The 68,285-nt window shown below is 43.0% G+C and overlaps 2 protein-coding genes and 1 long non-coding RNA gene across 5 annotated transcripts in view; all 3 read left to right on the top strand.

Annotated features, from left to right (window-relative positions):
- LOC143100018 (interleukin-10 receptor subunit beta-like) overlaps nucleotides 1–3,177 on the top strand; it is a 17,398-nt gene extending 14,221 nt beyond the window's left edge. For 2 of the 3 annotated variants that reach the window (XM_076262949.1, XM_076262951.1), the window contains one exon: nucleotides 1–468. This exon is cut by the window's left edge. In XM_076262949.1, coding sequence (XP_076119064.1) covers nucleotides 1–24 — 24 coding nt within the window. In that variant the 3' untranslated portion in view covers nucleotides 25–468. The other variant, XM_076262950.1, reaches the window with a different exon arrangement.
- A 6,525-nt stretch (nucleotides 3,178–9,702) lies between these two features.
- On the top strand, nucleotides 9,703–31,171 carry LOC143100016 (uncharacterized). The gene is made up of 7 exons (XM_076262948.1): nucleotides 9,703–10,317; nucleotides 18,824–18,935; nucleotides 20,689–20,867; nucleotides 21,109–21,263; nucleotides 23,945–24,089; nucleotides 30,181–30,335; nucleotides 30,623–31,171. The coding sequence occupies exons 1-7, from the start codon at nucleotides 10,263–10,265 to the stop codon at nucleotides 30,983–30,985; spliced, it is 1,164 nt and encodes a 387-aa protein (XP_076119063.1). The 5' UTR covers nucleotides 9,703–10,262; the 3' UTR covers nucleotides 30,986–31,171.
- Nucleotides 31,172–39,870: 8,699 nt separating this feature from the next.
- Nucleotides 39,871–40,471, top strand: LOC143099532 (uncharacterized). The gene is made up of 3 exons (XR_012981639.1): nucleotides 39,871–40,014; nucleotides 40,129–40,230; nucleotides 40,316–40,471. It is a non-coding gene; the product is annotated as an uncharacterized LOC143099532 (long non-coding RNA).
- Nucleotides 40,472–68,285: the final 27,814 nt, after the last annotated feature.

Genomic DNA, 68,285 nt, shown 5'->3' with positions numbered 1-68,285 from the left:
CCAGGCCTGGAATGGGCCTTTTGAAGAGGCTCTGCAGACCAGGCCTGGGATGGGCCTTTTGAAGAGGCTGGCCAGGTGCAACGCATCCTGGCTAATTGGATCACCTGGTTGGGAGCACACAATGGAGATAGGCGGTAATACAGAACCATTACCACTCACAGCCAGTAGGGGGTGCCAAAAACCATAATGGGAACATTAAGGAACTTAGGGGGCCGTAACACACATCAAGGACTACATGAGACCCTGTAGAGTACCTGACCACTTTCTTGAGGTAACACACACACACACACACACACAGTCATCTCACTCCTGTGTTCTGTCCTCTGCAGTTCTTGTCAGAAAAGTTTGTCCATCAGACGCTGTCCAATCCCAGTGCAGAGCTGCAGTCACATGACCTCATCAGCAGCATTGACCCAATCAGAGGGTCTGACTCCTGTGGACAGCATGACCAACACGAGGAAGAGGAGGAAGAGGAGGGGGGGGGAGGAAGAGGAGGGGGGGGAGGGGAGTGGGGGCTACAGAGACTATGAGGGCTCTGGGTACAACTCCAACTCATCGCTGATCTCACACTCACACACACACACACACACACACACACACACATGAACAAATCTCACTTCAAGCTGAGTTCAAAAACTTTCAGTGTGTGTGTGTGTGACTGTGTGTGAGCGAGCAAGTGGGTGGGCATGTGTGTATCTTGTTTGTGTGGCCAATCATCTACGCTATGCTACGAATAGTGTGTGTGTGTGTTTGAGTTAGAGAGGGTCAGCTTATCAGAGCAAAGTTGGGGGTGGGGTGTGTGTGTATCGTCCGTGGGCAATGCAACTACACAGGGTGCGTAAGGCCAATGCGTAATGCTGGTGGTGGGAAAGCCAAGCTGGAGGTAGACCGGTCAGATTACAGCAGGTGTGTGTGTGTGTGTGTGTGTGTAAGTGTAAGTGTAAGGGTGCGGTTTTCTCTGTTTGAACTAAGAGAGTGTGTATGTTAGGGCTGGGATAAACGATTATTTTTTAAACGATTAATCTAGCGATTATTTTTTCGATGCATCGATTAATCTAACGATTTATTTTTTCAGTCCGATTCGATTTCGATTTGATTATCGATTATATCCCCATTAATTGACTAAAAGCAATTTATATATGTTGTTTTACATATCTGAAAAAACATGAATTCCTTAACATTGCAATCTATGTGTATTGCTCTTTCAATTCCAAAATAAAAGACTATACAAGTGCAAAGTAATGCATTCTTAGTCAGAGGTAGCATTCAATAAAGTTCAGTAGTGTATAAGTCTAATTGAGTGCCTGCCACTTTAAGATGTTTGTGAGGGAATCCTTGAAATGAACATTAACACAGTTAAAGGCTGCTGATGTGTGGATGCAATTCATAACGTAGTTAGTTCAAATAACGGTTCGTACTTCTCCTTGGGACAAGCACTTTTGAGTCTTGAAAAACACTTTTCCATTTACATCGGGATTTTGCAAACATTCAGTGTCAGAGTCAATAAAATGAGCCCTGCATGAGTAACGAAATTGAAAAGCAGCTGTAAGTAAGCATGCTAAACTCGACATCCAAACAGTATTCTAACGTTAGCTTTGAGATACTGCTTGATTGCATAACTTAACTTCGCTTAGTCAGTGGCGTCATGCCCATTGAAATTAAGGGGGCACGTGCCCCCTCGGATTTTTCCTCCCTGATATTTTTTTTTATCATAACTTTGTTCCTATTATGCTCCATAATATGCCAGAGCCTGTAACGATTTAACTGTATTCTTCTGGATGTGTAATAAATCGTAGGCTACCAAAATAGTTGAAGACCGATCAGCAGCCCTTTTCCTAAAATTGGTATCTGCGTATGTTCCCATAGCAACTCACACGCACATTGAGCTCGCAATGTTTTGCTTGTGTTGAACTGTTACAGTTAACTTTAAGCTACAGTTTGAACAGTTTAACTGTTACAGTTACAGTTTAAATGGTTACAATCAATGGTGTTGAAGTGGTAAGTAGGCCAAGCAATAAAAAGTAGTGGAATTATTTGTGGTTGACCTGGAAATTTTGACTTGGTGATCAAAAAGTTAGAACTATGGATTTGATGTTGGCCGCGAATTCAGAGCATTACAGTAGAAGCTATGTTAACGTTAGCCTAGGTTGTTGTGTTAGTGTAACGTAGTCTACTCATATATTACAAAATATTACAAATTTTTGGCTTACAGACATCTGCTCTGTTTTGTCTTGTACGTGACAAAGTCTCCTGGTTCAATTGTTTCAAGTTTTATAGAAACGAGGGTGTTAATTCTGCAGTAACTACTAATCCAACCAAGTAATGTTATAGGCCTACCATCGCGTTGATGTTTCTCCACTTGTTCTCTTCACGTATCTGGCAGCTAATCCATGTGAAAAGGGATAGGCTACCCGTTCAAAAGGAGGCCTACAGTTGTTTTATAAATAGGATCCCCCCCCCCGAAAAAAATCCTGATTGGGCCCCCCAAGAATTTTGGCATGACGCCCCTGAGCTTAGTCTCCTCAATGTACTACGTTGTGATGAGACCTTAGCAGAGTTAACTTTAATGCAGCAGTTTTGAACAAATTTGCGCATCATGGTCACGATGCTAAGCGGATTTAATAGCAATTTAGCCTAGTTCTATGCAATGCTTCTATGTGGCAACAACAATCCTCCAACAATCGTGAATATTTTGTTAAATGCTCATGCAGAGGAGGAGCAGCGGGCTCGTTACGAGAGAGAGCGGGCGGGGCAAGGAAAGGCTGCGTGCGTAAAAAGTGCAGCTCAATGAAAGGACTTTATCTGATCTTTAATTTAAAAAGGCCGGTTTTGATTTCGTTTTGATTTTCCACACCACAGATTAGTCACCGTATGGGAAACACTGAAGGTGTAAAATTAAAAAATATTTGGCTGCACGCGTTATACTTGATGAATCGACGCGCATATTTTGCGTCGACGTATTTTTTGCGTCAACGTCATCGATTACATCGACGCGTTGTCCCAGCCCTAGTGTATGTGTGTAAGTAATGGTGTGTTGCTCTGTTTGAACTGTGTGTGTGTGTGTGTGTGTGTGTGTGTGTGTGTAATGTTTGAACTGAGTGTGTGTAGAAGGTGCCATACTTTATGATTCTGGTGTGTGTGACACACCCCACTGGCAATAAATGTGACATGTCTAAATGCTCCTGTGTCTGCTCCTGTTCCTAATCACACACACACACACCACCCACACACACACACACCATTACAGATGTGTGCCTGTGTCTGCTCCTGTCCCGAAATGATTTGCAGAATTTTGTTCCCCTAAAGATTTTTAGATCAACATGTTTTAAAAACTGGGATATTCAGTATCTTATAATAGAGAAATGTAGGCTTACAATTGTACAAGATGTTCCTTTGAAAGTGGATGGTCTGTTAACGCAAACTCAAACCTGTGTCTGTGTCTCTTGTGGATGGTCTGTTAACTCAAACCTGTGTCTGTGTCTCTTGTGGATGGTCTGTTAACTCAAACCTGTGTCTGTGTCTCTTGTGGATGGTCTGTTAACTCAAACTCCAATCTGTGTCTGTGTCTCTTGTGGATGGTCTGTTAACTCCAATCTGTGTCTCTTGAGCTTGAAGATGCTGTGCGCCTGCCTCCCAGAGACAGAGCACTATGCAGCCTGTGTTGCACCAGGAGCACCAGGAGCACCAGAGCACTATGCAGCCTGTGTTGCCACAGCAGAGACAGAGCACTATGCAGCCTGTGTTGCCACAGGAGCACCAGAGGTGCACTGGACGAGTGCTAGTTACCTTTGGATGTAATGAATCAGATTGTCAACATCTGAACCTACATCCCTCTGATGCTGAGTCACCATCTGAGCCTGCATCCCTCTGATGCTGAGTCACCATCTGAGCCTGCATCCCTCTGATGCTGAGTCATCCTCTGAGCCTGCATCCCTCTGATGCTGAGTCACTATATGAGCCTGCATCCCTCTGATGCTGAGTCATCCCTCTGATGCTGAGTCATCCTCTGAGCCTGCATCCCTCTGATGCTGAGTCACTATATGAGCCTGCATCCCTCTGATGCTGAGTCACCATCTGAGCCTGCATCCCTCTGATGCTGAGTCATCCTCTGAGCCTGCATCCCTCTGATGCTGTGTCATTCCTCTGATGCTGTGTCATTCCTCTGATGCTGAGTCATCCCTCTGATGCTGAGTCATCCCTCTGAGCCTGCATCCCTCTGATGCTGAGTCATCCTCTGAGCCTGCATCCCTCTGATGCTGTGTCATTCCTCTGATGCTGAGTCATCCCTCTGATGCTGAGTCATCCTCTGATGCTGTGTCATTCCTCTGATGCTGAGTCATCCCTCTGATGCTGAGTCATCCTAGGAGGCTCTGGGGGCCCCTGAAGGACATTGTGTATATTTTGACTAGGGCTGAAACGATTCATCGAGTTACTCGAATAACTCTATTACAAAAATTACTCGAGGCAAAAACCCTGCCTCGAAGCCTCGTTAAATTCCTATGACGCGCACTATACGCGCAGGGATCTGATTGTTCCACACGGACCGTTTTTTAGGAAGCACACCACTAGCGCGTGAATCGTGATACATTCTGAATTTAGCTGGCGCGATGGCGGAGTCAAGATGTCCATAAATGGCAGAGAATGTCTTAAGTTTTCAAGTAGTTTTGGGATCATTACATACTCAAAAAGGAAAAGAACAAGCATCTGAACCGAAAACATCCACTCCATGCTGTTTCACTAAGCGTCAATAAAGTAGGCCATCTATCAATCTATCAAGCCTATCTATCATCTATCTACGTAGCCTATAGCCTAGCTACATTGATGTTGGCTGATTTTAATCACATACTGTATTTGTAGCGATGTCGTGATATAATGTTTTGCTTTGATGTTTTTAAGTAGTAAACTTATTCATGTTCAATTGCAAGACAGTATGCCTAAAAAAGAACCCATTTTTATACACACATGCATGCACCCTCATCTTCCCTCACGCACCGCACGCGTGCACAGACACACACACAGGTTGCTAGGTTACCATAGCAAATAGGCTCACCCCAGAAATTATTTTTTAGTAGCCTAATAGTAAAATTATTTGTTAGTAGCCTAATGGTAGGCTATTTTTGAGTAGCCTAATGGTAAAATTATTTGTTAGTAGCCTAATGGTGTAGAAATGCTGCAGGTGTAGAAATCTACATAAAACAGATAGGCCTATTTACTTTGATGTCAGGTCTAGATTACAGCATGAAACTTGTGCATATTAATACATTAAATTGCTTTCCCTCTTCTCCCTCCCAGCACTTCACAACATAGTTCGCCCAGCTAAGTCATGCACAAGAGGCTGCAATTTTACAGAGAGCATTTTGAACATTATTTAATTGTTGGCACTGGCACTTATAAACACTAAATGGGTAAATTTTACAGCTATGTCATTTTCGTTATGCATTATTTGTTTTGGTTGTTTAAAAATGCAAAAAAAAAATATCCGATTAATCGATTAATCGATCGATAAAGTGCTAGATTAATCGATTACAAAAAGAATTGATAGCTGCAGCCCTAATTTTGATGTTTAAATGCATCTGGTGAACTTTGAAAAGAAAAGAGATTAGACTTGTTCATCTATAAAAATATTTGTGCTGTAGCCTAAACTATTTTGCACCTTATTATTTTAACCAGGTACACATGGGTGGAATATTTATGATGATACTGCAATAAGTTCACAACCACAAAGCTTATTTGCTGAGTTTCAGTTCAGAAATTGTCAAAACGAAAGTATGCAGAAGTGGTCACCTGTGTTGTTATCGGTCATTGTAATGGCCATCTATAGATGCTATATTTTCATTTTTCAGGACAGTCTGGGATACCCATATTTGGGAAAGTATTTTTTGTTTTTTCCGTACCGACAGACAGTACTCGGTGACCTTGAAAAATGGAAATCTGTGTGAAAAATCGCCAGAATTCCCCTTTAAGTTATGTTAAACGGGGTGTAAAGTACACACACACACACATAAGTTATGTTAAACCGGGGTGTAGAGCACACACATAGAGCAGTGGGCAGCACTTAATCCAACACACACTTACACACCTGTGGGGTATACTACGAAGCACGTTAGACATATCTAGGCTATGTAGACATATCGAGGCTTCACAGAGCCTTGACTCAGGGGTATACGTTAAGTGATACTACGATAGCAGTTATGTGATATATTTGTCAAACTAGGCTTTCAGCTCAGATCTGTGCGCGTTCTTGGTGTTGGGATGACGTTGGCCAATCGTGAAACGTGGAGACGCACAAGACCGCCTCTATTTAAAAGCAATTACTTCCGCATTCATGAGCAATAGCTTAATCTACACTGCGGTCATTTTTTGTGTCTAACCTATAACATCAGATAAATCAATTGTCATCAGTTGTTGTATGGTATGCACGTCCATAGTGGGATATTTGCACGCACAGCACTATTAAAGCGCATTCGAGATCCAAAATGTTAGTAGAGGCGGAGCTCCACCTGTAAGATATATGACAGAATCCTACATGTGAGAGAACTTCGTTTTTAAAGGAGAAATTGGCAACTATTACAATGTAATAAACCCGTTTAGAAATCATTTGGATGGTTAAATGACCTGTTCCAATGAAAATGGTGACTTTCCCCGCTGCCCCTAGCGTCCTCAGGCGTAAAACCAACCTTGCAACATTGAGACTGCCGTCCCGGAAAGAGAAGTGAGGAACAAGAAACTCTTTTTAAATCGTGTTTCTTACCTTGTAACATCCACATTGTATGCCGAACTTATACTAACCGTTTTGCTAGCTTGTAAACAAATCCATGTGCTTTATCGTTACCTTTTTCCACAGTTTGAAATAGCATAATACACAATTTCTCCAGCAGAGGGGGAAATCCTGCCAAGTTTCCCTTTAAGACAATTGATTGGTCTGTGAGCGGTAGATTACATGAGTAGTATACCCCACTGGAGCAGTGGGCAGCGCCCAGGGAGCAGTTGGGGGTAATGTGCCTTGCTCAAGGGGAGCAGTTGGGGGTTAGGTGCCTTACTCAAACCAGCTAATAGATACAAATTTGCATTGATCTCAGTGAGCATTGGGGGTTTGAATGTGTCTATAGGCCAGAGTGATTTGGGGGTTTGAATGTCATTCTGGTGCTACAGGATTAGGATTCTGGTGCTACAGGATTAGGATTAGAATTCTGGTGCTACAGGATTAGGATTAGAATTCTGGTGCAACAGGATTAGGATTAGGATTCTGGTGCTACAGGATTAGGACCCCAGTGAAGATTAGAGTTCCACGCGTCCTGATTGGCTGATTAAAGACCTGACGTGCTGCTGAGTTATGAATCATCTGTAATGGTCTCAATACACAAGCAGGTAGAGTTTCTGTGTGTGGGGGTGGTTGTGTCTGTGTGTGTTTGTCTTTGTGTGTCTGTGTGTGTAGTCCGTGTGGGTGAGTGTCTGTGTTTTTCTATGTGTGTGTGTTCGTGGGTGGGTGCAGCAGGAAATGGGGTTGACGTCTCTTGTGCACCAGATTTGTTTTATCTCCACATTTGTTTTTACACACACATACACACACACGCACACACACATAGACAAACACAGACACACACACACATACACGCACGTACACGCACACACACGCACGTACACATTCTTTTACTGAATTGTGAGATCAGAGCGTCATATCGTCGGTTCCTCCTAAAATGAGCAACATCCTGTTATTTTTCATGACACACACATGCTCAGTGTGGGGGGGGGGGGGGGGGTTCATCAATTTTATGATTCTTTATTCCTCCTCCTAACTCAGCATGTGTATGTACAGGGTATGTAAACTTCTGGGCACAAATACTGTGTGTGTGTGTGTGCGTGAATGTGCAAAATTATTTTGTTCAATATTGAGATCATAATTATTAAACACGCTTAAGTAATCTTGGAACTATATGATTTTCAAAACTGATTTTTTTTTACATTTTAAATTTAATTGTTAATATAATCCAACAGAAAAAAATACAAGCAAAAAGCACACACAAAGCAACTCAAGACAAATTGAGAGTATTATTATGAAACTGAACGTAGCAAAGTAATCATTATATTTCCATGTTGTTTTCATAATCATCGGACGCCATAATCACGATTTATTGACCCTTCACTAAGTCCCGCCCTCCTTAGTTACTGTTACTAGTGCCTTGAAGCTTTTGCACCCTGCATGTCTATTACATAAAGTAGGGGGAGAACCGGGACTTTTTAAGAAAATGTAATTTACAAATGATCATCGTGTGGTACATCGTACCACACTGAAAGCTAATATTCACCAGCAACCTACATCTGTCCTCTGTCAAATACAGTTGCATTTTCAGCTCCGATCAAAACCGTTCATGAGTTATTTAAGCAGAAGTGGAATGTGTGTTTCGTTTCATTCGTCCCTCCTGGCCAGTACGAATAAAACGTAATGGGGAATGAAAGGAACATACAGTTTAAGCTATGTACTTCCCACAACTTCTGATTGATTGATTGATTGACTTCAATATTTGACAACATATCATGAATAGTAGGCAAATTGGTGTTATTTTAGATAGATTGCTGACGGGCTATACATCTAGGTGAATGTCTGTTAACAACTTCTTGCTGTCATCAGGAAGCATGTATCTTGCGGTTATGGAAATATCATGCAATATTTTTTATAGTTAGAACAATATAGGTGTTCCCAATGATATCATGTTTCTATTGTGTAACAAGTTATTTCACTGTTTTTACATGGGTAAGGGCACCACACATCCAAATAAGTGCCCTTAATGACCCACAGGCCGTCAGTCTCCATCGGTCATTCCTCGAAATCGGTGCCCTTTCAATTTTTAAAAATGTGGAAAATATAATAGTTTCAGACTGATTTCTTTCACTGCCCATTAAATTAACACATCTTAACATGACAAGAACTCGTGTTAGGCCATCTCAAGCAGAATCATATTGGCAGATAGCGGACCGCTGGTGGTATGCTGCTGGTGGTTGGGACCATTGGGACCACCAACTTGTCATTAATATTAAGAAAAGTTATTAAAATTATATATGTATAACCGAACAAATTAAAAAGATTTTAGACCAATAGTGGCAGAATACTGGGCAATTAGTCTGCAACCTACCAGTGGACCACCAGAGAACCGATGAGCAAAATGCCAGATCTGCCCCATGGGGACAGTGTTCCATCAGCCCCTTGCTATCTGGCATGTAGGCAATATGCATATAGATTATAGGTAATATACCCCCACAAACATCAGATGTATGAAAAATACTGCATATTTCAGTAGATAGAGGCTCATTTAGGCTGCATATTTATAGGCTGCAATTACGATCAGGTACACTGTGATCAGCTCCAGGGTAAGATAAAGGCTCATTTAGGCTGCATATTTATAGGCTGTGTATGTGTGTAGCCTGTGTGTGTGTGTGAGAGAGAGACTCATTTAGGCTACATATTTAGCCTATCTGCATATTTATAGGCTGCATACAATTTCAGAAAACTACTTGACTTAATGTAGGCCTAATTAAGACGTTTTGTGGAGATACATTTTATTTTATATACTATTCCTGCTCATAGTTTAATGACAGACAAAACAGGTTGATGAAATGCAAAATGTGTGTGTGTGTGTGAGAGAGAGAGAGAGAGAGAGATCAGCAGATGCAACAGCACCAAACCAGCCAATGCACGGGTTCCTGTTTTTGCGGTGGGCCTGATTATGTGCGTTTCGTAACAGCGCACAGAAAACTCCAGGGAACCGACAGCGCATATTTCTCGGCAACGACGCTGTGTGAACTGAGGAACTGAAAACGGCTATCTTGCGGACACATCAACACAGCTCACAAGAAGTGCGCAACAACCTATGGCAACAACACAGGAAAAGTTCCCTTGCTAAGTCAAGTTCCGGATGTCACGCGCTGGTTTGCGGCCACATAGAGCCCCGGGTGCCCAGTGTCGCTTTTGGCACCTTAACCGCAAAATGACACGGGGGAGGTTTGCTGTGGTTTGCCTGGTATGACGGAGATTGAAATATTCTCGACTGAGTTATTTTACACTTTTCCCAAGGTTTCTTCACGCAAGGTGTCTGTTTTTTTTTGTGTTCGACACCTATTTTGTTGTTGATGGTTTCCGCATCCTTCCCGTATGGAGTAGGCTTGGCCATAACCAGGAATTGCGTGGGAAAGAAACGAAATCGAAACTTAGGCTACGCGAGTCTGAAAATGGAGTTCAATTGTTCGACGTCGTCTACACTTACGCGATGAACATAACTGGATTTTTTATCTTTTGCGCGACTTCCACAGTTCTCTGTCGAGGTAAGACTGTTTTTTTGCTTAAATCTGTGTAAGTTAGCTCTCTGGCTTAATGTCTAGGCCTACCTTATTTTAACCGAGTTGGCTAGTAGAGATGCATCCAGCCTTCCCTGAAGCCTATCGGGCTAACATTGTTGGAGTAGTGCTTCCTGTTAGCCAGCGAGCTAGCTGCGTTTGGATGAACATTTTTCAAACATATTGAGCTTGGTAGTCTTTAACCGGTCTCAGAATCACACCATGGACCGTGTAGACTGTCTTGCTTCAAAGTTACCCGTCTGCAGCATTTTGCCCGCACGTGACTTGGAATGTATTGTGAGCTGTTAACAGTGGAGTCGTGTTGAGACTCGCGTAAAGGCCTGTGTGTAGGGAGAGGGGGTTATACGGCAGGGCTTGCTCGGCGCTGGAGGTAGGCTAAGGTTTGTGTCCCGTAAACGGGTCAGTCTTCACTCGTGTGTGTCCCGTAAACGGGTCAGTCTTCACTAGTGTGTGTGTGTTAGTGGGGAAAGCATTTGTGGAGTGTGATGATGGAGCGTGCTGGAGAGGAAGGCTAACGACAGGCGAGTTGTATCAAGAGTGGGCCACAGGCACACAGCTGAGTAGCCTTCACACAGCTGAGTAGCCTTCACACTGCTGAGTAGCCTTCACACTGCTGAGTAGCCTTCACACAGCTGAGTAGCCTTCAGCTACACTGTCACTCACACGTTACAGGAGGACGACACAGACGGACACTGGACACATGCCTAAGAAATGGTAGTGAGTTCACACACACACCACACAGGAGAGAGAGAGACACACACACACACACACACACACACTACACAGGAGAGAGAGAGAGAGAGACACACACACACTCACACAAACACACACACACTTCACAGGACAATGAGAGAGACTGACACAGGACACACCCACACGCTCGATGGTGTTTTATGCCCCCAACGTCGTCTTCCAGGCAGCGCTGCCACTTAAAGGCACCTAATCCTAAACCCAACCCCAACCCTACACCTAAACCCAACCCTAACCTTAACCCATGCCTAACCCTACACCTAACCCCAACCCTAACCCTAACCTTAACCCATGCCTAACCCTAGTGCCTTCCAGGCAGCGCTGCCCCAACCCTAACCTTAACCCATGCCCAACCCCAACCCTAACCCTAACCTTAACCCATGCCTAAGCATAGTGCCTTCCAGGCAGCGCTGCCTTGAAGACAACGTTGGGGGCATGAAATACCAAGAAACCACACGCACACACATCTCACTCACTTACTCCCTCTGGAATGTTGGCATAGCTAGATTGGTAGGGTAGTAGATCTAATTATCCAGTAACAGACAATTTTGATGGGGGGGTATAGTGCAGATATCAGGCCTACTCTTGCATTACCAACATCATTAGTTTATTTATCTGCAGTAGGCCTAATACTCTATGCTTATGGATAACCTCACTAATGAGCTCCATTTCAGATCATTTAGAGACATTGGACATAGCCTATGCCAGATCATAGAGATATTGGACATAGCCTATGCCAGATCATTTAGAGACATTGGAATTTAAAGAGAACAAGAAAGAGAGAGAGACACTACACAGGAGAATGAGAGAGACTGACACACACACACACACACACACGAGAATAGGCTACATACAGACCAGACAAGACCACATACGTGATTTGATTCCACATTTCAAGTCAAGTTTAGTCAGGAACCGTTTTCTGAATTGCACACACACACACCAGGAAATGGTAGACTAGGAGCACATATTAAACAATATCAAGATAATGGGTCATTCCGTGTGAAATCACCCAATTTCAGCACAATTTGGCAGGTGACCCTCTCCGAAAAAAATCTGAAAAAAATCACAGGTGTTTGTAGACCAAATCCATGCATAGATCTAAAATAGTATATCTGTATAACTAATCGTTGCAAAACTACAGCCTTTTGAAACTTCAAGTCATTTTAAGCATTGTGGTGAACAATCCTTTTTATTTCACACACATTAGTGAAACTATGTGAATAGAAGTACATTTTCCTGTTGAATTAAAAAATCCAATCGGATCAGACGTATCTTGTGTACTTTCCCCTCTGCAAAGCTCTGAAAATGGCTATAAATTCATAATGTGAAAAGACATCATCACCTTTGAGGGCTTCTCATTCAAAAAGTATGTGACACAAATTCATCAGATTTTTTTCCTACTCTTATATGTATTATAAGGTCATTTTCCTACTCTTATATGTATTATAAGGTCATGTCCATGCATTAACTTTGGTTGTTATCATTTTCATATTTTCAGAGCATTTTTTTAAAATTGAGCTTGATTTTCAAAAAGCCTGTTTTCATCTTGTCATTTCACCACGTGGACAGTTAACAGGATTTTTTTTAATTTTACCATATATCATTATGTATGTGAGGATCATCTGCCCAAAATTTGGGCTTGTTGCTGAGTTTCTTCATTGAGAAGATTTTTTTTAAATATGGTCTATAAATCCACTGAATTTGTACTGGATCTGCAGTACCACTTTGCACCACATGTGGTGCTCTTTTAATACAATGGAAGTCAATGGAAGAGTAAGAGAGTCACTTGTTTGCTGCACATATCCAATCTAAACACACAGTTTATGGTTCATAGTTGAATTGGTCCAAATAAGTATTGCAACATAAACAACATACTACTCATACATAAATCTTATTTAGAGAAAATAAACTGATCAAGTAAATTATACACACATAAGACTGACTGGTCATCATACATGCAGCAATAGGATTTAGCATAATTACCATCTTTGTAACGAATATTCTACACCAGCTTCAACCTATCAGTGCCTATGTGAGTACTTTAATAATTACTAGCCAGCTGGTTAGGCAAAGTCTATATCCATCGTCATATGCATGGGATGCAGTCCTCTGTGATACATAGACAAAGAACATCAAGATGGAGATCAGTGCTTTGTCTTCAGCTACACTGTCACTCACACGTTACAGGAGGACGACACAGACGGACACTGGACACATGCCTAAGAAATGGTAGTGAGTTCACACACACACTACACAGGAGAGAGAGACACACACACACACACACTACACAGGAGAGAGAGAGAGACACACACACTACACAGGAGAGAGAGAGAGAGAGAGAGAGAGACACACACACACACACACTACACAGGAGAGAGAGAGAGACACACACACACTACACAGGAGAGAGAGAGAGAGAGACACACACACACACACTCACACAAACACAAACACACACACACACTTCACAGGACAATGAGAGAGACTGACACAGGACACACCCACACGCTCAATGGTGTTTTATGCCCCCAACGTCGTCTTCCAGGCAGCGCTGCCACTTAAAGGCACCTAATCCTAAACCCAACCCCAACCCTACACCTAAACCCAACCCTAAACCCAACCCTAACCCATGCCTAACCCTAAACCCAACCCCAACCCTAACCTTAACCCATGCCTAACCCTACACATAACCCTAACCTTAACCCATGCCTAACCCTACACCTAACCCCAACCCTAACCTTAACCCATGCCTAACCCTACACCTAACCCCAACCCTAACCTTAACCCATGCCTAACCCTAGTGCCTTCCAGGCAGCGCTGCCTTGAAGACAACGTTGGGGGCATGAAATACCAAGAAACCACACGCACACACATCTCACTCACTTACTCCCTCTGGAATGTTGGCATAGCTAGATTGGTAGGGTAGTAGATCTAATTATCCAGTAACAGACAATTTTGATGGGGGGGTATAGTGCAGATATCAGGCCTACTCTTGCATTACCAACATCATTAGTTTATTTATCTGCAGTAGGCCTAATACTCTATGCTTATGGACATAGGCTATGCCAGATCATAGAGATATTGGACATAGCCTATGCCAGATCATAGAGATATTGGACATAGCCTATGCCAGATCATAGAGATATTGGACATAGCCTATGCCAGATCATAGAGATATTGGAATTTAAAGAGAAAAAGAAAGAGAGAGACACTACACAGGAGAATGAGAGAGACTGACACACACACACACACACACGAGAATAGGCTACATACAGACCAGACAAGCCCACACACGTTAGATTTGATTCCACATTTCAAGTCAAGTTTAGTCAGGAACCGTTTTCTGAATTGCACACACACACCAGGAAATGGTAAACTAGGAGCACATATTAAACAATATCAAGATAATGTCATAGACGCATAGACAGCATTAATCACCGTTAAACGATATCAAGATAATGGCATAGCATAGACACAGCATTAGTCACCGTTAAACGATATAAAGATAATGTCATAGACACAGCATTAGCCACCGTTAGCTATCACTGGTAGTGATGGCGAACTGAAGCTTTCTGAACAGTGAAGCTTTCAATCCAATTGTATCAAAAAACAGGTTCAGTATTCTAAGCTTCAGAACTCTATGAGGTGGTGGGAGTTAAGGATGTCATTGTGTCACAAACTGTTTCATAGATATTAGCCATGTCTTTGAGTCGAAGATGAATACATTTTTAGTATGAATTAATGGATAAATAACATGACATAAATAACTAAGCCTATTTAGGACCTTGCATAAACCTTTCCCCCCCCGGGAAAACAAAAAACAATGAGAATAAGGATTTTGGTTGTGAACAAATACATTCATTTGGGAGGGAAATGAATGAAGAACACATTGCACATTGCACACACATGTCTGTGATTACATTGAGGATGTAGCCTAGAGCAACATTGTCTCCTCAGCCAAATAGGTGAGAGAGCCAGTGCAGTAGGCCTATCGGCTATATGAGCAGTGCAGTGCAGTAGGCCTATAGACTATATGAGCAGTGCAGTGCAGTAGGCCTATAGGCTATATGAGCAGTGCAGTAGGCCTATAGGCTATATGAGCAGTGCAGTGCAGTAGGCCTATAGACTATATGAGCAGTGCAGTGCAGTAGGCCTATAGGCTATATGAGCAGTGCAGTAGGCCTATAGGCTATATGAGCAGTGCAGTGCAGTAGGCCTATAGGCTATATGAGCAGTGCAGTAGGCCTATAGGCTATATGAGCAGTGCAGTGCAGTAGGCCTATCGGCTATATGAGCAGTGCAGTGCAGTAGGCCTATAGACTATATGAGCAGTGCAGTGCAGTAGGCCTATAGGCTATATGAGCAGTGCAGTAGGCCTATAGGCTATATGAGCAGTGCAGTGCAGTAGGCCTATAGACTATATGAGCAGTGCAGTGCAGTAGGCCTATAGGCTATATGAGCAGTGCAGTAGGCCTATAGGCTATATGAGCAGTGCAGTGCAGTAGGCCTATAGGCTATATGAGCAGTGCAGTAGGCCTATAGGCTATATGAGCAGTGCAGTGCAGTAGGCCTATAGGCTATATGAGCAGTGCAGTAGGCCTATAGGCTATATGAGCAGGCAGTGCAGGGGCAGCCGTGGCCTACTGGTCAGCGCTTCGGACTTGTAACCGGAGGGTTGCCGGTTCGAATCCCGACCAGTAGGCACGGCTGAAGTGCCCTTGAGCAAGGCAACTAACCCCTCACTGCTCCCTGAGCGCCGCTGTTGTAGCAGGCAGCTCACTGCGCCGGGATTAGTGTGTGCTTCACCTCACTGTGTGTTCACTGTGTGCAGTATCCTCACTGTGTATTGGGATAAATGCAGAGACCAAATTTCCCTCACGGGATCAAAAGAGTATATATACTTATATAGTGCAGTAGGCCTATCGAGCAATCTAACAGTCTATCATGTAGTCTACTGCCAGTGTGGTGGTTATAGAAATTGTGTGAGTCAACTGATTAGGGAAGTGCCTTGACAGTGACAAGGACATACTTTGGGACAGTGAAAGTGCTTGTGACGGTTAACAAACAGTGATGGTGCTTATGGACGCTACACTCGCTATGAACACTCTATTCGCCATACGCCACTATAAACTCTCTACGCTGCGCTATAGTATACGCCAGTGGTTCCCAAACTTTTAACAGACATGTACCCCCTCAGACATTATGATCTTCCGGAGTACCCCCAACACCACCAATTGTTAACAAGTTTTTTTTAAATTGTTTTACTAATATTAATTTTTATCAATTTTGTCGTGAATAGTTGTCATAAGCATATGATACAAATCTCATCAATAGTCAACATATGATAGGCCTACAAATGTGCTGAATATAATGATTTTAAATAGATCTGCACCTAATCTCACACACAATCGTCTTGTTGAATGCAGTGATCTTATCCGCTAGGTGCTTGTCTTTGCCTTGTAACTGGAGATTTAACTCATTGAGCTTTCCAAATATATCGCTAAGATAGGCCAGCTTCGTCCAGAAATGTTCATTAGTGAACGTGCTTGCAGATTCAAACATGCGCTCTTCCTCCAAGAAGAGGCGACTCGGAGCTCAAACACGCGACAGCACTTTACCTCGGGAAAGCCACCTTGCCTCGCTGTGAAACAGTACAGCCTTTTGGTCAGCTCCCATCTCCTCTCAAAGTGCGGAGAATAGACACGCTTTTAAGGGTCTTGATGAAGTTCACCACTCTCACAACCTCGTTCAAAAGCTCATTCCGGTCTGGACTAACTAAGCTGCCTTGATACGAGCGCTTCCCTATGAATAACACAGTGCGTCCATTGCGCATCGGGTGCTACCTGGGCCTATGCTACAGATAAAAAAAATAAATAAAAAAAACTCCTGTTTTTCACGTCAGTTCGCGCCCCACCTGGCATGTCTCTGCGACCCACAGTTTGAGAAATGCTGTTTTACCCTCTCTGTCTCCACTCTCGAATATTTTGTTAATGCGGAGAAAATAAGTTTTTAATGTGTAGTGCAAATGCGGAAGTTAAGTTACCAACGTGGGATAGAGAAAACGTTTGAAAAGGCATATGACTTAGATCTTTTTTTCGCGTACCCCCTGAAATCAGCCCACGTACCCCTGGGGGTACGCGTACCCCAGTTTGACAACCGTGGGTTTACGCTATAAACTCTCTACGCTACGCTATAGTTTACGCTATAAACTTACTTGCAAAAACTCTCTACTATACTCGCTATGAACTTGGCCATTAATGAACTCTCCACTCGCCATCACTAGTTCCTTCTTCATGTATCTGCACAATGCTTTATAGGGGTGTCCAGCCTGCTCACTGCTCTGTAGGTTTTAGTGGGAGAGCTAGCAGCCTGCTCTGTAGGTGTTAGCGGGAGAGCTAGCAGCCTGCTCTGTAGGTGTTAGCGGGAGAGCTAGCAGCCTGCTCATGGCTCTGTAAGTGGTGTTAGTGGGAGAGCTAGCAGCCTGCTCTTTACAAGTGGTGTTAGTGGGAGAGCTAGCAGCCTGCTCTGTAGGTGTTAGCGGGAGATCTAGCAGCCTGCTCATAGCTCTGTGTTAGTGGGAGGGAGAGCTAGCAGCCTGCTCATGGCTCTGTGTTAGTGGGAGAGCTAGCAGCCTGCTCATGGCTCTGTAGGTGTTAGTAGGAGAGCTAGCAGCCTGCTCATGGCTCTGTAGGTGTTAGCGGGAGAGCTAGCAGCCTGCTCATGGCTCTGTAGGTGTTAGTGGGAGAGCTAGCAGCCTGCTCATGGCTCTTTACAAGTGGTGTTAGCGGGTGAGCTAGCAGCCTGCTCATGGCTCTGTAGGTGTTAGTGGGAGAGCTAGCAGCCTGCTCATGGCTCTGTAGGTGTTAGCGAGAGAGCTAGCAGCCTGCTGATGGCTCTGTACAAGTGGTGTTAGTGGGAGAGCTAGCAGCCTGCTCATGGCTCTGTAGGTGTTAGCGGGAGAGCTAGCAGCCTGCTCATGGCTCTGTGTTAGTGGGAGAGCTAGCAGCCTGCTCATGGCTCTGTAGGTGTTAGTGGGAGAGCTAGCAGCCTGCTCATGGCTCTGTGCAAGTGGTGTTATTGGGAGAGCTAGCAGCCTGCTCACTGCTCTGTAAGTGGTGTTAGTGGGAGAGCTAGCAGCCTGCTCATGGCTCTGTACAAGTGGTGTTAACGGGAGAGCTAGCAGCCTGCTCATGGCTCTGTAGGTGTTAGTGGGAGAGCTAGCAGCCTGCTCATGGCTCTGTGCAAGTGGTGTTATTGGGAGAGCTAGCAGCCTGCTCACTGCTCTGTAAGTGGTGTTAGTGGGAGAGCTAGCAGCCTGCTCATGGCTCTGTACAAGTGGTGTTAGCGGGAGAGCTAGCAGCCTGCTCATGGCTCTGTAGGTGTTAGCGGGAGAACTAGCAGCCTGCTCATGGCTCTGTAGGTGTTAGCGGGAGAACTAGCAGCCTGCTCATGGCTCTGTAGGTGTTAGCGGGAGAGCTAGCAGCCTGCTCATGGCTCTGTAGGTGTTAGCGGGAGAGCTAGCAGCCTGCTCATGGCTCTGTACAAGTGGTGTTAGCGGGAGAGCTAGCAGCCTGCTCGATTGCTAGTGTGCTCGGGTTTCAAGAGCCTGTTGTACAGATCAATGGATGATGATGATTATGATGGTGATGATGATGGTCGTGATGATGATGGTGATGGTGATGATGGTGATGATGATGATGATGTGGTTTCTCACCCCCAGCCTTGGAGCCTCCTCCCCCTCCCTACGATGTGGGTCTGGAGCGGAATAAAGCAGTTCTGAAGTGGAGGAGTTCAGACTCACACAACAGCACCTACACTGTACAGTACCAGATGTGAGTGTACACACACACACACACCACCACCTACACTGTACAGTACCAGATGTGAGTGTACACACACACACACACACAACACCACCTACACTGTACAGTACCAGATGTGAGTGTACACACACACACACACACACACACCACCACCACCTAAACTGTACAGCACCAGATGTGAGTGTACACACACACACACACACACAGGGTTGGGCACCGAAACTCGGTTCCAATATATAACCGGCGCGTGGCAGACGGTAGTATCAACATGGAATAAGAACGTGCATTTCAGTGCCTCATTTCGATGCCACTTAAAACTCCTTAAATCTTTTTTATTTTTTTTAAATAGGAGGCATCACTGCATGTTACATCTTGCTTTGATAGCACCACATTCTATAAAGTTTGCACGTTAACAGATATAAGCTTAAAGCAGAGGGCTAGTGGACTGTGTTTGACAGCTTGTGTGAGCCCATGCTATTGCCAAGTAACTGTAAAGCAATATCACAAGCTCTTGTTGAAATCTAGCAAATAACTACACACAAGCAAAAGGCTATGAAACAACACCAACAGCCAGACAAAAAAAGTTTACACAAAAACTTGCTAATGCGCTAACTGGCATCTATTTGAAATGTTATCAGCAAATGAACATTAATCTTACACAAGCCCCGAACCGAGACGAGCGTACTGAACGGTTTGGATTTTGTTCATGAACCATGCCACCCCTAGCACACACAGACACACACACACACCATGGTCACTCATCATATACAGCAGCACGACATACATACACACTATAAACTAGGGCTGGGCGATAAAACGATAGCGATATGTATCGCAATAGACATGTAATCGATACAATAAAAAAATACGTTCGATAGAACATTCGATAATTAAAAGCAACGCACCCCTCCCGCCTTATGATGTCCATAAATAAATAGGCTACATATATCTTGCATTGTAGCTAGTATGTGCAACTCTACCAGAGTAGGCGATAGTAGGCCCACCTCAACACAGACTCTCAATGAGTCCTTGCCCCGTGCCATCTCTCTCTCTCTCTCTCTCTCGCAACAGGCGCATTCCCAATTCCTCAGCATGCACATGTAATCCAAACATTCACAATCGTGCAAGACGACTGGCTAAATTGCTATTAAATCCGGTTAGCATCATTAGCACGCTGCACGAATTTGTTCAAAACTGTTGCATTCAAATTGACTGCTAAATTCATCTCAATCCCGATGCAAATGGAAAAGTATTTTCCAAGACTCAAACAGGCCTGTTCCAAGGAGAAAAAGTATCATAAACACACGTGGGGAAACTGAACAGTCTAAGTAGACTATGATAAACTAGCAAATTAAGCTACTATGTTTACAATATTTCCAGACTTCAACCAGTGCTGCTTTTCATTCAGACTTAGGCTATGTGCACATTTATTTATTTGAGTGTTTTTCATGATTGTGTTATTTCTTTTCTCTGTTTGCTTTGATTGATAACGGAGGTGATTAAAATCAGAGGAAGGTTAAGTTTACAATAAAAGTGTTCTGGTCCTTATCTGAAATAGATTAAAAAAAAAATACAATAATTATCGATATCTACTGATATGAAATACTTATATCATGATCCAGTTTTCAGCCATATCGCCCAGCCCTACTATAAACACACACACACACACATACACGGGAAATACTCCATGGTCACTGTTATCCTGGCATCTTTCAACAGCCACTGTGAATATTGAGGTGTGTGTGTGTGTGTGTGTGTGCAGCGGCAGAGAGGATGGAGTGTGGCTTGACCTGCCGGGCTGTGTGAACACGCCGGAGAAGCAGTGTGACTTCAGCGCCGTGGCAACGCAACTCTACGGAGCAACACTGCAAGTGCGCACCCAACTACACAGCGTCTCATCTCCATGGCAACAGAGCAAGCAGGAAGTGGGATGTGTTCATAGTAAGTCCCCATGATCAGTAGAGTTGTGTGTGCGTGTGTGTGTGTTGTGTTCACAGTAAGACTACATGGTCAGTACAGGTGTGTGTGTGTGTGTATGTATGTGTGTGTGTTGTGTTCACAGTAAGACTACATGGTCAGTACAGGTGTGTGCATGGAAGAGTATTTCATATTTCCTTATACTCTCTCTCTCCCTCTCTCTCTCCCCCTCTCTCTCTCCCTCCCTCTCTCCAACCTCCCGTAGCTGGTTCCTGTTCTCCTGAGGTGGTTGCCATGGCGTCTCCTGGTTACCTGAGTGTCCAGATGGATCGTGAGCGCAGGGACCAGAGCCTTCAGGACGAGTACGAGGGACACCTGAGCTACAGAGTGCTCTACGGCAGGGAGGAAGGGAACATGAAGGTAACACACAAACACACACACACACACACACACACACACACCTGAGCTACAGAGTGCTCTACGGCAGGGAGGGAGAGGATAGAGAAGGTAACACACACTTACCTCTTCATTCGTACTCGTCGCTCGACTTATCGTGAGTAAATTCAAGATGGCGGTAAACGGTAAACTTCCTGAAGGTACTGTCTGTATAAATCGTCTTGTAAATAAACTACCAGGGCTTTTTCAAAGTTCTCAATGTCTCGTTTTAAATGTCAGGGCCCTCGGAAGTCTACCAATGAAGTGTGGAGCTACTTTGAGCCTCGTAAATGGTGTAAAACAGTGATTTATTTGCATGGCTAGCCCGATGCCCGAGGCACCCCCATTGAAAACCTGGTGGTAGCATCGGCTAACTAGCGCCAGATTTCGGAGTGCAGGGGACAAGCCGAGATGAGCAATGAGACAAAAGTTCATTCTCGGTATCATGTTTCAACACACTTTAGGTCAATATCACACCGAACTTCTCCTTTAATAAACCAGCATATTCTTTAAACATTACGCTCGTTAATAAACCAGCATATTCTTATTACGATCGTTAATAAACCAGCATATTCTTTAAACATTACGTTCGTTAATGAACCAGCATATTCTTTAAACATGACGTTCGTTAATAAACCAGGATATTCTTTAAACATTGCGTTCGTTAATAAAGCAGCATATTCTTTAAACATTGCGATCGTTAAAAAGCAGCATATTCTTTAAACATTACGATCGTTAATAAACCTGCATATTCTTTAAACATTATGATCGTTAATAAACCAGCATATTCTTTAAACATTATATTCGTTAATAAAGCAGCATATTCTTTAAACATTACGATCGTTAATAAAGCAGCATATTCTTTAAACATTATGATCGTTAATAAACCAGCATATTCTTTAAACATTACGTTTGTTAATAAACCAGCATGTTCTTTAAACATTACGTTCAGTGTGGTCTCCCCTATGTCAGCTGACAAGTGGTCCTGACAGTGTGTGTGTGTGTCCGTCGGGGCATCCCGAGTGTGTGTGTGTGTGTGTGTCCAAAGTCAAAGTCAAAGTCTGCTTTATTGTCAATTTCTTCACATGTCAAGACATACAAAGAGATCGAAATTACGTTTCCCACTATGCCACGGTGGAGACAAGACATTTTACCAATTAGGTCCACAGACAAACATAACATTCAATTAAACAATATAAAAAGTAAATAAGAAGGCACATACAATGAAGAAATAAGAGCAGCAAAAAAATGGGTTGCAATTGTGTAGACAGTCAATATAATAGTGCAAAAGTCAGGCCAATAAATGGCTGAGGTAGTTCTGTTTGACCTAAGTATGCAAGTGGCATAGTGGTGCAAGTTATGTAAGAGCAGCAGAAGTGTGTTCAGAAGTGTTTTCAGGACACAGGACAACAACAACAAGTTGCAAAGTGTACAAGTGGAGTAGTGCAAGTGGAGTAGTGCAAGGCAGCCATTGTGGGTCCAAAAGTCCAGGATGTTATGTGGCTGAGGGGGGAGGGGGGAGAGAGTTCAGCATCCTAACAGCCTGGTGTATGAAGCTGTTGGTGAGTCTGGTGGTGCGGGAGCGCAGGCTTCTGTACCTCTTCCCAGAGGGCAGTGGATCAAACAAATTGTGAGCGGGGTGACTTGCATCATTCACAATTGTGGTCGCCTTGCGGGTGAGGTGGGAGGTGTAAATGTCCTTCAGGGAGGGGAGTGAAGCACCAATAATCCTTCCAGCTGTGTTCACTATGCGCTGCAGGGCTTTTCTGTTGTATTCAGTGCAGCTTCCGCCCCACACAGCGATACAGCTGGAGAGGATGCTCTCAATGGTGCCTCGGTAGAATGTGGTCATGATGGCTGGTGGAGCACTTGCTCGCCTGAGTTTCCGCAGAAAGTACAGGCGGCACTGAGCTTTCTTTGCCAGTGATGCAGTGTTGGTGGTCCAGGAGAGGTCTTCACTGATGTGCACCCCCAGGAATTTGGTGCTGCTCACTCTCTCCACCACAGCACCGTCGATGGTCAGTGGCAGGTGTTGGGTGTGACCTCTCCGGAAGTCAACAACAATCTCCTTGGTCTTGCTGACGTTCAGCAGGAGGTTGTTGTCCCTGCACCACGTGGTCAGAAGGTCGACCTCCATCCTGTATTGAGTCTCGTCGCCCTTGGTGATGAGATCCACCAGAGTTGTGTCGTCAGCAAATTTCACTATGTGGTTGTTGCTGTAGGTTGCAGTGCAGTCATGCGTCAGCAGGGTGAAGAGCAGCGGACTGAGCACGCAGCCTTGGGGGGCCCCCGTGCTCAGTGTGATGCTGCTTGAGATATTGTTGCCAACACGTACTACTTGAGGCCTCTGACAGAGGAAGTCCAGTAGCCAGATGTCCATTGGGGCATCCCTAGTGTACGTGTGTGTATATTTACATGTTTATGGTAACACCTCCATTTATCACTCATTTCGTCCGAAAATTCTAAAACAACGATGTTTGTGTGTGTGTGTGTGCGCCTGTGTGTGTGTGTGTCTCTGTGTGTGTGTGTGTGTGTCTGTAACTAATTGTTTGTGTGTGTGTGTGTATGTAACTAATTGTGTGTGTGTGTGTGTGTGTGTGTGTGTGTGTGTGTGTGTGTGTGTGTGTGTGTGTGTGTGTGTGTGTGTGTGTGTGTGCGTGTAACAGGTGTTCTGTGAGGGCTGTGTGTCAGCGGTGCGTGTGGAGCCGTTAGCTGTTGGAGAGCGGTACTGTGTACAGGTGCGTTACCTGCTCTACAGCAAACCATACGGCTCACCCAGCGATCCTGTGTGCCGGCTCATCCCACACTCAGGTTAGTGCACACACGCACACACACACACACACACACACACACACAGGCACACGCACACGCACACACACAGGCACGCACACACACACAGGCACGCTCACACACACACACACACAGGCACGCTAGCACACACATACACACAACAACACTCCTGTGAGCCTGCCATCCCACAGTCAGTCAATGGCGATATTTGATGAGACAGCCACACTAGGGCTGGGATAAACGGTTATTTTTTAAACGATTAATCTAGCGATTATTTTTCCGATGCATCGATTACTCTAAAGATTAATTTTTTTCAGGCCGATTCAATTTCGATTTGATTATCGATTATCTCCATATTAATTGACTAATAGAAATTTATACATGTTGATTTACATATCTGAATGAAAAAAACATGAACTCAACATTGCAATATATGTTTATTGCTCTTAAAATTTTAAAATAAAAGGCTATACAAGTGCAAAGTAATGCATTCTTAGTCAGAGGTAGCATTCAATAAAACCTTGAAGCCTTGAAAACACATACAGTAGGCCTAGCTTACTGAAAACACATACTGTAGGCCTATCTTACTGAAAACACATAGGCCTATCTTACTGAAAACACATACTGTAGGCCTATCTTACTTGAAAACACATAGGCCTAGCTTACTGAAAACACATAGGCCTATCTTACTGAAAACACATAGGCCTAGCTTACTGAAAAAAAGTGCATCTTGTAATTCTTCTTTCAGATGAAAATAACAACAACTTGATGTCTAGCATTCGATAAAAAAAATAAAAAGGTCACCCAAAATACTTGTTTAGAGCAACTGAAAGAATACAGTAACTATTGTAAACTTGAGGGCTTTAAGCTATACAGAGAGTAAAATGTAACAGCGACAGTGGGAGCCAGCAGCCTTGTCCAGTCATGGCACAGAATTGAACATTTATGTTGAAAACGCATAGGCCTAGCTTACTGAAAACACATAGGCCTAGCTTACTGAAAACACATAGGCCTAGCTTACTGAAAACACATAGGCCTAGCTTACTGAAAAAAGTGCATCTTTTAATTCTTCATAAAAAATAACAACAACATATAGTAACACTCTGCCACTCACCTTTTTCTGAAACTCAAAATTAAAAACTAAAATTCAAGTAAGAGTGTACAAAAGGAAAATAATGCATTCTGATGTCTAGCAAATTAATAAAAAGGTCACCCAGCCACCCTTTCTTAGAGCTATTGAAAGAATACAGTAACTATTGTAAACTTGGGGGCTTTACGCTAAATACAGAAAGTGCTTTTCCAACAAAAATAAATAATGAAAATAAACATTCAGAATTCAACATTTATGTTGAACATAGGCCTAGCTTACTGAAAAAAGCATCTTCATTCACATGCAAATAACAACTTGCACTCTGACACTTTCCTTTCACCTTAAGAATACTGTGTGTGTGTGTCATTCAAGACAAAATACAGTCATATATTGGAGGGGGGGTATGTGAGCATTTCAACATGCTCAGGAGTCAGACTTGCCCTTTTTTTTAGTAACGATGTTCCCAGCAACTGAGAAAAGCCTTTCAGGTGTGGCATGTATAGACATATATGGGTCGGCTGCTGCAGCCAGGGCGGGGAACCTTATGGCGTTATCCTTCCACCATGTAAGGGGGTTGTTATCCCTTGGGATAGGGTTTTCCCTAAAATACATAAGCACCTCTTTCCTGACTGTCTCACTGTCCCCGGCCCCATCACGATTCTCCCGGTCCTTGTTTTCTTCATTGCCGTCTTCCCCCTCAGAATCTGTGCCCAACAAAGTGTCCAACAAAAAGCAAGGCAAGGCCATTTATTTATATAGTGCATTTCATACCCCAGGTAGACACAATGTGCTTTACATAGCTAAGGCATTACCTCAGATAAAAGTAAACAGGTATAAAACATATCACAAGTATAAAATATATCACAGTAGTAGAATAAGTAAAAACAATAAAAGCAATAAAGTAATAGAATAAGTAAAAGCAATACAAATAAATTAAAAACAGGAAAAAAAAGCCATAGAGAAGAGGGTGGTGTTCAGTTGGGTTTTTAAAATGCCAATGGTTGGAGCAGTCTTAATGTGCTCAGGGAGTTTGTTCCATATCTGGACTGCATGGTAGTTAAAAGCAGCTTCACCCTGTTTGGTGTGAGTAGAAGGTACAGTATGCATAATACCTGCCTTTTCTGTGATCTAAGAGGTCTGAGGGGGATGTAAAACTTAAACATGTCTGATATATATGTTGGCCCCATCCCATGCAGTGCTTTAAAAACCAGTAGCAGTACTTTAAAATCCTAAAAGAAACTGGCAGCCAATGCAGGGACTTAAGTATAGGGGTGATGTGTTCTCTTCTGCTTGTCTTTGTTAGGAATAGTGCTGCAGCTTATTGAACTAATTGAAGTTGTCTAATTGTTTTTTTTTTTGGAAGTCCTGTGAAGAGCCCGTTGCAATAGTCTAGCCGGCTTGAAATAAAAGCATGGACAGACTGGGACATAAGGTCTCTCAGCTTGGCAATATTTTTCAGGTGATAAAAAGATGTCCTAGTTACAGCTCTCATATGATCTATCAAAGTTGAGGTCATTATCACTCCAAGGTTTCTGACTTTAGTCTTAATTTCAAACCCTTTTGCCCTAAAAAGTGTAGGCATTTTGTCTCTTTCATCCTTCCTCCCAAATAAAGTTACTTCAGTCTTCTCTTTGTTCAATTGCAAATAGTTTTGTGACATCCACCTATTTATTTGGTCAAGGCAGTCACATAGTGAGCCAAGGGGATCCTTATCAGTGGGTGACACCTGACATCAAGGGTGCTGGAGATGAGGTGTAATTACCAAGGGCAACAAAGAGCAGGACTTCTTCTTTTGTGGGGAGCTTGCTGAGGCTTCTTGTCCTACAGCTGCCTGTAACAATCTCTGATTCCTTCTGATATCAAGGGCAACAGTCTGTATTTTTACTTGTAGTTTGAGTGCATCAATTGCTGGAAGGAACTTCATTTTTCCGGGCATTTTTTCCATCCTCTTGAAATACAAACACCTCCTGCCACCTTGACGATATCTCCTCTTTTGCTTTGGTCTGGAAAAAGGTCATGGCAGCAGAATGAGGCTGTGCCATAAGATTGACCACTAATGAAAACTTTGGCTTGCTCATAGGGCTTGAGCACCTCTTTTAATTCCTCCAGAAGAATCCATTGATCGTCTTTCAGATCAAAATAGTGCTTTCTGCGCTGTGTGATTTCTGGATCTGATAGCGTTGCAACCACTGGCCATCGCTGCTCTAAAAGACGTTCAATCACATAGTATGAACTGTTCCAACGGACTTTATGTTCAACTGTGCCCATCTGTTTTTGTTTTAGCTTCAGCTTAGTGGTAGCCGGCTCACTTTTCTTTATGTGTTTTACGAGGCACCGTGTAGCTGAGAGTGCCTTGCTAATCACAGGGTTGTCCATTGCATGTTTGCTAATCACTGGGTTGTCCATTGCATGGTTGCTAATCACAAGGTTGTACATTGCATGTTTGCTAAACACAGGGTTGTCCATTGCATGTTTGCTAATCACAGGGTTGTCCATTTCTGCTGTGTGGCGTTCTTCAACTGGCAGTGTTGTCAAATTGAAGGAGACAAGATCCCAACTGTCATCAATAAAACGACAAGTTACCCCTAAGTAGGCTTCTGTGACCAGACACAGAAAAAGTAAAACAAACAAACAAAAGTAAAAAGTAACTCTCTCCCCATCTCTCCCTGTGTGTGTGCGTGCGTATCATTCGAGAATTCACAAATATTTATTTTATGCACAACTACAGACCAATACGCACGTGTATCAAATCTATGGACACAAATATTTTGACAGCTATCTCGCTCCATAAAATGGCCTGTCTGCAGTTCTGACCTGTAGGCTTGGGAATCGGTTCCAGGTATCGGTTAGGAACCGGTTCCAAACGTTCCGATCCATCGGAATCATACACATCCACACGTTAACGATTCCACTAACGATTCCAATACAAAGCTTTGTTTTAGAAATGTTTACTTTTTTAGAAATTTTAAAGCATTCCACTTCTTTTTTTTTTTTATATATATTTTTTTGGCCTTTTATGCCTCTAATTTACAGGACAGTGGAGAGTGACAGGAAGTGAGTGGGAGAGAGAGCCGGGGTGGGATCCGGAAAGGACCACAGGGCGGGAATCAAACCCGGGCCGCCGGCGCACGGCGCAGGTGCCCCAGCCAGTTGCGCCACGGCTGGGGCCAAAGCATTCCACTTCTGTATTGATATTGCACACTTGGTATTCATTCTCTAAAACCACTTTAAATTAGACATTCAAAGCCAACAACTCTCAAAGCCATCCTATAAGTATTCAGCAAATGATAGTGCTGGGCGGTATACCGGTTCACACCGTATACCGGTGTATATTTTCGTTATGATATGAATTTGTAATATACCGCCATACCGGTGTATTTGATTACACAACGTTTGGAACGCTGCGCCACGCGACAGTGTTTCAGACGGTACTTTTTTCACACACACGCATGGTGCCACTGTGAGGCATAGTGAGGGTAAACACTACACACCTTAAATTTTTCCCCTGAAGTATGACCCTTAAGGCTTAATTTCTCCTTAGATAAGGGGTTTATTTAAGGGTGTTGCACAGAATACCTTAAATTGTTTCTTTAGTTAAGGAAAAACGTTAAGGGATACTGCATTGAAAGGGACTTACCTTCACGAAAATTCTATTGAGATTGTTCAACAGATGTAACTAGCTGGCTAGTAGGTGATGTCGTTAATTAGCAACCCACCGAACACAGTCAAGTTTAATGAGATTATCATTCATCTCACTTTAAGAATATTCGCTGAAATTATCCAGGTAGCAAGTAAAGCATGTTATAGACATGCACTGAGCAATACTAGCTGGCTAGTTAGAAAGTATCCTGACTGTCATCAGTGCACCAAAACAAACTTTTTTGTTAATGTTTTGCCTAGCGAACCGAACCGAAGCTCATGGCAGGCTAACAAGACATCCACATCCACATGAAGTTAACGTTAGCCTACCACTAACGTCATGTAAACCGCACAATAACAATAAGGCATGTTTCTGATAGGCCTATTTGACAGAGTAAGCATACTAGCAGAGAGGTTTCATTTTAAATTGTATAATTTTCAAAAAAGTATAAAGTTGCACTACTGTTTGTATTGGTTTTATAGTCTACAAGATGTTTGTGAAATTTGCACAGTAAAAGTTCTGTATTTTGACTGCAATTGTCTTTGCATTCTGATTAGATTCTTCATGAATCATGAGTGGCTCTTGTAAACAGCATCATTTTCTGGGGCCATGCAAAACTGCATTACCACTAGTGTGGAGTTATTCTACATCATAACAGTAAAATAGACCATCCTTAGTCAATGTACTGCAGCAATTCCTCTCTCAACCTGTAGAAAATGCTGTGAACATCTGATTATGCATGGGGGAAAAAATACCGTCATATGCCGTGAAACCGTAAGAATTTAGAAAAATACCGTGATATACATTTTTGGTCATACCGTCCAGCACTAGCAAATGATACAGGAATCAATATGGGAATCGCATCGATAAGCAGACTCGACAATGGCATCGATATCAATAATTTCTTAACGATGCCCATCCCTACTGACCTGTCACATGACCTGTCGCATGACCTGTCACATTGGGTGCATCATGAGTTAGCGTAACTCAGCAGTCTATCGTGTTTTTACAGGTTGAGGGTCTTGATGGTTGTTATGAAACGCATAATAAATAATAACAAATAAATAATAATAATAATAATGACTGGTGTGGCAACAGCATTGTACACACACACACTCACACACTCACAAATGCACACACACACACTCACAAATGCACACACACACACACACACACGCACACACTCACAAATGCACACACACACACACACACACACACACACACAGAAAAGTCAAACAAACAAACAAACGTAAAAAGTAACTCTCTCCCCACCTCTTCCTGTGCGTGCGTGCGTGTGTGCGTGCACATGCGTGTGCACGTGTGTGTGTTCGTGCGTGTGCGTGTGTGTGTGTGCGTGTGTGTGCATGTGTGTGTGTGTGTAGAGCGGGCGAAGGAGCTGTACCTGGCGGTGTCTCTGGCTGCTGCTTTCTCCGTGCTGGTGGCCCTGAGCATCGGCTGCTACTGTTTCATCAACCGCCACTACACACACATCAAGGACTACATGAGACCCTGCAGTCTGCCTGACCACTTTACTGAGGTAACACACACACACACACACACACACACACACACACACACACACACACACACATCAAGGACTACATGAGACCCTACAGTCTACCTGACCACTTTACTGAGGTAACACACACACATACACACATATCAGATAGATAGATACAGTAGATGATACTTTATTGATCCCCAAGGGGAAATTCAAGGACTACATGAGACCCTGCAGTCTATCTGACCACTTTACTGAGGTAACACACGCACGCACATGCACACACACACACACACCTCACTCCTGTGTTCTGTCCTCTGCAGTTCTTCTCAGGAGAGTTTGTCCAGACGCTGGCCAATCCCAGTGCAGAGCTGCAGTCACATGACCTCATCAGCAGCATTGAGGAGGCGGAGTTTAAGGAGGAAGAGGAAGTTGGAACTACGACCCTGAGCCAATCAGAGGGTGTGACTCTTGTGGACGAGGAAGAGGAGAGGGGGGAGGAAGAGGAGGGGGGGGAGGAAGAGGAGGGGGGGGAGGGGAGTGGGGGCTACAGAGACTATGAGGGCTCTGGGTACAACTCTAACTCATCGCTGGTATCACACTCACACACACACACACACACACACATGAACAAATCTCACTCCAAGCTGAGTTCAAAACTTCAGAACCCTGAACTTGACCATTAATTGTGTGGTGCGTGCGTGCGTGCGTGAGCGAGCAAGTGGATGAGTGTGTGTGTGTATCTTGTTTGTGTTGCTGTATGAGTAGATACAACTTTCAATCCGCCCAATCATCTACGCTATGTTACGAATAGTGTGTGTGTTTGAGTTAGAGAGGGTCAGCTTACCAGAGCAAAGTGTGTGTGTGTGTGTGTTTGGTGTGTATGTGTGTTGGAGTTGGGGGGGGGGGGGTGTATCGTGAGTAATGCCAGCCGTGGGAAAGCTTGGTTTTGGTCAGATTACAGCAGGTGTATGTATGTGTGTGTGTGTGTGTTTGAGAGGGTCAGCTTACCAGAGCAGAGTTCTATTCATGATTTCATCCATCACCAGCACACATATTCTGTGTGTGTGTGTGTGTGTGTGTGTGTGTGTGTTTGAGTGTGTGTGTGTGTGTGTGTGTGTAATGTTTGAACTGAGTGTGTGTAGTAGGTGCCATACTTTATGATTCTGGTGTGTATGACACACCCCACTGGCAATAAATGTGACATGTCTAAATGCTCCTGTGTCTGCTCCTGTTCCTAATCACACACACACACACTCCCACACATACACAAACACACACTCCCACACACACACACACATCATACACACCACACACACTCCAACACACACACATACACACCACCCACACACATACACACCACCCACACACATATACACCACACACACTCCCACACATACACCACACACACACACACGTACAGTACACACAACACACACACACCATTACAGATGCGTGTCTGTGTCTGCTCCTGTTCTTAATCATTAGAGGGAATCACTGACGGTGCAAGAATGTGTGGGTTAGTTACAGAGGTCACAGGCTGCTTCAAGCTCATCATCTGAACCGTCAATCTTGTGCACTTTAAAAAGAAAAAGAGATTATTTTTTTATTTTTATCTATACAAAATATTTTTGCTGTAGCCTAAACTATTTTGCACTGTATTATTTTAACCAGGCACACATGGGTGGAGTAGTTATGATAATATTGCAATAAGTTCACAACCACAAAGCTGATCTGCTTCAGTTTCTCTTCAGAAATGGTCAAAATTAGTGTACATTTCAGCACTCCATGAAATGATGCAGAAGTGGTCACCTGTATAATGCTATAGATGCTATATATTTCATTTTCAGGACCGTCTGGGATACCCATATCTGGGCAAGTATGATGTGAAAATATGTTCCATGTCTCAGGCTTTATATCAAGAGAAATCATTTGCGTCTCATTTTTTTCTTCATATTTTTGCATTTATGTCACTAAGCATGCCAGTGGAAATATTCATACGGATATGTGTAAGTGGGATTGTTTGGAATCTGGCAATATAAGAACTATGATAGTGGGATACTCGGGCTAAGCAATTTACAACAGTGTATGTAGGCCTACATGATCATTACATTAGAACAGGCCTACATGATCATTACATTAGAATAGGCCTACATGATCTACATGATCATTACATTAGAATAGGCCTACATGATCATTATATTAGAATAGGCCTACATGATCATTATATTAGAATAGGCCTACATGATCAATACATTAGAATAGGCCTATGTAACGGATGCCAGCTAGCTTAGCTGTGCTTGGTAAACTTCACTCACCGACGCCTCAAGAGTGCTGCTGGCATGTGAGCCAGTAACCTGGGCTATTGGCTCAATTGTTAGCACGCTCGCCTCCCGATCCGAGGTGCTGCTGTTCGCGGGTTCGAGTCCGGGCGTGTGCAGGGCTGAATCGTGCAGGTTCAACACAACGCAGGTTACACCTACATGATCATTACATTAGAATAGGCCTACATTATCATTTCGGCCAAAAGTTGGAGACCATGTGGAAATGTGTTGCAATTTCAAAACCAGTGTTCTGTCGAGTTATGCTAGCTAGGCTACTACAGGAGTGGGAAAATCAGAGGTCTGGAAAGTGTGGAGAGTGGTGCTGGATTCTGATGGAAATTCTACAGGTTATGTGCAATGCTCAAAATGCAAGGTGCTGATGAAATATCAGATACTGCTGAAGTTTTATTCTGCACACACGCACAGCAAAGCATACAGTACAGGGTGAGTTCGCCAATAGCTCCTCTCTCCATAAAGATATTAGACAGGCAAACAAAAATGCATGTAAAGTGAAGAATAATAACAAAACATACCTGCACACACGCACAGCAAAGCATACAGTACAGGGTGAGTTCGCCAATAGCTCCTGAAAAAGTTCACACGTACCAACTATATTACAGGTGCTAATGTGCTATCTCAGCTACCTAGCTAAACTACTGTACATCGCTGTAGGGCTATTTTTGGCATGTGGCTAGACGGACGTATACATGTAAACAATGCATTTAAAAAGTAAATTCACAAAAATAACTCACAAATAATATACATAAACTGAATACAAACAATATAAAGTGAAGCAATCTTATGGATGACAATATTTAATAGAAATATTTATAAAATTGCTTATGAGGCTGCAATCAGTCAACCTACCTCTCTCCATAAAGATATTAGACAGGAAAGAGGAAGGGGGGAGACAGGGGGGTCAAGACCAAGGGGGAGAGGAGGGGCTACTAGAGACCCTCAATACCAGTGTGTAATAAATTGAATAGATTTAAACTGTAACTAGATAACCTAGATCTATTGTGCAATTATGTGATTCATACAGTAAGTATAAGGTCTAACCTGTTACACTCACCCCTTCAGAATTGCACAAAGATCTGCAAACATCAGGTATACAGGCCATTAGAATTAAAACCTTCCAGCATAAAAAGCTGCCTACCCCCCCCCCCCCCCCCATCAGGCTAAAAGAATACAGAGGTTGATCAAGTCTTAGAAATCTGTATAGGAAACAGGGATGCCGTTTACACCCCTTAGACTAAGGCCTACAGACTATACCATAACGGAGGACAAAAGTAAAGCACACTCTACTGAAACCCATAACAACCCATTAAACCAGGTCAATAAACAGGGTTAGAAAACAATACTCAAACATGGATGACATGTCTCTCAGGGACATCATCGCTAAGAACAGATTGAAGCTGAACCATAGATTCAATCAACCTACACACAGGCCTTATAACCCGACCAAATCTAGAAGTGTGAGGTGAGTGTGGTGCATGTGTGGTGTGTGAAATAGGAATGTGTGGCTGTGTAGATGAACTAATGTGAATGTGACTAGAAGCATCAGTCAGACCATGCTCAGGAGGGGAGTCAGAGGGAGACTGGACCAAGCCAGGATCATCAGTCAGGTCTTCTGTAGACCCTGCAGTGACATCTGAGTGATGCTGTGAGACCCATGATGAAGTACGGGCTCCACTATCTGCATCCAGAGAAGAGATAGCTTCATCCAAGGGATGGACAGACACTGTATCACTGAGAACTGCAGGCACAGAGTGAGGCTCATTCTCAACAGAATCAGCATCCGCCTTGCCACCTTCCGTGGAGCTTCCATCTAGCCTCTCACTCAGAGGGAGAAAATTGACCTCCAGCAGCAGGTTACGATGCACCACTTTCTCATTTCCAAGGTCATCACGAATCCTGTAAACGTGGAGCACTGGCTTGACAGCAATGACTGTGTACATGGTGTCTCCCCACCTGTCTGCTAGCTTACGCTTCCCGCGGCAGCCCTTGTTCGCCACCAGCACTCGGTCTCCTATCGACAATGGCTGACCTTTGGCCTTCTTGTTGTACTGACTTGACTGGTGTTTCTGTTCTGACTCTGTGTGTTTCTGGGCAACTGACATGGCAGACTTGAGATCTTTTAGAAGAGATTCCACAAAGGAGTCATAGTCACACACTGTGTTGTCCAGCAAAACACTACGGAACATCAAGTCCACCGGCAGCCTTGGAACACGGCCAAACATGAGATAAAAAGGAGGAAAACCAGTAGTCTCATGGGCCGTGCAGTTGTAAACAAACGTCATCGTCTGGACCATCTGATGCCACTTGTGCTTCTGTCTAGGAGGCAAGGAGCGGAGCATGCCACCCAGAGTCCTGTTGAACCTTTCAGTCCCACCATTCCCCATAGGATGATAGGGAGTGGTGTGAGACTTTGAAACACCAGCAAGGCGAAGAAGCTCTGCAACCAGCTCGCTTTCAAAGCTTGTTCCCTTATCAGAATGGATACGCTCAGGGAAACCGTAGACACAAAAAAACTTGTCCCATAGTGTCTTTGCCACTTTTCTTGCTGTCTGGTCTCGACAGGGAAACGCTTGGGCGAGCTTTGTGAAATGGTCTGTAATTACAAGAACATCCACAGACTTGTTGTTGTGATCCTCTGCAGACCAGAAGTCAATGCAGACAAGTTCCAGTGGAGCAGTGGTCTTTATGCTCTCCAATGGAGCTCTGGCAGCTGGCTCAGGTGTCTTACTCAACACACACCTCCCACACTTCTTAACATAGTCACGGACCTCCCTCTCCATGTCATGCCAGAAGAACCTTTGGCGGGCCAGGTGGAGTGTGTGCACGCCTGACCCTGATGGCCAGCGAGGTCATGGACCCCCGTCAGAGCTTCAGACTTCAGCGCTGCAGGTAAGACATACTGAAATCTTTTGTGGTTTATCAGAGGGTCCTTACAGACTCTATACAGGACACCATTCTGGAAGACCAGTTTGTCCCAGGACCTCAGCAGCTGTAGAGTAGACTGGCTTTCTCGGCAACGCTCACGGAAAGATGGTCTTCGTTTCCTTTCCACATAAGGTATAACGGCTGCGATGGAAGTGTCTCGACGCTGGTGGGACTGCAGGTCCTGCAAAGACATAGCGGGCAAAGCAGGCTGGCCAACAGGAAGCACATCAGACAGGTGTTCCACTACTGACATCGCTCTGAGCTGTGAGGCAGACTCCCAGTCACTGTGGCTATCAAGCAACGTTGAAACCTCATCTTCCAAGAGAGATGCATGGGAGCTGGCTGAAGACCCATTCATACAGGTAAGTGCTTGTGGCTGGCTGATGAAGCGGAAAACATCCTGGACGAGAACATCTCCAACATCCTTCACACACCCAAGCAGGTCTCTGTATGGTTCTGAAAGCAGCCGCTGGCTCAAAGGCTTGACAAAGGGGTCTCTGCTCAGTGCATCGGCAACAATGTTCAACTTTCCCGGAATATGCTTGATCTTGAAGTTATATGGAGCCAACTTGGCAACCCAGCGCTGTTCACAGGCGTCCAGTTTGGGCTTTGTCATGATGTATGTGAGTGGATTGTTATCAGTCCACACTGTGAACTGGCTGCCCTTCAGCCAATGGCTGAACTTATCACACACCGCCCACTTAAGCGCCAAAAACTCTAGTCTGTGTGCTGGGTAGTTCTAGTCTGCGTGCTGGGTAGTTCTAGTCTGTGTGCTGGGTAGTTCTAGTCTGTGTGCTGGGTAGTTGGCTTGGCTTCGGCTGAGTGACTTACTTGCAAACGCCACTGGCCTCGCTCTGTCATCACCATCCTGGACTTGTGAGAGAACAGCTCCCAGGCCATCAAGAGACGCATCAGTGGAGAGAATGAAAGGCTTATTAAAGTCTGGATGGGCAAGGACCACACAGTTGACCAAAGCAGCCTTCAGCTCTGCAAAACCCCTATCACAACCTGCCGTCCAGTCTTGCGGAGTCATCTGGCAAAAAGTGCCACCTCTCCCACCTTTCGCTGTTCTGCCTCTACGCTTAGAGCCTGCAGTCAAACAAAACAGAGGCTTTGCAATGGAGAAACAGTTTGGAATGAAATGCTGGTAGTATAGGACCATGCCCAAGAACGACCGTATCCTTTTCTGGGACGGGGTGCAGCCATCTGACTCCATCAAGTCAGTCTTCTCAAAGGATGAAATCACCGCAACTTTATCCTGATCTACTAAAACACCATTACTGTCCACTATGTGGCCCAAAAACTTAACTGACTGCCTCAGGAAGTAGCACTTCTTTTGAGAAAGCTTGAGGTTGTTGGCTCTCAGCCGGTCGAATACAGTTCTCAGACGCTCTAATCCCTCACTGACAGATGGAGCAAAAGATAGCAAATCATCAAGGTAACATAAAAGTGTGGAAAAATTCAAGTCACCAAAGATGCTGAGCATCATCCTCATAAAGGACCCAGGACTGTTGCATAGGCCTTGTGGCAAACGGTTATATTCGTACAACCCTAACGGAGTGGTAAAAGCTGTGAATTTCCTATCAGCTTCACATAGGGGGACATTGTAAAATCCAGACGTCAAGTCCATAGTGCTGAAAACAGCATTGCCCCCAAGCGCAGCAAGGCAGTCAGACTGATGGGGCAGAGGGTGAGCATCTTTGATGGTCCTAGCGTTCAACCACCTGAAGTCTGTGCAGATACGTAGGTCCCCATTCTTCTTCCAGACCATGACTAAAGGGGAGGCATAGTCACTCACAGACTTCTTGATGATCTCCCGCTCCTCCATCTCGTTCAGCACCTGCCTCAGTTTGTGGTAGTGTGCTGGTGGGACTCTCCGATAGGGAAGCCGGAAAGGGCGGTCATCTGAAAGGTGGATCTTGTGAACAAAGTCTTTAACCTCCCCACAGTCAAGCGAGTCTTTTGAGAAGATGTCACTGTACTCCAAGAGCAGGGTGGCTAGCTTGGCTTTGTCAGCAGGGGAAACTTCACAGCCCTCTACGTCAATATCAGTCAAACCAGCATCCTTCATTGCCTGAACCAGATCAGTGTGCACACTACTGGACACTGCTTTTGGAGGAAATTAGTTCCCAGTATTATTTTTTATTTCTCATGTTTTGTAGAACAGACTTGGATCACGTTAGTACCAATTATGAAATCATCCCTCTGGCCAGCAACAACTAGAGTGGGTACAATAAACTTAGACTCATACACTTCAATTTCAAGGTCATAGAAGCACTTCGGATACGTTTTTAAGCCACCAAAACCCACAATCACCACATTCCCAGGGATTAACTGAGCACTGGGCAGCACACCAGCAGCCTGAAGTCTCTTCTCTGCCTCTTCACTAAGTGTACAAGACATGGAGCCAGAATCTAACATTCCTCTCAAAGTGACCTTGCCACTCACCAACACAGGTGCATAAAACAGCTCACTTGACCCTTCAAGTCTCTGCGAGCCAATGAGAATCTGCACCTGTCCTGCTTGCAAAAGTCGACTGTAGTTACTGTAGATGGAAAGCAGATCTGGTTCTCTCATGAGGGCTTCTGTACCACCACCCACGCTTGCCCTCTCACAGCGTGGGGCATCTAGTTTAACGGAGTGCGGCTGGCCTGTGCAGATGCTGCCGCTGGATGAGACGCACTCGGGCAATCATGTTTGAAATGACCAGGTTGAAAGCAGTGACGACAGAGTTTCAGTAGCCTGCAATGGCTAAAGGTGGAGTCGTCAGTGCTGCTGCATACTCTGCATGCAGAAGACATTAAAGGCTGAGGGGACCGTTGGCGCTGTTGAGGCTGAACATGACGTGAGAGTGACTGGGGAGCAGAGCACAGTGTGATGACTTTATTCAGCATGCTTACCACCTCACGCATACCTGGCTCTTCCTCTGAACGGACTGCAGTCAACGGCACAGTTGCGGGTGACTGTACAGGATGGCTCATCTCTGCCTGCGTGCTGCTGAATGAGCGGTTGAACTGTGCAGTGGACTGAGTGACTGCCACAGGGCCCGGACTGTGAACGGGAGGAGAGTGCTGACTCACAATTAGGTATAGAGTGATGCATTGTATTATTAATATCATGTGCTTGCTCTGCATGTCTATTGGTAGGATAGCCAACTGAATTTACCACCCGTTCCGGTGAGCTTCTAATGACGCGGGTAATGGGGGTGGAACATGCTACTGGATTCAGAACTGACTGGCCTACTCTCTGATAACTGGCCTCTCCATCTGATTCCATAGAGTAACCCCTCCCAAGCCCATTAGATACATAAACACCATTCAATTTTGAAAATGACATTTCAACAGTAGTGACTATACCAATATATAAAATAATACCATTCAAGACCACATGTAACTTGTAATGTAATATCACTAACTGAGAAGCATTGGCCTATTATTTCAAATGAAAATGCAGTAGAAAACCAGACAAAATAAAATCTTTTAGATAATTAATTTCAATAGTAAAATATAAGTAATATCTCAAAAGGAAAATACTAGTGCAGGCTGAGCAATGTTTAGAACGCACAATATTAATCTAATCTTACGTCAATGACTCACGCACAGACCAGCGTATAAATTCGGCCACACACGTCACTGAACAGGAGTCGCGTCGGGGGAGGCTTCCATGCAGGAGGTAGCTAGCGGCTGTCGCTAACGGCGGTAGTAGTAACTTCAACAGCAGCAGCCCACGGTGATCTAGCGAGCGCAGATCAGATGAACCAAGGGTCACGGCACCATTGTAACTGGGTAGACTTCTGCGTTGTGTTGATTATTAATAAAGATGACCCAAAACGAGCACGGGATACTGCTGAAGTTTTATTCTGCACACACGCACAGCAAAGCATACCGTACAGGGTGAGTTCGCCAATAGCTCCTCTCTCCATAAAGATATTAGACAGGCAAACAAAAATGCATGTAAAGTGAAGAATAATAACAAAACATACCTGCACACACGCACAGCAAAGCATACAGTACAGGGTGAGTTCGCCAATAGCTCCTGAAAAAGTTCACACGTACCAACTATATTACAGGTGCTAATGTGCTATCCCAGCTACCTAGCTAAACTACTGTACATCGCTGTAGGGCTATTTTTGGCATGTGGCTAGACGGACGTATACATGTAAACAATGCATTTAAAAAGTAAATTCACAAAAATAACTCACAAATAATATACATAAACTGAATACAAACAATATAAATTGAAGCAATCTTATGGTATGTGGGGATTTCTGGTTTATGTGCCCACCTGCACTGGCAACCAGTGTGGCTTGTGTGACTGCAAGCGTGGTCACATGGGGCAGGTCACATGACTAACTAGGAAGTTATAAAGTTTGGTTTGTTGAGAGCTCACATTCTCTTGCTGCTTCCACCACTTGCTCTTTGTGACTGTTAAGGTCCCCTGTCATGCAGGTAATGAATATGATGTTCCATGCAGTGTGTGTGTGTGTGTGTGTGTGTGTGTGTGTGTGTGTGTGTGTGTGTGTTTGTAGAACTCAATTCTCATGACTTGTTTTAACTTATCAGGGTGAATGCTAGAACCATGTGTTTCACTCTTCATGGAGGACACTGAGGTGACTGCCTGATTTTAAGATTTATGAGTGCTGGGCTACAGACACTGATGCTCTGGTAATTTGTTTTATATTTATGATCTTAGTTGTTTGTTTACATTGGTAGTTATAAATCAATTAACTATGTTTCTTTAAATCTGTAGCACTGGAATGTTCCTTTCTTCCTGTGTCACTGTGCTGTGGGGAGTAGTGAACGCTCTTGCAAAGTAGGCTTATATTTACTACATATGTCCATTGTGTAATTGTGCTGTGGAATGTACATGGTAACTAATATGTACCATTTCTTTTAAAAGGGACCAGGCCAGCCACTGTTTTACTGTTAATTTTTTGGGTTTGTTTGTTTGCTTTCATTTTGTTTGTCTTTTTGTTTGTTTGCATTGTCTCTCTATAACTGCTTGTGCTGGGAGCTGGCTGTTCTTCTTTTGTCCTATCATATAGGCTGTCTTTGTACAAGGCCGGATCCGCAACTCAGTACTGCTCCTTTCGGGTTGGGTGCCACATGGAGGGAGATATTTTCTCGGTGTGTACTGGTAAACAACACAGTGTGGTATTTTGTAGTGGTATCCTGTAGTGGTATTTACTTCTTGTGTTTGCAGTGCTTGCCGTGTTGCATTCTTTTGTGGTGCTGGGTTTGCTGTCTCTCTCTCTCCCTCTCTCACCAGGGCCCCTCTCCAAGACGGGAGCTGTGTGTGCTGACCCGACCTTATTAGCCTGAGGAGTCTCAGCCAGTTATCCCATGCAGTCTTTCTTACTTACACACAACTTACATTCTGGATTGTATTTATACTATTTGTAATAAATTTGAGTATTTCGCATATGCCTTTTGTTAACTGTTCCTTTGTGGGGAAGGCCGAGAACCAGCCACGTTAGAGAGCTTATAGGTTTCTCCCGCCTGGGTTTAGGGGGTGGCGTAGTCAGAGTAGGTATTCTGCATGTCAGGTACCACACAATCTTATGGATGACAATATTTAATAGAAATATTTATAAGATTGCTTATGAGGCTGCAATCAGTCAACCTACCTCTCTCTCCATAAAGATATTAGACAGGAAAGAGGAAGGCGGGAGACAGGGGGGTCAAGACCAAGGGGGAGAGGAGGGGCTACTAGAGACCCTCAATACCAGTGTGTAATAAATTGAATAGATTTAAACTGTAACTAGATAACCTAGATCTATTGTGCAATTATGTGATTCATATAGTATAAGGTCTAACCTGTTACACATGCAGTGAGATTTTCAAATGCATGCTTGGTGCCGAGTTGGGCCATTACATTGTTCATGGCCAGACCCTTAATCTTTCTAAGTTACCAGGGTCTGGATTTTCCAGGCTAGCAGATCAATAGAATTTTTTTATGAATATGGGCTGTTCTGCAAGATAACATGCTTCTACCATCAACACACTATCCAATGTTTGAGAAATAAGAGGAATTCCAGGTGGTTACATGACAGCACTAAGCAACACATTTCGAAACAGAGGTGAAATAAACAAACCTAAATGAATATGTCCGCATATCAATTAGCCTCTGTGAAATATGAAATACTGTATGCATTGAGATAGCACAAAATTACAGTAAGTGTAAGCTTACTTCTAACAGTGGATTGTGAGTTTTTTTCCATGCGCTTGCGTGATAGCATGACTAGGTAGCCCAGTTTGTCAGAACACTTGGGAACCGCTTAAGGCCCATTCACACCAAGAACTATAACGATAACGATAACTATAACGATAAAAGCATTCACACCAGCCAACGATATCGTCCTATGACGCCTATAGAATATAGGCTCGCGATGTGCACGATCCCTTGAGACTGCAGCTAATAAAAATGGATCTGGATGTTTTGTTGGCACTGTATGTTGCTCAAAGAAAAATAAAAAGAAAAGGAGCATATGGGTTCACGAAATCCTTCAAAGCCGGGCAGATTTAGGGGAAGCCAACACCCTTTTACGAGAGTTATCATCTTATGAGGATAAATTCTACGAATATTTCCGTATGAGTGAAGAACAATTTGATGGCATCCTGGCGATGATCAATTAGGACATCAGGGCAATTCCATGGAAAATTACATTTTTTGTAACATCCATAACGACAATAAAATGTGATGGTATGGTATGATGTGAATGATTACATGAAATTTGAGCATTTGCTATTTTTGGCTGAAGCATGTAAATGAGAAAAAATGCAAAAAAAATAAATGAGATCATTCACATCATACAAATGCCAAGGCATTTCACTGGCGTTATGGATGTGACAAAAAGTCCATTTTCCGTGGAATTGCCCATCAATAAAGAGAAAACCCACTACAGAGACCCAATCAGTGCCAAAGACCGCTTGGCAATATGTCTCAGGTAGGTCCTATTTGTTGTTTTTGTGGTCTCTACTGTGATGAAACCATGTAGCCATATCGAGTTGTCACTACACCATCACAAGTCGACTAACTTTAGCCAATGACACCACCACACCATAACGTCTATGTGCAAGCTAGGCTATGCTTAATGAATTAACCAACATAGTCAATAAGTTAACACTTACTTATTCGCCGTATCCATTTACATTTCGCCGATTGTTTACATTGCAAGTGCTGTGCTATCGCTAAACTTTTCCCTTCGGCAGAGGTAGTAAACAAGAGTAAGGTTTAATTAATTTGGCATGATTTCAATTGTAGTTAGCGCCCTCTTTTGGATTGAAGTATAGCAAGCAACATTAAGGCATCACTCTTGTAGGCTTACAGTTGCACTTGTTGTGTCTGAGCATGCTGTAGCCTACTGTAGAATGAATACGAGTACTACAAATAATATTGAATTGATGGTTAATTAACTAAAATAAATCTGAGTGCATAACAGTAACTTATACTAATAGATTGTCATTACTTTTTTTTGCTGTTGTTCAGGTATTTGGCCACAGGGGACTCATACAAGACAATTTACATGAATTACAGAGTTGGAAAATCTACTGTTGCGTCAATACTACCAGAGGTGTGTGGTGCCATATGGGATAAATTACAACCTCTGTACATGCCATGCCCGACAGAGAGTCATTGGCTGGAAATTATTGCTGGGTTTGAGAAAAATGGTCCGTTCCCCAATTGCATAGGTGCCTTGGATGGCAAGCATGTGGTCATCCAGGCACCACCAAATTCAGGCTCTGTCTTTTTTAACTACAAAGGTCGTTTTTCTATTGTTTTGATGGCCCTGGTGGATTCCAAGTACTGTTTTACCATCATTGATGTCGGTGGTCATGGTTCAAGCAGTGATGGAGGCATTTTTGCACAAAGTGCCTTAGGCAAAGCCATGAGAAATGGCACACTGGCTATCCCTCCACCAAGACCACTTCCTGGTACCTCACAGCCAGTTCCCTGTGTTGTTATAGCTGATGAAGCCTTTCCCCTGTCAAAGAACATAATGCGCCCCTTCCCAGGTAGGGAGCTGGATGAAGCCAGGCGATTGTACAACTACAGGTTGTCAAGTGCTAGGAGAGTGGTAGAAAATACATTCGGCATCCTTTCAACTAAATGGGAAATTTACCAACGGCGGATCAGGTTGCAACCTCGGAATGTTGATAAAGTCATTAAGGCCACTTGTGTCCTTCACAATTACATAATCAAGACATCAAACCCAGCAACCCAGCATCGTCCAACCAATACTGCAACAGTTCCACATGCAGCAGTGGTGAACCTACCCCAGTGTGGAAACCATCCATCAAGGGAAGCGTTTGAAATCAGGGAGGCCTATAAAGACTATTTTGTGTCCACTTCTGGAACAGTCAGCTGGCAACGTACATCTTGCTTTGGAGTAGCTCAGTAGAGTGACGTCACAACATATGTTTTATGTATGTATTTATGTTTGTTTTGTAGTTCATACTGTTTGTTGATTAGAAATGTAATGAAACTTGGACTGTTGGAACTCATCATAATAAATACTTGTAGTTACATTAAGTAAGCTTTATTGGCATAGTTAACAAAGAACATGTTACCAAAGCATTCTCATTAGAGACAGTTGTATTCCATGCTACTGTCCCAGACAGTTGCCTGAGAAGAGGTGAACATAGTTTCCATTTCAGCTCTGTGTGCCATCTCATGTATTTTGAATTTAAGTTTACACCTGATGTGCTCTGGCATCTTTCGCATGCTGGTTGCCATTGACTTAAAAAACAAATCAAGGTCATCCTCCTCCTTTTTCCTACCCTCCAAGTAATCCACTATAGCTTTATCAACAGCAGATTGTCCACTGCTGGATCTTTTTCTGGAGTATGCGGCAGGAGTGGACATTTCTGGCACTGCCCTTTCTTTCCCCTGTAGCATCTGTTCTGACACTCCCTCATCTGCCTCCTCACCTTCCTCTGGCAGGTTACCTGATGTTCTATAAACATAATTGAGTTTTAGCAAAGTCCTTTTAGGCAAGTCCCTCCCCTCGGCGGCCATATACCAACGTTTTATGGGCACTCATCGGGCACAGTCTTTGGGTCGAACTGCGCGTGCGCAAGGCTTCACGACACCAATCTTGCTCCAGCTGTGAGATCACAACACATGATTGGCACGATGTCTTCACAACACACCATATGATTGGCTCAATGTATTCACATCACACCACATGATTGGCTCAATGTATTCACATGTCAACGTTTTGCCGAGGAAGGGGTGGGATATGTGAAGACAACGGCCATATTGGCGTGACAAACTAGCCCCTATTTCTATGGAGTGTTTTTTGAGTGCTGTGTCTCCACATTAGAAAGTCTCTGGTTTTAGTCATTAGTGTAGCTAGGTTTAGCTTGGGCTAAAAGTTTAATCTGTAGACTACAAAATGTTGATCATAAACTCACTCTCTGTACTGGAGGTGTGGGATCATAAACTCCAGTATCCCAGCATACTTATATGGTTTTATGTTTTTTGCTGGGTCACCACTCTTGCTGATGTTTTTCTTCCTGCTGAGCTGATAGGCGTCTCTCACATTCATCCATTTTTTTCTGGCATTGTCACCTAAGGTTACAAAATAATATTCAGAAAACATGTAATATCAAGGATAGCAAACCTCTAAAGCACTGTTTTTTGGGGGATTTTGAAAAAACATAAATTGAACTACTTGAGGTAAGATAAGAATCAGATCCTTTTAATGATAGGTATGTAGCATCTAACTTACTACATGACCATGGCTAGCTAGTTTTGAGAAATGTTGCCTTTTGTGTTCTATTAAATAATTTGGTAATTTAGAGGAGGGGGGGGGGGGGGGGTTATGTAGAGGGTGGCAGATTATGTAGTTTTTTCTTTATTTTCTGTGCTGGATCTTTTGATACATGTTGTGTTATGTTTTTTTCTATTAAACAATTTTGTTCATTTTACACTGGGGGGGGGGGGGGGGGGGGGGGGGTGGTATGTAGTTGGTAGCAGATTTTGAAGTTTTTCTACAGTAAATGTATTCCCTACGGCCTACATGTCATTTTACATCGGACTTTTCAACACATTCTGAAACTACACTCTCTCCTCTTTCCAATGACACCCAACTTGTGAAATTCTATGCTTGAAAATGCCCTTTTTTGCTCCTCTGAAAATATAATATGTATTTGTGAAATTGCAGAATCTCAACACTAGAACAGGGACAGATAGCCCATGAAGGATTTTGCAAGGGATGTTTCACCACATTCTGAAACTACACCTCCTCCCCTTTCCAATGACATCCCACTTGTGAAATTCTATGGTGGAAAATTGGATATTTAGCCCCTCTAAAAACAGTATATATTTTGTGAAATTGCAGAATTTCAACACTAGAACAGCGACTGATGTCCCATGAAGGATTTTGCAAGGGATCTTTCACCACATTCTGAAACTACACATCCTCCCCTTTCCAATGACACCCCACTTGTGAAATTCTATGGTAGAAAATGCCCTTTTTTGCCCCTCTGAAAATACAGTATATATTTGTGAAATTGCAGATTTTCAGCACTAGAACCGCGACAGATAGCCCATGAAGGATTTTGCAAGGGATATTTCACCACATTCTATATCTACACTTCCTCCCCTTTCCAATGACACCCCACTTGTGAAATTCTATGGTTGAAAATGCCCTTTTTTGCCCCTCTAAAAACAGTATATATTTTGTGAAATTGCAGAATTTCAGCACTAGAACCGCGACAGATAGCCCATGAAGGATTTTGCAAGGGATATTTCACCACATTCTATATCTACACTTCCTCCCCTTTCCAATGACACCCCACTTGTGAAATTCTATGGTTGAAAATGCCCTTTTTTGCCCCTCTAAAAACAGTATATATTTTGTGAAATTGCAGAATTTCAGCACTTGAACAGGGACAGATAGCCTATGAAGGATTTTACAAGGGATATTTCACCATATTCTATAACTACACTTCCTCCCCTTTCCAATGACACCCCACTTCTGAAATTCTATGGTAGAAAATGCCCTTTTTTGCCCCTCTGAAAATACAGTATATATTTGTGGAAATTGCAGAATTTCAACACTTGAACAGGGACAGATATCCCATGAAGGATTTTGCAAGGGATATTTCACCACATTCTATATCTACACTTCCTCCCCTTTCCAATGACACCCCACTTGTGAAATTCTATGGTGGAAAATTGGATATTTAGCCCCTCTAAAAACAGTATATATTTTGTGAAATTGCAGAATTTCAGCACTTGAACAGGGACAGATAGCCTATAAAGGATTTTGCAAGGGATATTTCACCACATTCTGAAACTACACCTCCTCCCCTTTCCAATGACACCCCACTTGTGAAATTCTATGGTGGAAAATTGGATATTTAGCCCCTCTAAAAACAGTATATATTTTGTGAAATTGCAGAATTTCAACACTAGAACAGCGACTGATGTCCCATGAAGGATTTTGCAAGGGATCTTTCACCACATTCTGAAACTACACCTCCTCCCCTTTCCAATGACACCCCACTTGTGAAATTCTATGGTTGAAAATGCCCTTTTTTGCCCCTCTGACAATATAATATGTATTTGTGAAATTGCAGAATTTCAACACTTGAACAGGGACAGATAACCTATGAAGGATTTTGCAAGGGATATTTCACCACATTCTGAAACTACACCTCCTCCCCTTTCCAATGACACCCCACTTGTGAAATTCTATGGTAGAAAATGCCCTTTTTTGCCCCTCTGAAAATACAGTATATATTTGTGGAAATTGCAGAATTTCAACACTTGAACAGGGACAGATATCCCATGAAGGATTTTGCAAGGGATATTTCACCACATTCTATATCTACACTTCCTCCCCTTTCCAATGACACCCCACTTGTGAAATTCTATGGTTGAAAATGCCCTTTTTTGCCCCTCTGAAAATATAATATGTATTTGTGAAATTGCAGAATTTCAACACTTGAACAGGGACAGGTATCCCATGAAGGATTTTGCAAGGGATCTTTCACCACATTCTGAAACTACACCTCCTCCCCTTTCCAATGACACCCCACTTGTGAAATTCTATGGTGGAAAATTGGATATTTAGCCCCTCTAAAAACAGTATATATTTTGTGAAATTGCAGAATTTCAACACTAGAACAGCGACTGATGTCCCATGAAGGATTTTGCAAGGGATCTTTCACCACATTCTGAAACTACACCTCCTCCCCTTTCCAATGACACCCCACTTGTGAAATTCTATGGTAGAAAATGCCCTTTTTTGCCCCTCTGAAAATACAGTATATATTTGTGAAATTGCAGATTTTCAACACTTGAACAGGGACAGGTATCCCATGAAGGATTTTGCAAGGGATATTTCACCACATTCTATAACTACACTTCCTCCCCTTTCCAATGACACCCCACTTGTGAAATTCTATGGTAGAAAATGCCCTTTTTTGCCCCTCTGAAAATACAGTATATATTTGTGAAATTGCAGATTTTCAACACTTGAACAGGGACAGGTAGCCTATGAAGGATTTTGCAAGGGATATTTCACCACATTCTGAAACTACACCTCCTCCCCTTTCCAATGACACCCCACTTGTGAAATTCTATGGTAGAAAATGCCCTTTTTTGCCCCTCTAAAAACAGTATATATTTAGTGAAATTGCAGAATTTCAGCACTTGAACAGGGACAGATAGCCTATGAAGGATTTTACAAGGGATATTTCACCATATTCTATAACTACACTTCCTCCCCTTTCCAATGACACCCCACTTGTGAAATTCTATGGTTGAAAATGCCCTTTTTTGCCCCTCTGAAAATATAATATGTATTTGTGAAATTGCAGAATTTCAACACTTGAACAGGGACAGGTATCCCATGAAGGATTTTGCAAGGGATCGATCTTTCACCACATTCTGAAACTACACCTCCTCCCCTTTCCAATGACACCCCACTTGTGAAATTCTATGGTGGAAAATTGGATATTTAGCCCCTCTAAAAACAGTATATATTTTGTGAAATTGCAGAATTTCAACACTAGAACAGCGACTGATGTCCCATGAAGGATTTTGCAAGGGATCTTTCACCACATTCTGAAACTACACCTCCTCCCCTTTCCAATGACACCCCACTTGTGAAATTCTATGGTAGAAAATGCCCTTTTTTGCCCCTCTGAAAATACAGTATATATTTGTGAAATTGCAGATTTTCAACACTTGAACAGGGACAGGTATCCCATGAAGGATTTTGCAAGGGATATTTCACCACATTCTATAACTACACTTCCTCCCCTTTCCAATGACACCCCACTTGTGAAATTCTATGGTAGAAAATGCCCTTTTTTGCCCCTCTGAAAATACAGTATATATTTGTGAAATTGCAGATTTTCAACACTTGAACAGGGACAGGTAGCCTATGAAGGATTTTGCAAGGGATATTTCACCACATTCTGAAACTACACCTCCTCCCCTTTCCAATGACACCCCACTTGTGAAATTCTATGGTAGAAAATGCCCTTTTTTGCCCCTCTAAAAACAGTATATATTTAGTGAAATTGCAGAATTTCAGCACTTGAACAGGGACAGATAGCCTATGAAGGATTTTACAAGGGATATTTCACCATATTCTATAACTACACTTCCTCCCCTTTCCAATGACACCCCACTTGTGAAATTCTATGGTTGAAAATGCCCTTTTTTGCCCCTCTGAAAATATAATATGTATTTGTGAAATTGCAGAATTTCAACACTTGAACAGGGACAGATATCCCATGAAGGATTTTGCAAGGGATATTTCACCACATTCTATATCTACACTTCCTCCCCTTTCCAATGACACCCCACTTGTGAAATTCTATGGTGGAAAATTGGATATTTAGCCCCTCTAAAAACAGTATATATTTTGTGAAATTGCAGAATTTCAACACTAGAACAGCGACTGATGTCCCATGAAGGATTTTGCAAGGGATCTTTCACCACATTCTGAAACTACACCTCCTCCCCTTTCCAATGACACCCCACTTGTGAAATTCTATGGTAGAAAATGCCCTTTTTTGCCCCTCTGAAAATACAGTATATATTTGTGAAATTGCAGATTTTCAACACTTGAACAGGGACAGGTATCCCATGAAAGATTTTGCAAGGGATATTTCACCACATTCTATAACTACACTTCCTCCCCTTTCCAATGACACCCCACTTGTGAAATTCTATGGTTGAAAATGCCCTTTTTTGCCCCTCTGAAAATATAATATGTATTTGTGAAATTGCAGAATTTCAACACTTGAACAGGGACAGATAGCCCATGAAGGATTTTGCAAGGGATATTTCACCACATTCTGAAACTACACGCCCTCCCCTTTCCAATGACACCCCACTTGTGAAATTCTATGGTTGAAAATGCCCTTTTTTGCCCCTCTGAAAATACAGTATATATTTGTGAAATTGCAGAATTTCAACACTTGAACAGGGACAGATATCCCATGAAGGATTTTGCAAGGGATGTTTCCCCACATTCTGAAGCTACACTTCCTCCCCTTTCCAATGACACCCCACTTGTGAAATTCTATGGTGGAAAATTGCATATTTAGCCCCTCTGAAAATATAATATGGATTTCTGAAATTGCAGAATTTCAGCACTTGAACAGGGACAGATAGCCCATGAAGGATTTTGCAAGGGATCTTTCACCACATTCTGAAACTACACTTCCTCCTCTTTCCAATGACACCCCACTTGTGAAATTCTATGGTGGAAAATGGCCTCTTTTGCCCCTCTGAAAATATAGTATATATTTTGTGAAAATTATGAATTTCAGCACTTGAACAGCCATACTCATCTCAGGAAGGATTTTGCAAGGGATGTTTCTCCACATTCTGAAACTACACCCTCTCCTCTTTCCAATGACACCCCCTATATGAAATTCTATCGTTAAAAATGGCCCTTGAAAATAAAATGTATTTGAGAAATGTATTATTTTCAGCACTAGATTTGGTCTAGAAATTTATTTTGGCCTATTTTTCTGATTATACATTTTCAGCACTACATTTGGTCCAAAAGTCATTTGCCACATTTCTGTCATTTTTGGGGCCATTAGTGTTTCTACCATGTCTTATTGGGGGGTAAGCATTGAAGCTGCATAGGGACCCTATAGGGCTAGTAAGATTTGTTATTATGCTTCTTTCTAGTGCCATGGGAGCCCATGGCAGCACATACAAATGTACATAGTAAAATGCTCAAACTTTGCACACTTATTCTACTCAGGCCACTTATTCACTTCAGGCCACTTTTCACACCTATATGTATCTCCACAATTAGAGATACATATAGGAAGAAACCTTGAGTGGATACAAGACTCAAGGGCCTGACCCATCTGCCTAGGATCAGTTACAGGGCAGTAAGGTCTGTACTGTATACATAATAAATTAATAGGTTAGTTAGGTGTACAGAATAGAACACAACAACCTGAGGTATGTTACAAAGAGTTAAAATGGTTACATAACCAGTATGATGTATGCATGAATCCTATTTAGTGTCAGGAAATTCAAATAGTCCAATGTAGGGCATGTATTGTCCATAGGGATTAGGAATTGTCATATGTCAAGTACTGGGTAGCTAGGCTGCACGGGCCAGGAATCCAGACAAGGGGACTGCAATAGGCAATGGTAAGTGTTACGGCCAGCTCGTTCCCAGACCGAAACATAAAGAGGGACCCGGACAACATGGTTCAAACCAAATATATTAATTTATTAAAGTAAAGCACAAGGTTACCAATAGCAAAATGTCTAGGGGGAAATTAATGGGAGTGGTGGCGTGCGTGTATGAGTGTATGGATGTATGGATGCAAAGAAGCTAGTGAAGTAGGCCTAAAGACAAAGAAAGAGAAAGAGATGTAGAGTTAAAAATGAGGGGAGAGAGCAAAGTGTGAGAGAATCAAAGTGAGTGCCTGCAAGAAGTAAGAAAAATGCCTAATCAGAAAGATAGGGAACCCCTAATATAGCCCCACCCTAACCATAGGTGTAATCAATGAGGGTATTAGCCCAACCAAGCCCAGCCCTGCCCGTGCACTGACAGGAGAAGGCCTGAAGGGGCACAGGGTCATCACATAGGGCAGTCATCATAGGGATGGGACTTCAGGTGCGATGAGGGCCAAACACAAGGATGGCTGATGACTGGTAATAGTTTATCTCACAAGTGAGGTAAGAGGGAAGAAAGAGAGATAAATAGTAGGTATTACTATAAGTCATGATGGTTAGTATTAATAAGTATATCAATGGTATTATATGGTGTTATATTATAGAGACAAAAGGCAAGAGAGGGAGAGAAGAGGGAGTTGAACTTGCCTAGGAGAGAAGAGGGAGTTGAATGGCAAGACAAAGACAAGAGGTAAGAGGGGGAGTTGAGAGAGAGAAAGAAGCAGAGTTGTACGGCGTGACACATGAAAAGTCCATGACAGCGTTATGCTACAGCAGCATACCTAAGGCATGGTGAAGGGTAGTCAGTTGCCACCATGACACACATGACTAGGGCGCCAGTCACATGAGGACACAGCAGAGGTGGTCCATTCCAATAAAAACCCGGAAGTTCCACACTACACCATACCTAACTATGGGAGGCACTAAAGATGTATGTTTTAAGTCTAGACTTGGAAATAGGGAGGGTGTCTGCTAATAAAATTGATGGAGAGAGTTATTTCCAGAGGAGGGGTGCGCTGTAGCAGAAAGCTCTGCCTCTACTGTTGGGATTACAAGAAGTCTAGTATTCTGTGATCGTAGCAGTCTAGGTGGGTAATATGGTAATATGGTACTAAAAGATCTTTAATATAGGTGCCCAGCCATTTATGGCTTTGTATGTTAGAAGTAATATTTTTAAGTCAATGAGACTTTTAACAGGTAGCCAGTGTAAAGATGCTAGGATGGGGGAATTGTGTTCATATTTTTTGTGAGTGCTTCAGTGTTGACTGACCAGTCCAGTGTATTGTACAGATGTATCCCCAGATACTTGTAAGTGCTTACCACCTCCACATTGACCCCCTCAATGGTAACTGGGAGCAGAGCGGGCTTAGACCTCTGGACATTGCACAAAGTCCTTCACCAGGCTCCTATATTCCTCCTCCTGCCCATCCCTGATACACCCCACAATTGCAGTACCGTCTGAAAATTTCTGCATGTGGCATGACTCTGTGTTGTAGCAGAAGTCAGACATGTACAGGTTGAAAAGGACTGAAGAGAGCACTGCTCCCTGTGGAGCTCCAGTGCTGTTGATCACGGTGTCGGAGAGGCAGTTCTTCAGTCTGACGAATTGTGGCTGCTCTATCAGGTAGTCTGCAATCCAGGATACCAGATGAGCATCCACAATCATCTGCAGGAGTTTTTCACCCAGTCTGAGGGGTTGGATGGTGTTAAAAGCACTGGAGAAGTCAAGGAACATGATACTCACAGCACTCTTCCCCTTGTCCAGAGGAGGGGGGATGAGGGGTATTTGGTGGCTGTAGACTGGTGGCTTGTGAACAGCGTTAGTGTAGTCGCATTGTTCATGATCACGTTGTGGGGGAGGGGTGCATCAGCCTTTGATGGTGGAGGTGCATGTTGCACTGAGAGTGAGGGGTGAAGTGTGAACCGGCAGGCAAGCAAGCAAGAGCAGTGTCTGAATTTAGTTGACTTTGTACTCTGCACAATGACAATAAAGTTGAGTCCAATCTAATCTAATCTATCCCTAGTGACCAAACATCACCAACATTATTGTGTGGCGAATCCATGACCCAAGTCTGGTTTCGGTACGAGAAAGCATTGCCAAGATATGAGCTCATTTCCTGTAACTTTAGTACCTCCTAGTGGTCCAAGGTCACCAAATATATTGTGTGTCCTCGGGATGGGGTCCTAAGTCCATATACCAAGTTTTGTTTCGGTACGCGAAAGCATTGCTGATATATGAGCCTACATCCTGTGATTATAGCGCCCCCACAGTGGTAAAAAGAGTCCACATTTATTGTGTGTTCTTAGGATGGGAAAACATATAAACACAGTGGGTGCCTTGCAGCTTCGATGCTTGGCCCCCAATAATAGGAAAATGTACAAACACAATCGGTGCCTACACTGCTTGGTCCCGAATAATAGGAAAGCGTAAATATACAATTGGGCTTTGCTACTGGCCCCCAATAAGAAAAGGTAGAAACAGTAATGATGCTTAGCAGCTTCACTGCTTGGCCCCCAAAATGACCGAAATGTGCCAAATGACTTGAGTGATAGGGAGAAAATGTAGTGTTGAAAGCCACAATCAGAATAATAGCTTGAGGATTTTGAAATTAAAAAAGCCTATTTTCTTGGATGGAATTGCTCATGAAGGAAGTCATTGGAAGAGGACACACTCAACTATTCATATACGGTGGAATTGTTTGCAACAAATCAGTCTTGACCAATAGGGACAAATTTTAGTGTATAAAAACTGCAATGAGAGAAATAGGCCATTGGAGTTCTAATCGAAAACAAAGCCATTTTATGCAATGGGGGTTTCACATGGGGGGTTGTCATTGGAAAGAAGAGTGAGTGTAGTTTCGGAATGTGTTGAAACAGCCGATGCAAAGGACATTATGGGATGTGTGAAGCTGTTCAAGTGCTGAAATTCTGCAATTTCACAAATACATATTATATGTTCTAAGGGGTGAAAAGGTCACATTTCCAGGATAGAATTTCACAAGTGAGGTGTCATTGGAAAGAGGAGAGAGTGTAGTTTCAGAATGTGGTGAAAGATCCCTTGTAAAATCCTTCATGGGATATCTGTCCCTGTTCAAGTGTTGAAATTCTGCAATTTCACAAATACATATTATATTTTCAGAGGGGCAAAAAAGGGCATTTTCCACCATATAATTTCACAAGTGGGGTGTCATTGGAAAGAGGAGGAAGTGTAGTTTCAGAATGTGGTGAAAGATCCCTTGCAAAATCCTTCATGGGCTATCTGTCCCTGTTGAAGTGCTGAAATTCTGCAATTTCACAAATACATATTATATTTTCAGAGGGGCTAAATATGCAATTTTCCACCATAGAATTTCACAAGTGGGGTGTCATTGGAAAGGGGAGATAGTGTAGTTTCAGAATGTGGTGAAACATCCCTTGCAAAATCCTTCATGGGCTATCTGTCCCTGTTCAAGTGCTGAAATTCTGCAATTTCACAAATACATATTATATTTTCAGAGGGGCTAAATATGCAATTTTCCACCATAGAATTTCACAAGTGGGGTGTCATTGGAAAGGGGAGGAGGTGTAGTTTCAGAATGTGGTGAAACATCCCTTGCAAAATCCTTCATGGGCTATCTGTCCCTGTTCAAGTGCTGAAATTCTGCAATTTCCACAAATATATACTGTATTTTCAGAGGGGCAAAAAAGGGCATTTTCTACCATAGAATTTCACAAGTGGGGTGTCATTGGAAAGGGGAGGAGGTGTAGTTTCAGAATGTGGTGAAACATCCCTTGCAAAATCCTTCATGGGCTATCTGTCCCTGTTCAAGTGCTGAAATTCTGCAATTTCACAAAATATATACTGTTTTTAGAGGGGCTAAATATGCAATTTTCCACCATAGAATTTCACAAGTGGGGTGTCATTGAAAAGGGGAGGAAGTGTAGTTATAGAATGTGGTGAAACATCCCTTGCAAAATCCTTCATGGGATACCTGTCCCTGTTCAAGTGTTGAAATTCTGCAATTTCACAAATACATATTATATTTTCAGAGGGGCAAAAAAGGGCATTTTCAACCATAGAATTTCACAAGTGGGGTGTCATTGGAAAGAGGAGAGAGTGTAGTTTCAGAATGTGTTGAAAAGTCCGATGCAAAATGACATGTAGGCCGTAGGGAATACATTTACTGTAGAAAAACTTCAAAATCTGCTACCAACTACATACCCCCCCCCCCCCACCCCCCCCCCCCCCCCCAGTGTAAAATGAACAAAATTGTTTAATAGAAAAAAACATAACACAACATGTATCAAAAGATCCAGCACAGAAAATAAAGAAAAAACTACATAATCTGCCACCCTCTACATAACCCCCCCCCCCCCTCTAAATTACCAAATTATTTAATAGAACACAAAAGGCAACATTTCTCAAAACATTCGGCAGTGGAGTCAACAGAAAAAAGATATACAGGCTTTTGAACGTCTGTGAACAATGCCTGTTCATCTGCAACAGGCACATGCCTGTGTTATCGCGGATTTGCGGTCAACACTGGCCCCTTGTGGACGAGGTAGAAAATTGCATTATCTAAGGTGGAACGGAAACTTAACTCCCCCGCGATCTGAAAGTGGTCTTCCCCCGCGGAAATGAAAGTGGTGCTAACTTCAGCCTCGTATTTTAAGTGCAGTAGGCTAGGTCTAGGTGTAGGTCTAGCCTGTAGTGCAATGAGGTTTTTTTTCTTCATGTCAAGATATGAGATAAGATATTTTTCAAAATATTGCATTTTCTGTGCGTTCATGTTATGCAGGCCTTGCCGCCTTCATGCCACATCGGATATTCGGGCCTCCGATAGAGAACAAAAATCGCAAAATCGGTTCGGATTTTTTGCTCGGAGACGCGGAAGTCTTGTGCCCCGAGGTAGGCTACCCGACTTGACGTCGCCAACCACGGTGGCCTCCGTTTCATTATGTTATTGTTTTTATGTGTTTCTGTGCTGATTGATGAGCTGTAATGAAAGACACATTTCCGTGTTTAAAATATTATCTATATTAATACCATCTTATCTTATTACAAATAGACAAGGCAATCATAAATTATAGAAACACTCCAGACATTTCCCTTCTTGCTCAACCATAGTAGGCTAGGCTAAGCAGTTCTTATAACTTATTTATGCATTTCTTGTAGCCTATTTGTTTCAAGCTGATAACACTTTTTTTTGGAAGTCACAATGTTTAAAGTCGGGTCTGAGTTTACAGCTGATGTGCCGTTTGGCTGGTGATCATGTTAACTGGTGATAGCCTATTTGCATAAAATCCGTGAATATGATGAACAAGGACCTGTTAACAGCGCTTTGCTCTGTCTCCGCCCCTCGAGTGCTGGAGGTTTGCATTTTCATGAAGTCTACAATGTCAGACAGAATATAAAGAAAGATCTTGCCAAAAACACGTGGACATCACCGGTTCATGTCTAAAGCATGTCCACTTAAGCATTATTCATACAAAATGCTGTGCGAACAGGAAAGTCTCAAAGTAGCCTAAAACAACAAAGGTTTTGCTGGGTTTCAAACATGAGTCTCGCAAAAGAAAAATCAAAGTCTATAGACATGAGTCTATTGTAGTAGCCTAGCCTATTATCCTGATGTCCAAGTTAACTGTTGATAGCCCATGACATGAGCAAACACATCGAATGCAAGCCTTGAACAATGCAGTCTAGATTCATCTTTGCCTCACATACCAAAATGGCCTACAACAAACTGGCATGACCCAACTTCAGACAACAATGTCTAAAGTTGGGTCATGCCAGTTTGTTGTAGGCCATTTGTGGGAGCAGAAACACACATTGTGATTACAATGCGCAAATATTATGAAGGTCACTGCATGACAGTGAGCGAAGTCTCCAGCTGATCAGGCTCTTCTGCTTTATAATTAGTGTTGTGGAGTGGATGACATTCACTGTCCAAGATGGTGATCAGTTTGTTCCTGAAGGGTCCTTTTATCTGATATTGAAGTGATGCACTCGAGTTCAGCTCCCACTACAGAGCCAGCTTTCCTTACCAGCCTGTCTAGTCGCCCAGCATCCTTCTTCTTTGTGCTTCCTCCCCAGCATACCACAGCATACAAGAGGACGCTGGCAACAACAGACTGGTAAAACATCCTGAGGAGCTTGCTGCAGACATTGAAGGACCGCTGCCTGCTCAGTATAGTGTAACGGAGGCAGACTGAGCTAGCGTGCTAGTTGCCCGTGTAAATCCTCACAGCCCTAACCTTAAGAACGCTTCTAACCGCTGAGTTGGAAGCTTGGGCTTTTAGCTCAGTGGTTAGAGCGTTCGTCTCCCATGCAGGTGTGTGTGTCAAGGTGGCGGGTTTGAGGCCCGTGAGCGGCGAACGAACCGACCTTGTGACAATAGCCTGCTCTGCCCTTTCTTGTAGAGTGCTTCAGTTTATTGTCAAGGTGGAGTCCCAGATACTTGTAGGTGCTTACCACCTCCACATTGACCCCATCAATGGAGACTGGAAGCAGAGCGGGCTTTGACCTGCGGAAATCCATCACCATCTCATTGGTCTTCAAAGTGTTGAGTTTAAGGTGGTTAAGTTTGCACCATTGCACAAAGTCCTCCATCAGGCTCCTATACTCCTCCTCCTGCCCGTTCCTGATACACCCCACAATTGCAGTATCGTCAGAAAACGTCTGCATGTGGCATGACTCGGTGTTGTAGCAGAAGTCAGATGTGTACAGGGTGAACAGGACTGGAGAGAGCACAGTTCCCTGTGGGGCTCCGGTGCTGCTGATCACAGTGTCAGAGAGACAGTTCTTCAGTCTCACAAACTGTGTCCACTCGGTCAGGTAATCTGTAATCCAGGATACCAGGTGAGCGTCCACACCCATCTGCAAGAGGTTGTCTCCCAGTCTGAGGGGTTGGATGGTGATAAAAACACTTGAGAAATCAAAGATCATGATTCTCACAGCACTTTTCCCCTTGTCCAGGTGAGAATGTGTCCTGTGTAGGAGATAAGTGATGGCATCGTCAACGCCCACTTTCTCCTGGTATGCAAACTGTAGCGGGTCTAGTGCATGATGTACCTGGGGTCTGAGTATACACAAGACCAGTCGCTGCTTGGGTGTGGCTTCTTGGGGATGGGGGTGAGACATGATCTTGATGGTCTTCCACAGTGTTGGAACTCGTCCGAGACGGAGACTCAGGTTGAAGATGTACTTCAGTGGCTCCCCCAGTTCAGCAGCACTATAGGCTATTAGTATGGTGTATTAAGGCCTCCACTTTTACTAAATTATCCTTCCTAATAATTTCATGGAATTAGATGTGTATGTGAGTGGAAGTTTGGGCCTAAATAAGAGAAGTTAAATCGGATACATTAATAAAAACAGCTTAGATGGTCAGGTTGGACCTTCCTATCAGATTTAGAAATACTGGTATAGTATAGTACTGTATGTTAGAATGTGCTTTTGTAATCAAGTATGCAGACTGTTTCTCCAAGTAAGTTTGGTGCTTTCTGTCTCTGCATGTTCAAGGCTGTTAGTTGGATACTGTCTGAGGGTACGTTCAGACTTAGCGTCTTTTTCTGACAAAAGAAGTTATGCAGACCGCTTTTTCAGTTTGAAAAAAAAATCTGCCAGCGTTTTTGTTCCAAAAATCAGCCGGAAGCGTCTTTTTGCGATTGACAAAGTCACTAACGTTACGTGTGGGTACAAAATGTCGCGGAAGAGAAAACTCACGTTGGCTATTGCTTTTGGTATGTTATGGTAAAGTTGTGAAGTCATGTCAAACAATCCCCTATGCTCAGACACTAAAACAAGTCTCTCGACCGGTGTTCTGTCACCTTCTCCATTTTTTACTTGGTTGTCATGGAAAACCACAGGTTTCGGTAATCTGTGGTTATCTGTAAAAAAGACAGCATGACGTATGGCGTTTTTCCGCTAGAAGTTGAACATTTCTCAACTTCTGAGCTGCAGAAAAAGACGGTTGCAGTCGCGTTTAAAAAGAAGCCGACGACTTTTTTGAAAACACGGTCTACTCCATAGAGATATAATGTAAAACGGACGCCGGCAGCTGAGAAAAAGACGCTTAGTCTGAACGTACCCTGAGGGAGCAGAGCTACATACACTAGATAAGGGAGACTAATGGATACTGTGTGAAGGAGCAGAGCTACATAGATAAGGGAGACTAATGGATACTGTGTGAAGGAGCAGAGCTACATAGATAAGGGAGACTAATGGATACTGTGAAGGAGCAGAGCTACATAGATAAGGGAGACTAATGGATACTGTGTGAAGGAGCAGAGCTACATACACTAGATAAGGGAGACTAATGGATACTGTGTGAAGGAGCAGAGCTACATACACTAGATAAGGGAGACTAATGGATACTGTGAAGGAGCAGAGCTACATACACTAGATAAGGGAGACTAATGGATACTGTGTGAAGGAGCAGAGCTACATAGATAAGGGAGACTAATGGATACTGTGTGAAGGAGCAGAGCTACATAGATAAGGGAGACTAATGGATACTGTGTGAAGGAGCAGAGCTACATAGATAAGGGAGACTAATGGATACTGTGAAGGAGCAGAGCTACATAGATAAGGGAGACTAATGGATACTGTGTGAAGGAGCAGAGCTACATACACTAGATAAGGGAGACTAATGGATACTGTGTGAAGGAGCAGAGCTACATACACTAGATAAGGGAGACTAATGGATACTGTGAAGGAGCAGAGCTACATAGATAAGGGAGACTAATGGATACTTCAGAGAGCCTGAACTACATGTTATTAGGGACCGTTCGTTATTTATAAACGGGGCCACCAGAGGAATTTTGAGTGCTTCAATCAAAAGTTGCATGACCCTCCCCTGCCTGCAAGATAATTTTCAACAACCCTCCAGCAGCATTTTCAAAAAAGACATGACCCTCCCCGGCTAACTGTCGATATCAATTCCGCCCACGCGCTTAAGCGCTATGAAAACATATGCGCTATGAAAACATATCGACTTAGGCTACCATCCTAAAATCAACCTCTGCTTTCTGATCTTACACATCACACTTCACCAAGATGGTGGCCATTTCAGTAGATTTACTCACTAACATTGTTGTGGAAACACAATAAGCATGGAAACTAAATGCACACTTCCTGCAACTGCATTAGCCTACTTGAAAAGTTACTCCTCTAGTAAGTATTCACATGAAATAAAACAATAAAACATTGAGACCATTCAACAAAGCACACTGGGTTATAACAAATTCAACACATGAACTTGTTGCTATGGACTCGTCTCTAGGCTTCCTCAGTCATTGTAAAATCTCAATTTCTCAGACGAGCGTCAATTTGGGAGCTTGCTACACTCCTTCCTTCTCAAATGACTTGAAAAGGCCGTTTGCACAATTTCACAAATAATCACAGGGACCGAAAAATACCTAACATGCCAACTTTTTCCGGGTTTATCATTTTAACTTTTCCCCGCTGTCTTGCCGTTTTAATATTTTCCCGTAGAATATCCCATATTACTGTAATACTCTCATAACATTAGTCCTGCATTCTGGCCTGTCTCTGTGTTGTCCTGTTGTTACCCCTTGCCCTTCCAGTGAAACAGATGTATTCAAATCATCATTTTGCTTGCTTGAATGCAAACTCAGAGTGATGTTAACCTAGGCCTATTTAAGTTAACGTGGTTGTCGTGAGAGCACGATTCATTGGTGCTTGCAGTGTTCGGCCGTAGGCTATGTCTACGTGCACACCTACCAGGCTACTCAGCTAGACAAAGATTTCCCCCTGTATATTCACTCCAAGTTGGCCTACCATAACTTACCAACTCTACACTGTAGACCATAAACTGGCTATTTATATGACCAAATGTATTTGTTCAACTTTATGAAGCAGAATTACGCACTGCTACTTGGAACGTAACACATTTTTGTTGGCAGGAGAGAGAATGACAGCGATTAACAAATTGCACTTGTTGCTGGTTACCAATAAATACTATATATTTTTTTGCAAACAACAAAAACAGAAAGGATGGAGACAGCAAAGCTAGAGATGGGCAGGAACAAGGTCAATTGGTAGAAATGCTTGTCAAAACGTTAGGAGCTGGATGTGTGGATGAATGAAGCACAAGTATGCTTTGTGTTAAGCATGCACACTGTTTAAAGTTAGGCTACACGGTAAACTACAAGTAAACCAAAGTTAAATTTAGCTTTTTTAGGGCTGAATAAAGTTGACCAAATGGATATAGGCTGTTAGGAGTGAATAAAGTAGGCTACTTTGTTGCTCCAACCCTTCCAACGTTAATGGGGACGAATGTTGACATTTTCCGTATTTTGCGTGAGAAACCCGGGAAATCTCCCTTATTTTCATTGTTCAATGTTGACAGAGCTATGGAACGAAAGAGAACGTTATATGGCGACAGAAATCAACAATCAAACAAGCCACTTTGATTTTTTGCTGTTTTCATTAATACAAAAGATGGGTGACCCCCCCTCCTAGACAAAAAAAAGTTAGGTGACCCTCCCCTCAACAAAGAATAAAAAGACATGACCCCCCCCCCCCCTATTTTCCTCTGGTGGCCCCGTTTATAAATAACAAACAGTCCCTTAGTAGAAGGACAGTATAATGTATTGGCAAATTGTAGAGTATGTTTTTGTAGTTGCTTATATATTAGTGTCTTTTAGTAAGCTTGCATTATCATATTATATCAAATCATCCTTCTTGTCTTCAAAGCCCAACATAATCTTGCACCCTCTTATCTTTCAAGCCTCCTGACCCCTTACCAACCAACCCGCACCTTAGGCTCCACTGATGCCCACCTCCTATCCACCCACATCTCCGTTCCATGGGTGACAGGGCCTTTAGCGTGGCTGGCCCCAAATTTGGAACTCCATCCCACTTGCCCTACGTCAAAGCACTTTACTGTCCTCCTTTAAATCCATTTAAAACTCACCTTTATGGTGAACCCACCACACCACCACCCACTCACCATGAACCCACTACACCAGAATTACCTTCTGCAACACTGCACTCATTTTGTCGTCACATGGCCCAAATCAGTCTTGTACTCAAGGGCCGAATTACATTATTATTTTGACATTGGGGTCGCGGGCCGGAATTGGGTCAGGCACGGGCCGGAGTTTGAGACCCCTGACTTAAATAGAGATGGTGTGCAGCATGAAACTGCATTGGAGGCTAAAAACCTCCTCTCTTTCACCATCTAGTGGTCAGGAATGGACTTAACTGAGTCACTGCTGAATAGGGCCAGTCTTAATTGCTGCAGTCCAGAGTTCAGGCCAGAGTCCATGACTGTCTGCTTACTGTCACTGAGAGCCCTTTTGAGGAAGAACGACGCTATGAGGTGAGTTACTTAGCAGTTACTTTAGAATATGTGAGCACTTTAACTTTAACACTACAGTAAGGTTTCTAGTTGGCTTTCCAATGATCACCGATTCTCTGTTTTAGATCTGTAATTGTTTTCTGTGAGCATTACTGTATAAAGTTGATTCCCTCGTTTACAGCGGCACTAGGTAATGTTAAATCCGTGTTTAAGTCAATAAAACATTGCTAAGATTAGTGAACAGTGGCCCCAGCTGTGGCGCAACTGGCTGGGGCACCGTACGCCGGCGACCCGGGTTCGATTCCCGCCCCGTGGTCCTTTCCGGATCCCACCCCTGCTCTCTCTCCCATTCGCTTCCTGTCACTCTCCACTGTCACTATCATTAAAGGCATAAAAAGGCCAAAAAAATATACTTTAAAAAAAAAAGATTAGTGAACAGTTTTTGTGAGTGCTAGCCTACTTTGTTCATATTTGGGAAACTGCGAGTAAGGGGCTGCGACCGTTCTACATGTAGGCTGCTGAAGTGCCGCGAGGGCGCAGCAAATGATCTTTTAGCTCATGATATTCAGATTGACCCAAACGGCCGAATCCTCCCGAAGCTCCCAATTAGCCACTCCGGGCATTCAAAACATTAAATATATATCCTATATCATGAGGTTATTAAAGCTGGTTCTGAATTAGTCATTGAATCAAAGGCTTTACTTTGTTAGATAGATGCTAACAACATGTTAAAATTTAGGAAATTGCGTCTAGTTAATAACCCCGCCTCCACCCACCCGCTCAGGGGTCACCAGAGATTGCAGGGGGTCAGCACAATTTTGCCTAGGCTGAGGTTGTAAGGTTACCAAAATTATATTTGCACACATTAAAATGTATAAAATCCCAATAACACACCCAATTGGATAATCAAAATTCTGTATAATCCAAATTAAAACATATTTGTGTTCCACATTTAAATTCATGTAGCTCTTTATATAATCTTTAATAATGCTATATCTTTATCGCAGCAAACACCATAACAGCTTCGTTTTGTGAAGCTACAAAGAACACAAATCATTTACTGCTGTGTTACTCTAACTGAAAACTCAGACCATTCAGTTAAGACGCCAAAGAAAAAACTCCGCTGAGAATGTTCGCTTCTACCTGTCAAATTTGAACCCAGTTCATGCTTCATGCGCAACATGACATTAGTCTTGCTTAGTGCTAAAAAGATCCGTTCCGAAAAAGAAAAAAATTCACAACACTTTCATTAGGGCTTCTTTAGCCACAGACCTTCAGCTACTGTATCTGTGTCTGTAGGGTAGTGCAGTTGTGTGTGTGTGTGGGGGGGGGGGGGGGGGGGGCTGGGTGATGTTTGCCTCCTTGTTGTTCCTGTCAAGGCTGCCATGGTCGTGGACACCTCAACAGGCACAGGCAAGGAGGCATCAGGCGGGGGCGGGGCGGGGGGTGATGGGGGCTTAGTTCGTTGGATGTCACCGGGATGCAGAGCTAGAGTTTAGTAGGGTGACAGCCGCAGGAAAGAAGTTTCCTTTGAACCTGCTGGTTCGGGTGCGGAGAGACCTGTAACGCCTCCCGGAGGGGAGTGGGGTGAACAGTCTGTGGTTGGGGGTAAATCAGGCTACTGTCACTCCTCTTGTAAACATGGCTTACCTGGTTGCCATGCCAGCATTTTACTTCAATAGAGAAGTATGCAGCATGAAAATGCATTGGAGGCTAACTCCCCCCTCTCTGTCACCATCTAGTGGTTAGGAATAGAATTACCCGAGTCACTGCTGAACAAGGCCAGTTGTAATTGCTGCAGTCCAGAGTTCAGGCCAGAACACATGACTGGCTGCTTATTGTCACTGAGAGACATTTTGAGGAAGAATGATGGCGTAAGGTGATTTAATTAGTGGTTACTTTATAAGATGTGGCCACTTTCTTTCTTTTTTGTAGCTTTGATGTCTCTATTTGATATCTCACTTCTTGTCTTCTTGTCATTCTTGAATTTCCCCTGGGGATCAATAAAGTATCAATCTATCTGTCTGTCTTTTATACTGTATGTGTATATTTTCCTTGGATATTGACAAGTGAGTATTTTATGTCTGTTGGCATTCATGGTGAGCGTTAGTCTCGTTGGCATTGGCACTGAGAGCCATTTTGAGGAAGAATGACGCTGTAAGGTGAGTTATTTAGCAGTTGTTATAGAAGATATGGCCACTTTTACTTTTTTATAGCTTACAAATGTTAAAACCACTACAGTAAATCGTAGGTTTCTAGGCTTTCCAATGACCACTGATGCTCTCTTTTAGATCTGTACAATTTCCCTGGAGTTTACACTGTGAACATGATAAAGGTGACTTAGTAGCCTATCTGGGTGTGTTGTGTCGGTTAGGCTTTTGTGAGCTTTCTTTTTGCGAAAGGAACCGTGAGAATACAGTTGTACAGATCTAGTTTAGGTTTTGCTGTTTGAGCGTAAGGTATCACTAGTTCATCACTAACTTTATGTGTTTATGCAATACAAAAAACAACTGTAGGCTATGTATGTTATTGTTAACATACGGTAGTTTACAAAGACTAAAAACATAAAAGATCCCTCAGTGTACCATTTGTTGATGCTTAAGGAGAGTGTGTTGATGTGCTTAGATGTGTTTTAGTGGTACAGTATATGGTTATATGATGGCGAAATCTGGGGTGTGTGTGTGTGTGTGTGTGGGGGGGGGGGGGTGGTACTTATATAACACCTGTTATGTTAATATAGTTTCAGGTTTGCACATTGGTCAGCTAAAAGTACATGGGAAATGTAATTGATAAGCAAGTTACACATACCATTATTATCCCCTCCGTCTCTTTGTTACTTTGTTGCAGTCAGTGTCTGACAGGCTGTGTGAATTAAAGTAGCGCTTAAGAGTTTTTTACCTTCCCACTGCTGACACGTCAGGGTCCGGTTCACCCTGTGGGGATTTATTTTTTCTGATAATGACCGGCGCTCTATAAATCAATTACTTTGTAATTGGCACATTGAGATGCCTTGAATCTATCCTTGAATCCTTGAGTCCATTTCTTTCCACAAAACTCGCCAGATTTCATAATTCAAGGGGATATTTTTCAGATTTTTCTTCTAGGGGGCAGACCACCCCAGACCCCCTTAGCTTACCTGAGATACCAATTTTGTGAGAGTGATGTGCATAGACTGCGCCTACAAAAGATGACCATAAATGTCTGATTGTGATAGTGTTCATTTTGTCACCTATTTTTTATTTAGTGTTTGTCTTAAGTCTTGTGACAAAATGTCCTTTTTAGTCTTTGTCATATTTAGTCATTCAAATATCTTTTTTGTTAGTCAAGTTTTAGTCGACTAAAAGTCTCGTCCTCTCATTCTAGATTTAGTCAAAAGAGAACTCAAGGTATCTTAGTCAAGTTTTAGCCAAAACATTTTAGTCTTTTTTTTAATAACAAATTATTTCTGATTACCATTTCTGTCAAATAGTCTTTCACACATCTCAATTTCCCCCCAATATTTTGGTAGGATACGTATACATACTGTAGGTAGTTCTGGCAGAAATGTTAGTTAGCTTTGACTGCTACAGGTAGCATACAGCTAGTTACTATTCTTAATCTGATTAAAAAATGATTACCACAACACACAATCACAAGTCTGATTGTGAATGTGTAATTTAGTTCCATGGCAACAAGTTCTGAAGTTATTGCTATGATAACAGAGGAAAGTTCTTGTGAGGGCAGTGTGTTCCTGAGCTTTTTTTCATTCTCTCCAAATGTTTTACCCTGTGTAGTTAGTCCTCACTCCAAATGTTTTACCCTGTGTAGTTAGTCCTCACTCCAAATGTTTTACCCTGTGTAGTTAGTCCTCACTCCAAATGTTTTACCCTGTGTAGTTAGTCCTCACTCCAAATGTTTTACCCTGTGTAGTTAGTCCTCACTCCAAATGTTTTACCCTGTGTAGTTAGTCCTCACTCCAAATGTTTTACCCTGTGTAGTTAGTCCTCACTCCAAATGTTTTACCCTGTGTAGTTAGTCCTCACTCCAAATGTTTTACCCTGTGTAGTTAGTCCTCACTCCAAATGTTTTACCCTGTGTAGTTAGTCCTCACTCCAAATGTTTTACCCTGTGTAGTTAGTCCTCACTCCAAATGTTTTACCCTGTGTAGTTAGTCCTCACTCCAAATGTTTTACCCTGTGTAGTTAGTCCTCACTCCAAATGTTTTACCCTGTGTAGTTAGTCCTCACTCCAAATGTTTTACCCTGTGTAGTTAGTCCTCACTCCAAATGTTTTACCCTGTGTAGTTAGTCCTCACTCCAAATGTTTTACCCTGTGTAGTTAGTCCTCACTCCAAATGTTTTACCCTGTGTAGTTAGTCCTCACTCCAAATGTTTTACCCTGTGTAGTTAGTCCTCACTCCAAATGTTTTGCCCTGTGTAGTTAGTCCTCTCTCCAAATGTTTTGCCCTGTGTAGTTAGTCCTCACTCCAAATGTTTTGCCCTGTGTAGTTAGTCCTCACTCCAAATGTTTTGCCCTGTGTAGTTAGTCCTCACTCCAAATGTTTTACCCTGTGTAGTTAGTCCTCACTCCAAATGTTTTACCCTGTGTAGTTAGTCCTCTCTCCAAATGTTTTACCCTGTGTAGTTAGTCCTCTCTCCAAATGTTTTACCCTGTGTAGTTAGTCCTCTCTCCAAATGTTTTACCCTGTGTAGTTAGTCCTCTCTCCAAATGTTTTACCCTGTGTAGTTAGTCCTCTCTCCAAATGTTTTACCCTGTGTAGTTAGTCCTCACTCCAAATGTTTTACCCTGTGTAGTTAGTCCTCACTCCAAATGTTTTACCCTGTGTAGTTAGTCCTCACTCCAAATGTTTTACCCTGTGTAGTTAGTCCTCTCTCCAAATGTTTTACCCTGTGTAGTTAGTCCTCACTCCAAATGTTTTACCCTGTGTAGTTAGTCCTCACTCCAAATGTTTTACCCTGTGTAGTTAGTCCTCACTCCAAATGTTTTACCCTGTGTAGTTAGTCCTCACTCCAAATGTTTTACCCTGTGTAGTTAGTCCTCACTCCAAATGTTTTACCCTGTGTAGTTAGTCCTCACTCCAAATGTTTTACCCTGTGTAGTTAGTCCTCACTCCAAATGTTTTACCCTGTGTAGTTAGTCCTCACTCCAAATGTTTTACCCTGTGTAGTTAGTCCTCACTCCAAATGTTTTACCCTGTGTAGTTAGTCCTCACTCCAAATGTTTTACCCTGTGTAGTTAGTCCTCACTCCAAATGTTTTACCCTGTGTAGTTAGTCCTCACTCCAAATGTTTTACCCTGTGTAGTTAGTCCTCACTCCAAATGTTTTACCCTGTGTAGTTAGTCCTCACTCCAAATGTTTTACCCTGTGTAGTTAGTCCTCACTCCAAATGTTTTACCCTGTGTAGTTAGTCCTCACTCCAAATGTTTTACCCTGTGTAGTTAGTCCTCACTCCAAATGTTTTACCCTGTGTAGTTAGTCCTCACTCCAAATGTTTTACCCTGTGTAGTTAGTCCTCACTCCAAATGTTTTACCCTGTGTAGTTAGTCCTCACTCCAAATGTTTTACCCTGTGTAGTTAGTCCTCACTCCAAATGTTTTACCCTGTGTAGTTAGTCCTCACTCCAAATGTTTTACCCTGTGTAGTTAGTCCTCACTCCAAATGTTTTACCCTGTGTAGTTAGTCCTCACTCCAAATGTTTTACCCTGTGTAGTTAGTCCTCACTCCAAATGTTTTACCC

Source organism: Alosa pseudoharengus, unplaced genomic scaffold, assembly GCF_046254945.1.
Source record: "Alosa pseudoharengus isolate Yale_2024_CS ecotype anadromous, Long Island Sound unplaced genomic scaffold, YU_APseudo_1.1 YU_APseudo_1.1_scf_3, whole genome shotgun sequence".
Classification (NCBI taxonomy): domain Eukaryota; kingdom Metazoa; phylum Chordata; class Actinopteri; order Clupeiformes; family Clupeidae; genus Alosa; species Alosa pseudoharengus.
The sequence above is the reverse complement of the archived record's forward strand: the minus strand, read 5'-3'. Positions and strand labels throughout refer to the sequence as shown.

Coding starts and splice junctions, on each gene's coding strand:
- LOC143100016 (XM_076262948.1), top strand. CDS start 10,263: ATGAACATAACTGGATTTTTTATCTTTTGCGCGACTTCCACAGTTCTC. Junction 21,264..23,944: donor GGGAGGAAGGGAACATGAAG/GTAACACACAAA, acceptor TGCGTGTAACAG/GTGTTCTGTGAGGGCTGTGT. Junction 30,336..30,622: donor TGCCTGACCACTTTACTGAG/GTAACACACACA, acceptor TGTCCTCTGCAG/TTCTTCTCAGGAGAGTTTGT.